Below are 72089 nucleotides of genomic sequence, written 5' to 3'. Positions count from 1 at the left end.
TACTCCCTTCTCATTAATGGTGAACCCACCAAGCTTATCCACCCTAGAAGAGGTCTAAGACAAGGGGACCCCCTCTCTCTTTTATTGTTCACTCTCTACATGGAGTATTATTCTAGAGCCATGATCACTGTGGGGGAGCATCCATCCTTTAAATTCCACTCTAGATGCAAAGGATTACAACTTAACCACCTGTGTTTTGCTGATGACTTATTGATGTTCTGTAAAGGTGACAAGTTGGCTGTTCAGATAATGCTGGAAGGGTTTAACATCTTCTCCACCACCACTGGTCTATCTGTTAACCCTTCTAAGTCTTTTGTTTATTGTTGTGGTATGAAGGAGGATTTGGTTAAGGAAATTTCCCAGATTTCAGGTTTTGGTGTAGGTGTTTTACCCTTCAAATACCTTGGGGTTCCTGTTAGCCCATGGAAGCTAAAAGCTAGTGACTGTGACATGGTGGTTGACAAAATGATAGCAAGAATCAAAGTGTGGAGTTCTAGACACTTGTCTTTTGCTGGCAGATCCCAACTGGTGAACTCAGTGCTTCTGAGCATTTGTGTTTATTGGGCTCAAATATTCATTTTTCCCAAATCAGTAATCAAGAAGATTAACTCCATCTGCATATCCTTTCTATGGCATGGCTCCTTTGATGATAGTAGACCAGGTGCCATTGCTTGGGATACTGTTTGTCAGCCAAAATCTCAAGGGGGGTTAGGTTTCAGGAATTTGCTTCTGTGGAATCAAGCTGCTGTGGGTAAACAAGCTTGGGCCATGGCTAACAAGCAAGATAACCTGTGGGTTAGATGGATCCACTCTGTCTATGTGAAAGAAAAGGCTTGGGACCAGTTCGTTGCTCCTGCTGCAGCCAGTTTGGTAGTGAAAGTTGTTTGTAAAGTCAAGAATTGCTGCTCTGCACACTTGCAATCTACTCGGTGGATGCATGCTCCCAAGTACTCCATTAAGGGAATGTATCAACTGCTTAGAACACAAGGAGAGACTGTCAATTGGAAACATTGGGTTTGGAATAGATTCTCTATTCCCAAACACATATTCATTCTTTGGATGGCAATGCAAGACAGGCTCAAAACTAAAGTCAGACTTCACAAACTTGGCATAGGCACCAATGATCTTTGTGCCATTTGTGGTACTTATACTGAAACCATGCAACACCTTTTGTTTGAATTCCATTTCAGTTCTGAATGCAGGAAACAATTCCTACAGTGGCTGGGTTTCCATTCTGGTAGAAGCACACTTCCTCTCCTGATGACTTGGGTGCAAAGATACTGCAAAACAAGGGCTAAGAAAGCAGTGACCCTTGCTGCTACTGCTAGCTTGGTCTATAATATTTGGAGAGCTAGGAATCAAGTTGTTTGGTTGGCCAAGGTGCCTGCTGTTAAGCACACTGTCTCTCAAATTCAGTTTGAGGTTAAACATAGAGTTCAATGTCTCTTAGGTAGCAAAGCTTGTTCTAGAGATAGAGATTGGGTTCACAGTTTGTGAATTCCTTTTCTGGTTTTTTGGCTAGTGCTCTAGCCTTCTAGTTGTTTGGCTTGGTTAGCTTTGGCTTTCCTCCCTTAGTTGTAAAACTGTTTATGTGAGCTATAAAATCTCTCTTACTTTCCAAAAAAAAAAGACCTTTTTTTTAATTATTATTATTTTTCGGTTTTTCTGATTTTTTGTTGCTATTTTTGATATTTTTTTTGCTATTTTTATATTTTTTTTGTTGATTTTTAAAAGAGGGGAAAAACAAAAGTTTAAATAAAGAAAAAGAATTAATAAAAATAATAATAATATTTTTTTTTTGTAATTTTAAATGTTTTGAAAAAGGAAAGGAGAAATGGAAGGGAAAAAAGAGTAAGAAAAATAAGAGTAAAAACTAAGAAAAGGAAACTAATGGTGAACTTTTTGTTTGTCAATTTGGATTTTGAGATTTGGGAGCGATCACCCACCAAGGGATATTTATCAAGCATATACCAACCATAACAAGCATGCACCCACCATAGTCACAACAAGCAAACAACAAGCGGAATCAACAAGCAACACCAACCATCATGGGAAACAAGGCACCAACAACAAGCAACACCAACAACCAACAATAGCTAGCCCTTCCAAACCCACCACATGCACCCCAAATCAACCTTCCCCCAAGCTAGTTAAAAGCTACCACCAAGCTAACCCTTTCCTCGTCCTCGAACAACATAATCTAATCAAGGCATAAATAAGGGGAAAGGCTCAAGCATCATCCATATTGTCCTCACCATCCGCCCATGAAGGAGGTTGGTAAGGATAATAAATGCCTGATGGATCTAAAGACCAGTATAAGCGGACGGGGTCGGATTGAAATTATATTGACCATCTACATTGGGCCAAGAGTCGGTGGTGTAGGGTGGCCAATTATATCTACGAGCGGTGGGACACACCGCCATTTAGGTTATTTGGTATTTCCCCCCACATCCCCGCCAGTTTTAGATCGAGGCGGGTAAACATCGGGACATGTCGGGTAATAAGCAAAGTCGGTACAACCCGTCCTAGTCCAATCATAGGGAGGGGGAGGAAAAAATCTCTCCAAGGGGGGATTTTCCACTATAATAGGAATATGAAAGTGGTGCCCCATCTCCCCTCCCTCCCCCCCCCCCCCCCCCCCCAACGAGGTATTGTCCCTTCTTTGGGCAGATGGTTTGGATGATTCAAGTTTGGCTCTATGAGGTTGCTTCTCACATTAACATCATAATTAGATCTTGCATAGTTCCCCCAGTTATCGTGCCCATGAAGGATATCACCAAGGGTTAGCTGGATTCCCTCAAAAGTAAATAGGGAAGGGGAAGAGGAAGAGGATCTACCATTCTCCACTTGGGGAGCTCATTGTCGTGCTACTCTAGGCCTTGGTGGTGGGGATTTATGTTAGGTTATGAACAATCTAATGTCATGCAGAAAAACCATAAATGCTAGAATCCAAATTCAATGCACATAATCATTTATCATAACTAAGTGAACACACTCCCTCCGACCACAAACCGAACAAGAACAAGTTAGAACGCCAAACGTTGTCCCTCCGTAGAAAGTCCACAGTACGTTCGGGTCCGCCTTAGATCGTACCAACTAGGATATAAAATAAGGTTTATGATTTTGAGATCTCACTTTTAGGTAATAGGCAAAGTTTATTGAATTGTTTTTCAATTGATCGGTTTATTCATGACCATAGGCCATGTATTTATAGGAAATAGAAAAAATCCTTGGAGCCAAAACCCTAGAACGTTTTAGGAATGCTTTAGGAATTTACCAAAACCCAAAACCCTAAAACACTAGGGTTGGACGGCTGCTTGCAAGGAAAGAAAATCGGTCAACCATTGCCTTGTGCGCACGGCCCAGCTGCTGGCCAAGCACAAGCAGCGCTGGCCCGCAAGCAAGGCGCAGCAATGCTGGCCCATGCGCGCTGGCCAGTAGCATTCGCCTTGTGGCTGGCGCGCTTTGCTTCGGCCCATGAGCGATGGGCCATTTGTTCGTGCAATGGTCTGTCGCTCGTCTCGTGATTCTAATTTGTTTTTCCGATCCCGAAATTTATTTCCGATTCAAACAATATTTACATTTCCGATAATATTTCCGATTCCGGCAATATTTTCGATTTTGACAATATTTTCGATTCCGGTAACATTTCCGGTTCCGGCAATATTTCCAATTCCGGTAATATTTCGATTCCCGATATATTTCCGATACGAACCATATTTCCATTTCCAACAATATCTTCGACTTCGATATTATTTATATTTCCGTTATGAACCATATTTCCGTTTCCGGTACTATCTTCCTTTTCGGCAAATATTCTTTCTTTGCCTTTTGATAGTTTGTTTAGCTCCCAATGAAACTATCATCTGTCATCTCCGAATATCCATAATTAGAGTATTTACTAAATGTAATATTCACCTAAATACATGATCCGTTCACGTAGTATTTGTGTGTCCCTACGGGTTCAGTCAAGAGTAAGTTGTGGCGTTAATAACATTAATTCCACTTGAACTGAAGCGGCCTCTAGCTAGGCATTCAGATCACTTGATCTCACTGAATAAATAACTTGCTTAATTAATACTGAACCACATTTATTAGACTTAACATTAAATGCATTAAATGCAAACTTGGACTAAGGGAAGTATTTCCTTCACTTTAATGATTGTGCTCAGACGGTTCGGGATATATTGCTTCTCAATGAACCATGGTCGGGGTTTGGAACTATCGATCTTTGTAAGGGTGCGGTTGGGGAGCACATACCACCTTTTCTCCTTGTATGCAACAACAATCCATTTCCCTGTGTGAGATGTAGTTGATGAACCGTTGGCTTCAAAGAGCAGAGGTGCTAAGGAACATGTTATCCTTTTTACCAAGGAAAGGGAGATCATCCAACTTCTCTGCTAAATCCCCAAGGAAAGGGAGATTATCTCCCCACTCAAGGTGTCATCTCTAGTGTCTATTCATCGTTGGAGGAACTACACAATCATAGCAAAATGATGGCCTTGGTTAATCGGTCAACCATAAGCAAGCAACCTCATCTTTTACCATGGCCCCTAGATTTGTCTTGAAAAGAATAGAATAGGCATGTATGCGGAAGAAGTATCGTAGGGCCAAGTGCATGATCTTTTAAGCCTTGGATTGGTTCGTTTCAAAATGAGCTTGCTCACTTAGTGAACTCCACCATTCATTTTCATTGTATGGGTACCCTTTGGCCACTAAGGCGGTGCCAATGTTGGTGTGAGATTCACCATCCCAGGGGAAACAAAAGAGCTCGCTCAACTCGGATGCACTCATATCATGAGACTCATTGAAGAGACAAAAGTGGAATTGTAACCCTTCCCCCAAAGAATTTGTCTCCAAATAGGAGAGAAACTCCAAAGTGAGATAGTTCTTAGTTGTTGAGTTTCGGGGATTCAAGGTTACAATTGGGTTGAATGAACTCCTTGAACCCAAAATTTTCAGCTAGGCTCAAAACCTCCTCCATAACCCCGAGCTTTTAAATGGTTGGCCCATGATAGAATCTAGTGGATCGTAGCTTGCGGGATGAAATCCTCTCAAAGATATTCCAATGGTTTTTGGACCATAAATTCTATCCCGCGTGTTTCTGTGGCTTTAGGTGGGTAATGGTGTTTGAGAAAGATCCTACATCCCCCGCCCCCCTTTCCTCTTTTTCTTACTCTTTGAAGGGATTTTTTTTTTGATGATTTGAAAAAAAGGGCTCAACAATCACTCTACAAGGATCCCAAGGATTCACCAACTAGACCAACAACAAATACCCAATGATAACAACAATTATCAACCTCCAACAACACACTCACAAAAACCCAGATCAACCTCCAAACAAAACAAACCACACCTGTAGAAACACAATTCATACAAAAATAAACCACCAATAGGATAAATAATCCATCAATAAAGAAAGTGAAAATAAAAAAAATTCAAACCCTAACACATGATAGATCGCAAAATTAGACTGCTCACAACAATTAAGAAGATGAATAGGAGAATAGCGCACCCTTACTTGCAAGCAATTTGAAGATTTGAACAAAATGATGATTTTCCCCCACTTAATATTTTGAAAAATCTGAAGTTTTATGGGAAAATTAGGTTTTTTTTTTTTAGTGAAGAATTTAGTTAAGGTGATGACTTGGAGGTGAAAGGAGAAGTGATTTGTAGTTGGAGAATAATGGATTTGGAGTTGTAATGGAGAAGAGAAGTGAAATCAAGTGAGAGAAGAGAGGAGAAAAGTGCTCGATAATTATGAGGAATGAAGTGAGATAAATCGGGTTATATGAAACTAAAGGGCCGAAAATCGCAATAATGTTCGGTCGAACCTTAAAAGGGTTCAGGCGAACTCCTTAAGGTTTAGTCGAACCATTGTTAGATTTCGGCCGAAAATAGAAGTTTGGTTAAATATTTGTGCGGTTCGACCAAACCCTTAGGAAGTTTGGTCGAACAAAGTAAATGTTCGGTCGAACCTCTCAATCACTAGTGGAAAAACCGTCATTGGTAAGACCCTATTTGTAACGGACAGTTTGGTCGCCAGATACGAAAACAAAATCGTATCAGGCAAAATAAATTGACCTTTAAAAATACTATGTGAAATACATGGTCGTTAATTTTTTGTGACGGGCATTATTTTTGTCCGTTACAATAAGTTCCTTTGTAACATAAATTGTTAATTTTCCGTTACAAATACTTGTCATTTCATAATTTATATTTTATATTTGTAACCGACATTTTATTTGGCCGTTACGAGTGGCCTCAAGAGTATACTCATCCAACTCTCACGCTCAAACTCTTGATTGCAACCAACCTAAGTGTCCCACCCTCTCCCTCCCTCCCTCCATTTATCTCTCCTCAATCTCTCATTCAAACCCTATATCTAATCGGATCCATCAATGATTCATTTCTTTCTCGATGCAATTAATTGTTCGGCTGAACTTCAAACTTCCAATAGTTCCTTATTCTTGATGGGTTCGGTCAAACAAGCCATAAGTTCTGCCAAACAAAGCGTGATTTTCGGTCGAACTCCTCCATAGTTCGGCCAAACTTCATATTTTCATTAGGTTTTGCCTCTCAGGTGGTTCGGTCAAACCTTGGAGTGGTTTGTCCGAACCTACCCTGTTTTTCAGTTGAACTCCTCCATAGTTCGGAAGAACTTCAGATTTTCAATAGTTCCCGCTTCTCAGGTAGTTCGGTCGAACCTTGGCGTAGTTCAGTCGAACATTTTGAGGGTTCGGTCAAACTCCTCCATGATTCGGCCTAACTTGAGGTGAAGTGGGAACTACCCCTATTCTTTTCACAATTCATGCCAATCACCATTTTCTCAAAATCAACGACCAAGACAAACGTAAACACCATATATTCAAAAAGAAAGGAAACGAAAGCTTAAAAGATAAAGGGTTAGAAATCACGGGTTGCCTCCCGGAAAGAGCTCTTTTAACGTTACTAGCTTGACGCATATTCGCAGAAAGAGATCATAGAAGAGCTTGGACATAGTTTGTACAAATCGTCCCAATATGGCCCCTTCAAAATATTTCTTCACCCTATGACCATTGACCTGAAAGAATTCACACTTGTCCTTGTTACATAGTTCCAACTAACCATATGGAAAAAACCTTCTTCACCTCAAACAGGCCACTCCACCGAGATATGATTTTCCCGGGGAAAAGCTTCAACTTCGAATTGAAGAATATGACCTTTTCACCTTCTTGAAAATCCTTCTTTGTGATCTTTTGGTCGTGGTACTCCTTAGACTTGGCCTTGTAGATGTTTGCTAAGTCATATGCTGTAACACCCTAACAATTTCTTACTATTATAAAACCGTATTCCAACATAAATAAAGGAATTACTAAAGTATTAGCGCCACCATGATAACGGTTATGGCTAGTACCAAAGTTACAAAGTGGAAATAACTAACTTTCAAAGTACCAATAAATAGTTAATGACCTCTACTACAAGTTTGAACCATTATAGGCCCAAAGAAAAATCCAACTTATAACAATCCATTAGCTGAAAACTACATAGTAATAGTAGTAGTCTTGGCTAATTAAAAATAGAGTTTAACGATGCAAGTAAAAATAAACTCTCTCATTCAATCCCATCTTGAAAGATTACTTGGCTTGCATGTCACCTCTAAAAATCATGTTTATTAAAGAGCTACACCCCAACAATGCACGTGCAAAATATGGATCATAATAGGGTCATTATGGAAAAGGACATGATAAAAAACACAAAGAACGTAATCAGCAAAAAGCTGAGTACTAAAACCTAAAATGATTCCTAAACTAACATGCTTCATTCCAAAACAATAATTGAAATCACATGCAAATTCCATATAATAAACATTTAATCATAAAGACAAGACACAACTAAAGACTAGACTTTTGACCTATATATTTATTAGAATAAGCAGCAAACGGGCCTAGAAAAGAAATTTCAATTGGACGGGTGTTGGGAGCCAACCAAACACCAAATGAAATAATAGTAACCCTCTTTCAACTTGATTATTTTTACACTTGAAGGAATTCCCTGCGTATAAAATAGTTAAACAACATCTTGTATCACCAAGTAGAAGTAACTGCCCTAAAGTCTTGTACAGTTGTACTTCAGCTATTGTTCATACTCAAGGTATATGCGTTCCAAGAGTTTTGAAGCTTATTCAGAATTCACTTTACGTTTATTAATATTTTATTACTTTTGGCTCAAGACTCAATCAATTAAAGCACTTAATAAACTAACATTCGAACACTACTTCTTTTAGAATCATTAGGACTTGTGATCAATACATTCATGACTCAAATGGAATTACTCATTTGTTCCTTCTCCACATAATGTTGAGTCCGCGACATGCCTGTTAACATGCGGGTTGTGAAATAGGCACGAATTATTCCTAATTCAATTCACGTTGACTCCAAAAGTATACCCTACATATGTGGTTTACGAAAGAATTTGTATACCCTACATATGTGGTTTACGAAAGAATGTGTATACCCTACATATGTGGTTTACGAAAGAATGTGTATACCCTACATATGTGGTTGCTAAATAGTGCAACATGGCATAGATGACTTGGCTCATAAAATTCTAGACCTTACGTACAATAACATAAATAACTCCCTTGCATGCGAATAAACCTTACATTCATAAAAACATACTTGGACAACATGTTGGCTATTTAATTAATCAAACATAACCAATAATAACATTCTTGCTCACATACTCAACCATTAATCCATAATCCAAGTAAACATAAATCCCAACAATATATACATAACATGTACTCACATGATTAAATTGGGTCGCCCTAGAATTGTATGTGGCATGAATATCTAAGTACAGGGCCACTTTGTGATTAACTGTCAAGTAGACTAGAAGTCGCCTCCTATATAAAATAATTGAAACTTAATTATTCTTCATGTTTATTAAATTTTCAGCAACTTTTTTGAATCTTAAATCGTTTGAATTAATTTGAAATTAGTCGTTGTTAATAAAAAAATTAATAATTCTAATTAATCGTTTTAAACCCTAGCATGAAATCTAATTAATTTCATGCATTTAACCACTAAAAATCGACGCTTTAATGATTAAAACGAATCTGGAAATTTCTATTGATTATCATAATTAAAATTGACATCAAATTATGCTAATCCATTCGTCATATGAGTTTAATTAAAACCCTAACCCTAATTCATCATTAAACAAATTGAACTCATAAAAATTGAAGCTTTAATATATAATTTAAATCTGAAAATTATGACTAATATAATTAAATTCATTCTCAATATTTTAACGTTAAATCCTCAACTTTAGTGTTCATAACCAATCCCAAAAATAATTTAAATCATTAATCAAAAAAAACAATCATAATTTGAAAACATAATTTAAATAAAGATAGATTAGGAAGAAGAGAATTCATACCGCCCTGCCAAAATAGCACGGCAACGATGGAGTGTTGGTCGGTTGACCGTGAACGAGAAAAGGAGGAGAGGTGGACTTACAGCAAGACGCGTATGGGTGCTATCGTGTGCGGTGTTGTGCGCGGTCTGCTGTGCGCGCTAAGCCGAGGCCGGGGCAGCAACGATGACACGAGGGCTGGGGCAACATCAAGGCACCAGGGCGAGGGCTGCTCGTCGGGTGAGGCACGAAGGAGGAGAGAAAGAGTGTCGTGTGAGGGAGAGAAAAAAGTGACGGAGAGTTTGTGAGCGTTTGTTAAAATAATAAATGTTGGGGATTATTGAAACATAATAGGGGTATTTATAGGTTTCGTTTCCTAGTTGGGCTAGGACTAGGAAATGTTAAGGATGAGCTTAATTAAAAGGATTGGGCTTGCTTTGTTTGATTGGGCTCATAATAGAAATTGGATTGGGCTAGAATAATTTAAATCGTTTTTTTTTCAAAACACAACTAAATCCGCTAAATAAAATAAAATCATTTTATTTTTAATTAAAAATAATTAATATTTTTAATTAATGAAATACATTTAAATAAAATTTAAATTCGAATTTAATTTAATTTATAAAAATAATACAATGCTTTATAATATAATTAAATATATTTATAATTAATTAAAAATACGGGGTAATACAGTCTACCCTCCTTAAAAATACTGAAACTTTTGCTTAAACAACTTGAAAATTTTATGTTGATGTACTCTTTAAATTATTAAACATGCTAAGCTTTACGCATCGAAGTGCAAAATCAATAAAAAGCACTAAATTAAACATAAAATTAGGGAAAATAAGGTTAAAAGCGTAAAATTCTACGCACTCTAGCCCCCAAAAAAGACACGGGTTACGACCCCATAACTCAACTAACCTCGGGAAATAGCTCGTGATACTTCTTTCTCATATTGTGCTCAGCTTACGATGTTGCTTCTTCTGGTTCTTGGTTAGACCATAAAACTTTGACAATTTTAACATCCTTGGTTTGTGTACTACGCACCTTACTATATAGGATCTTAACTGCTCTTTCCTCAAAAGATAAACTTTGGTCCAACTCTATGGTCTCCGGTTGTAACACATGCCACTTATCCAGAACATACTTCCTAAATTGGGGAATGTGAAACACATTATGCACTCTATTCAAATCCATTGGTAAGGCTAGTCTATAACCTACCTTTCCTATCCTTTCTAAGATCTCATAAGGACCTATGTACTTTATTTGGGCTTAGCTTCCCTTTCTTTCCAAACCTCAACACACCCTTCATTGGTGAGACATTGAGTAACACTTTGTCACCCACTCGGAATTCTTCGTCCCTACGTTTCAAGTCCGCATAACACTATTGGCGATCCATGCGCTGCTTAAATCTTTGATTGGATAGTTCTAATTTGGCCATGGTGTCATTTGAGGTCCTAACACCACTGTCTCACTAATGTCATTCCAACATAGTGGACTACTACATTTTCGTCCATACAAGGCCATGGTGACATTCCTATACTGGCATGATAGCTATTATTATATGAACTCGATCAAATCTAGTTATCTTCCCAACCTCCTCGGAAATCAATGACACATGCACAAAGCATATCCTCAAGCGTCTGAAATGTTCTCTCAGTTTGTCCATCTTTGGATGGATGGAATGATGTACTCATTTTCAATGTCATACCAAATTTCTTCTTTATACTCTTCCAAATGTTTGAAAGAAAACATTAATCCCTATCTGACATGATATCCTTAGGAACTCCATGTAGTCTCACAACAACCCAAATGGTATAAACACTGCTGACTTGGTCAATATATATACCACAACCCAAATGGAATCATTTCCAACCTTTGATTTAGGTAAACAAGTGACAAAGTCCATTGAAATACAATCCCATTTCCAAGTCGTTATTTCTAATGGTTGAACCTTTCTTTGAAGTCTCATATGCTCTATTTTAACCTTCTGACAAATCAAAAATCTACCTACACACTCGGCTACTTCATTCTTCATTCTTGGCCACCAATAGATCTTCTTCAGATCCTTATACAACTTGTCACCGCCTGGGTGCACAGAATATAATGTATTGTGACCTTCTCTCAAGAGCTTTTCCTTTAACTCTCCACTCTTTTAAGGCACACACCACCTTCCTTTGTACCTTAAGCTTCCATCATCGTGGATCTTAAAACCCGTCTCCCTTCTATGCGAAATCTTTTTCTTGATACTCCAACTTCACATCTCCAGCTTGATTATCCTTAACCTCATCAAACATTGTTGGTTGAATTGTCAACGCATTCATCATTCCCACTAGACATTCACCATTCATGGTCTCTAGATTTAGTCGTCGCATATCCTTGCACAACTCGTTAGCAACTACTAACACATTCACACTATGACTTGATTTCCAACTCAAGACATCTGCAACTACATTGGATTTCCCTTTGTGACATTGGATATCTAGATCATAGTCCTTGATCAACTCCAACCACCTTCGTTGACGCATATTCAAATCCTTTTGTGTGAAAATGTACTTCAAACTCTTATGATCCGTGAATATCTTACGTTTCACACCATACAAATAGTGTCTCCATATCTTTAATGCAAACACTATGGATTCCAACTCTAAGTCATGGGTATGGTAATTAGCTTCGTAAGGTTTCAATTGTCTTGATGCATATGCAATTACCTTTTATTTTGCATAAATACACAACCTAGACCATTCTTTGACGCATCACTATACACATCATCTGTATCACTTCCATATGGTAAGGTAAACACTGGTGCGGTTGTCAAATGCGTATTTAGAGCTTGGAATGCTTCCTCACACTGCTCATTCCACTCAAACCTAGCTTCCTTTTTCGTCAAGGTAGTCATTGGTTTGGCTATTCTATAGAAATCTTGCACAAAGCGTCTATAATATCCAGCTAAACCAAGAAAACTTCGAATATCAGTGAAACTCCTTGGCGTTGGCCATTCACTAACAACTTTAATCTTCGCAAGGTCCACTGCAACTCCAAAATGTTCCAAAAATGCAACCTTCTCCAACAAAAACTCACACTTCTAGAATATGGCGTACAACTGGTTGTCTCTAAGTGTATTCAACACAGACCTTAAGTATTCAGCATGGTCCTTTCCACTCTTCGAATACGCCAAGATATCATCTATGAAAACCACTACAAAACTTTCCAAAATGCATGGAATACACGATTCATCAAGTCCATGAATATTGAATGTGCATTAGTCAATCCAAAAGGCATAACTGTGAACTAGTAATGACCGTATCTTGTCCTAAATCCAGTCTTTGGTATATCGTTATCCGCGATTCTCAACTGATGATAACACGAAATCAAGTCAATCGTCGAGAAGATTCCTACTCCTTTTAACTGGTCAAGTAGGTCGTCTATCCTAGGAAAATGATACTTGTTCTTTATTTTGACTTTATTGAGCTTCATGTAGTCTTTACAGAGTCTCATCCACCTTTCCTTCTTCTTCACAAATAGAACTGGTGCTCCCCATGGTGATGCACTTAGTCTAATATAACTTTTTTCCAGCAAATCCTCTAATTGACCCTTCAACTCACTAATTTCTGCTGGAGCCATTCGATACATAGATTCCAAAAAAAGTGCGGTTCCAGGTACTAAGTCTATAGTAAAGTCAATAGGTCGATTGGGAGGCATTCATGAAATTTGTTCCTGAAATACATCCAAAAACTCATTTACAATGGTAATGTCCTCAGACTTATCCTTAACTTCACTATCAAGGTATCTCACATTTCACAAGAATGTTGGGTTCCCTATACTGAATACCTGCACGAGTTCCATTGTCGTGATGATTCCTACACTACTAGGTTTACCAAAACGACGATAGGATACCAGTTTACCTAAGCTAGATCTCAAATGAACATGGCCAACCAATCCATTCCTAAGATAAAATCCAATTCTCCCAACTCTAATTCAATTAGGTTAGATGGAAAAATAGTTTTGGCTATGGTCAAAGGCATATTCCTATAGATTTTGGTACATTTCATTATTTTACATGTTGGTACAACTATGGATACCTCAATTGTCTGAGGTTCACTGAAACCTAATTTTCCCAAAGTGTCTACCGAGATAAATGAATAAGTTTCACCATAATCAAACAGTACTTTAACTAAAGTGTAGTTAATAGACAAAGTACCGGCTATGACGTTAGAGGATGTTTCTGCTTCTTGCCTAGTGATCACATTCAGCTTTCCTTGGGCATTCCCTTTGTTCTAACCACCTCCATTGACATTATCATTATCGCTCCTATTACTACCATGTTGTTAGTTTCCTCCTAGTTTTCTATTACTCTAGTTATCGCCATTGTTACCTCCTTAGTAACCCCTCTAGTTTCCTCCATGACTTCCAGCATTCCCCCCATCCCTATTATGGTGATTGTTCTAGTTAGGCTTCCCGTGGTTTGAGTAATACTCATACTCCATATGGTCTAACTTGCCACAAAACCTACAAGTTACCAGATTTCCATCACAATCCTTTCCAAGGTGATTTCTTTGGCATAGCGTACATACATAGGCCCTTAAATAATTTCTCCCAGACTGATTCTCGTTTCCATTATTATTGTTATGGTTGTTGTTGCAGTTTCCACCATTATTTCCCTTTAACTAGAAATTGTTGTTCCCCTTATGCTTCTTAAATTTCCCTTTATTTTGTTGGTTACCTCCATGACCTTCATCCTCCTCAATGTGCATCTATATGAGCCATAAAACATTACTAACACTCGCAAACCAATACTCAAAATCAATGACATACCAGGAAGCTAACACACATTCCTAACCAAATCAACTAGCCAAGCACCAAGTCCACAAATATTTGGTCAGAGTTGACTTATGTTAGGGCACCAATATAGTCAAATATCAAATTATGGCCAACATATCAACATTGTTCGTCATCAAATACCAAGAATCAAAACAATTTTCAATCTAGGGGCTCAGGGAAGCATGATTTTTGTATTCATCGGAACGTACTTTTGTTCTTTTTTTTCCAAAGAAATAATTCTAGCCTATAAAGAAAATAAACACACCAAAGCAATAAATAGAGTATAGAAAGGAAGAAGAGAAATCATACCTAGTGTATACATAGAAATGAACACCCCCCAAACAAAATCAGACCATGTCCTCATTGGCTCAAAGGGGCATGGGAACCATCATCATCATCAGCTCATTACTGATGGTCTGCACCATCCTCATCCGTACCCTCTTCAGGCTGGCCACCATGACCGTTAGGACCCTCTACGTACCCCAGAAAACTAATGTGACCATAGTAGCTAGTGGACGTGAAGGTGCCCCTAGCTCTAGGAACTTCATATCCCTCTAGGGGATAACTAAACCATGAAGGGTGTGGGTGCTCCTGATGCACCACTCCTTGCCTAGAAAAGTGGTCATAAATGGGGAACATGGCCCTCTAATGATCACTGTCAAAGTGATCGAGTCTGATCTCTAGCTTCTCCATGCGCTCCTCCAAAGAGCGATGATACCCTGTGGAGATGGGTCAACTTGATGTCTAGCCTCTCTCTCTCGACGCCCTCCCCTGCGAAAAAAGGCGCGAGGCTCAGGCTCGGGATTTGGCTGCTTCTGAGGCTAGTATGGAGGGGGAATCTGTTCATCAGCATATAGGTAGTGGTCTTGGCCCCTCTCAAAACTGGCGCGACATGTAGTGTCGGGTAGGGTGAACAAGGCATTTCTCTGAAACATCCAAGAAATATGACCAGGACGAAGCATCTGATGCTCAGAGTGTAGCCAGTATATGCTCCCAAAATAAGCCAATTCTAGTAAATTACCCCCTAGAACCGCAGTATGGTCCCGCTCAACAAAATTAGCTACAACAATAGCAATGTGGGTTATCAACCCCCCATGAGTGATTCTTGTTTTATACCGGGAGGTTGCAGTAGCAAGGAGATGACCGGATAAATGATGAGCAAAATTCATTATATAACCATGATTTTCCTCCAACACATACCCTATGATTTCCAACTCCGTACTCCTCACATTTTGGTTTTCCTCTCTCCCAAAGATAGTAAATCCCATGAACCAAAAAAAATGATGGCAGAGGGTGTTGCACAGCAGAAGCATGCAAATATTTCATATTAGGAGGTGTAGAATCCCCTGTCAGCTTTCCCCACATTTCAGAATTTATGTGACTCTCACGGGGGAACCTACTATATTAAATAAAATTTGGTCTGAAATTACGGAATCGATATGGGGATGTACCAATATGTGTCTTGAAAGAAGTCTGGTATGCCCATAGAGTATCATCGAGCTTATCGCTCAAGTTTTCTTAGACTTTGCTACCACCTTCTCGAGAATAGATTTGATCTCCCAGTTAGAGACCTCAAATTTCCTACTAGTTTGAGGGTGGTAGGCTAGCCAAGTGCGGTGATAGACTTCGTATTTGCCCAGAAGCGCATCCAAATCTTGCTCATGAAAGTGTGAACCTCCATCACTGATCAACGCTCTAGGAACTCAAAATATAGGGAAGCTGATCTTCTTAATCATGGAGATGACTTTCTTAGCGTCGTTGGTAGGCGAGGCAACAACTTTCCCCACTTAGACACATAATCTACAGCAACAAGGATACATATTACCCTTAGACGATGGGAACAATCCCATGTAGTCAATCGCCCAGTCATAGAAGATCTCTACCACAAATATTACATTTTGTGGCATCTCATGCCTCCTTTAGATGGTGTCGGTCCTCTGACACACGTCACAAGCCATAATGAAAGCTTGTGCTTCCTGGAACATGGTAGGCCAGTAAAACCCACATTGTGACAATTTAGCATGAGTCTTGGAAGGTCCATGGCGGCCTCCATAAGGTGAAAAATGACACCTATTGATTATACCATGAACTTCCCATTCAGAAACACACCGCTTGTACAACCCTTCAGCAGTCTTACACAACAAATGCGGATTATCCCAAAAGTAGAAACGAACATCGTGCAAGAACTTCTTCTTTTATTGATATGTCAGATCGGTCGGAAGAGTACCCCCCCCCCCCCCACAACGTGGTTCGCATAGTCGGTTAACCATGGTGACTGACTGGTAACTACAAGTAAGTGATCATTGGGAAATGAATCACCGATCAGCGTAGCAGTCTTACCATCACCGTATCTCAATCTAGACATGTGGTCTGCAACCACATTCTCAGCCCCTTTCTTATCATGGATCACCATATCAAACTCCTGTAGCAGTAGTATCCAACGAATTAGCCTAGGATTTGCTTCCTTTTTAGAGAGCATGTACTTAAATAGCAACATGGTCAGTGTAGACTATCACCTTGGACCCAATCAGATAGGTACGGAACTTGCCCAAGGCATAGACTATGGCGAGAAGCTCTTTCTCAGTAATAGCATAGTTAACTTGAGCTTCATCCAAGGTCTTACTAGCATAGTATATAGCATGTAAGATCTTGTCCTTTCTATGACCCAAAAACACCCCAACTTCATAGTTACTTGCATCACACATAATCTCGAACGGGAGGTCCCACTCAAGAGAACGGATGATGGGAGCAGAGATCAATGCATGTCTAATCCTGTCAAAAGCCTTAAGCCAAGCATCAGTAAACACAAATGGGGCATCCTTGAGTAGGAGTTGGGTTAGTGGTTTAATAATTCTAGAAATTTCCGTGATAAAGCGGTGGTAAAACCCCACATGAGCAAGAAAACTTCTAACCCCTTTCACATTAACTGGAGGGGGAAATTGTTCAATCACATGGACCTTAGCTCGATCCACCTGAATTCCCTTATCAGATATCAAATTCCCGAAGACCACCCCTTTGTAGGGGTTTACAGTTAAATACATAACATGATAGTGGAATAACCCGAAAGCCAGGAGGCATGTATAAATTACAGATCAAGCATTACTTAGGTTTGTAGCGTGTTTTCCTTAGTTCAACGAATCATGAACACGAACAAGAACTCCAAATGTTGTTCCTCTACTTGGTTCACCGACACGTTCAAATCCGTCTTCAAATTGATAGCTTAGACCTCACTCAAGATTGTTTTCTTTTGGGATGAACACTTCTAACGGAGGCACGGAGAGAATTAGAGTTTCTCTTGCCCTAGAATAGAATATGATTAGGTTAGGTTGGAAAACAAATTATGTGTTAGGTTATTATAATAACCTATTAAGCATGTGTGCCAATCGACCAAGCACAAGGCCTAGCCGGCCAGCACACACATACACACACACACACGCATGGGCCTGCACGGTAGTGGGCCTTAGGTCGCGCCCTTGCCTGCTACGTGAAGCGCTTGTGATTCTGTGCTTATTCAACGCGCATACACGTAGTCGCGTGGCCATGGGCCAACGCTGCTGTGTTGTTGTTGCTGCGCACTTGAGCCCATGGGCCTCGAGTGCTTCGTGCACTCGCCTCGTGGGCTCCACTCCGTCTTGCGTTTAAATTATCTTCCGAAAATTTATTTATCGTATCGTACAATACAATCCAATGTCGTATGATACGATTATTCGTTTCGCCTAGCTTACGAATATACACAATACGACATACGATTCCGATCCAACGTCATATCGTATAATTATGTTTTCTGAACTATTTTTCTTGAAAAGCTATTAAATGAATTTTTGATTCATTTAATCTGATGATCTATTACATGCCAATGGTGTGACCTTATAGGTTCAGTCAAGAGTAGGTTGTGACCCTAATTAGGATTAGAACTCACTGATCGGAAGCATTGCTCCAGCCAGCTGTTCCGATCACTTGATCTCACTGAATTAATTGTTCGTAATTGATCTGAACCTTTCGTATTAGACTAATGCACATTGGGCGAAGGACATATTTCCTTCAGTCTCCCACTTGTCATTCAGACAAGTGTGCATTCACATTCCTTTGTCGCTTAGTGTTACTTGCTGAACATAAGGTAAGATCCAAGCCATCCTTATTAGGTCCAGGATTGTTTCTCGGATTACTGAGTTCAACTATTAAACTTTTAAAGAAGCTTAAGCCTTAACCATTCTGAGAACGGCCATGCATTTTCACAGTATCTAACTCTCCGAGAGGCCTTGTTACACAACAACACCATATCCTATCAAAGATAGGAGGACAATCCAGTCTTGCAATCTATGAATACTCACTTTGATTCATAGTACGCCCAATAACTGCTTTTATAGTCTCCTTTTATAGTGCGACGTTTAGCGAGCATCAAAGCAAACTAATATTAAAATGAGCAATCATAATTACTCATGTTTTCAGGAATGGTTCTAATCACCATTAATGAGAACTACTTATGACATGACTTTAATCTCTTAAAGTGTTGTCATGGTCAATCCGATACAAGATCCAAGAGTATCTATGCAAAAGATAATTGACATAACATGTCCATCTAGTTCAAGAAACTGAACTAAAAATCTAATTGAAATCTAATCTTCATTAGTCATTGGTCGGCCAACCTTTTAATGGCCTGGATTAGGGATCCTTTGTGACTTCAACATTCAAGTTCACTTATGGGTGTTTCTTTGTCAAAAAATCCATCTTGACATCCCATTTGAATGTTTTGAATCACTTAGACTTTCTCATTTAATACTAAACCATAATTAAATGAATATGAAATGGTTAAACCAATTGTTTTAAGCGAAGATCCAACAGATGTTCTAAAACAAAACTTAGAAAATCAAAGCCATTCTCCAATATGCTTGATTCCCATGTTTGCTACATGTGCGTTGTGCTTCACTTGTGGCAACGGTTTAGTCAATGGATCTGCGACGTTGTCATCAGTTCCAACCTTGCAAATCTCGATTTCTTTCCGTTCAACGATTTCTCGAAGTATGTGAAATCGCCGCAATACGTGCTTGGACTTCTGGCTGCTCCTCTGCCTGGGCAATGGCTCCACTATTGTCGCAATACAAAGCCATTGGTCCTTTTATGAAGGGGACAACCCCAAGTTCTTCAATGAACTTTCGAATCCAAACATCTTCCTTTGCTGCTTCTGAGGGAGCAATGTACTCGGCTTCATTTGTAGAATCCGCAATAGTGCTTTTCTTAACACTTTTCCAGCTTACTGCTCCGCCATTAGGGCAGAACGAAAAACCAGACTGTGATCTGAAATCATCTATGTCGGTTTGAAAGCTTGCGTCCGTATAGCTTTTAACAATCAACTCATTGTTACCACCATACACCAGAAATTGATCCTTTTTCCTTTTCAGGTACTTTAGGATATTCTTGGATAAAGTCCAATGCGCCTCACTTGGGTCTGGCTGGTACCTGCTCATTACACTGAATGCGAACGAAACATCCGGCCTTGTACAAATCATAACATACATGATAGATCCAATAGCTGAAGCATATGGAATTCCACTCATCTTCCTACGCTCATCAGATGTCTTGGGACACTGAGTCTTGCTTAGATATACTCCATGTGACATGGGTACATAGATGGCCTCTCTTGGCTTCCATCATACTTAACCTAGCTAGCACTTTGTTAATGTAAGTGCTTTGGCTTAGTCCAATCATCCTCTTAGATCTATCCCTATAGATCTTGATGCCCAATATGTAATTTGCCTCTCCTAAGTCTTTCATTGAGAAACACTTTCCAAGCCAAGTCTTTACAGACTCCAGCATAGGAATGTTGTTTCCAATAAGCAGTATGTCGTCTACATACAAGACTAGGAGTGAAATTTTACTCCCACTGACTTTCTTGTATACACAAGATTCATCCTAGTTCTTGATGAAGCCAAATTCATTGACTGTTTCATCAAATTGTATATTCCAACTCTTTGATGCTTACTTCAATCCATAAATGAAATTCTTAAGCTGGCATACCTTTCCTTGATTCTCTGGATCGACAAAACCCTTCGATTGTGTCATAAAAACAGTCTCTTCAAGAACACCATTCAAGAAGGAAGTTTTGACATCAATTTTCAATATTTCATAGTCATGAAACACGTCAATCGCAAGGAATATCCGAATAGACCAAGAAAGTCTTCGTGGAGGTTACTCTTGGTCAACACTTTCCCAAATACATTCAGTTTGTGAATGAGAGAGGTACATTAGTGGAGCAAAGTGTAGAATATGATTGGCTCCCCATTCTATGTACTTCTTGCAAGGGTATTGGTCATGCTAGCCATGCCTGTTCCAAAACCAACAAAACCCCTAAGGTTAGCAAACCTGTGAAGAAGGTTTGGCAACCTAAAGCTATTCAGAGAGCCAATCAGGGGGTTGGGCCCAGAGTAGATCATGCTACAGATCAGGTGGTTATTGATGCAGAAGGGTTTATGCATGATACTTCATTCAGTAGACAACACTGTTAGCAGCTGAAACCAGTTAACACAAGGAACAACTTTCAGGCACTGCTATACAATGGTGATGATGAGGATGACACTAAAACTGTGGTAAATGGAGATGGTCTGTTAGATCAGGGGTTGAATACCCCTGTATCTAATGGATAATATACTCTGTTGGAATGTGAGGGGATTGAATAGAAGGGCCAAGTAAAATGAGGTGGGGAGACTCATTCATACCCACATGGCTAAACTATTCTGTCTCCTTGAAACAAAGGTCAAGGCACCAAAATTGGGTGACTTGTACCTTAATATATGTCCTGGTTGGAATTTCACTACCAACTTGAGTTGTTCTTCTACGGGTAGAATAATCCTAGCTTGGGATCCTACTATCTTTGATGTGGACATAGTGTCTATGAGTTTCCAGCACATTCATTGCATTATTAAGCGAAGAAGCATTGGTGTTGGGTTTTAGAGCACATTCATCTATGGGATGAATGGAAAGAATGAAAGAGTTCCTTTATGGGATTCTCTAACTCACATAGCTGATCACTGCAGTCAATCTTGGGTCATAATGGGGGATTTCAATGCCCTTATGGAGATTGAGGATAAAATTGGAGGCCCTGTCAGACTGCGGGATATCCAAGCCATGAGGAATTGCATGTTCTACTGTGATCTCACCACTATTAAAACTGTAGGAAGACAGTATACATGGAACAATAAACAAGAGGGGGAGGCCAGAGTCTTCTCCAGAATTGATAGAGTTCTTTCCAATGCTAGTTGGACTGATCTTTTCCCTACAGTTCTTTTTTCTTTTGGGGTTTTTGATTAATGAGAAAACAAATAGAACAAACCAAAGAAAATCAGAAATTGATGACAATACAATGAAAGTAAGAGTTAAGAATTTTACAACGAAGATTCAAATCAAAGATTAGAAAGAATCCCAATCATAAATGAGCAATCAATGAAGTTCCTTACTTTTTCTCTCTAAAATAAATTCAAACTATTGTTGGTCAAAACTGGTAAACTAAAAATTCCCTAAAAAGATTTAAATTTCTCAGCAAAAAGAAGTCGGCGTTGATAGCAGGTTCGGCCGGACAATGAAGGAGTTCGGCCGAACAAAAGGGTAAGTTCGGGCGAACCAATGGAAGGTTTGGCCGAATACAGCAGGGATCAGGATCTCTTCGGGACTTCAGTTCGCCCAAACTTGAGGGTATGTTCTCCCAAACAACAGGGTAAGTTCGGCCGATCACATCAGGGATCAGAAACTCTTCAACACTTCAGTTCGCCCAAACTTGAGGGTATGTTGGCCCGAACAACAGGATAGGTTCGGTCGAACTTAATGGAGTTTGACCGAACCATCAGCTAAGATCAAGAAGTCCTCCAAAATTGAAGTTCGACCGGACTATAAGGTGGGTTCGGCCGAACATGATGGAGTTCTTTGTTTTATGACTTCTTTTTCGCTTCGACTTTTCCTTGGTATGATGTTGACTTCCGTTGACTTTCCCTTCCGCTTTACCTATTTTCCTACACATTAACAAACCCGTGAAAAACAAAAGCTTGCAAAAAATGAGGAAAAACAAGGAAAATGACGGTAAATGGGAGTAACTGAGTCAACCAAACAAGGAAAAACGAGGGAGGCTAAAACGAGCATAAAGGGTGAAAATCAAAACGAAAACATGAAGAAGAAAAGCAAAATACTAACCCTAGGAGTGACATAAATGTCACTCATCACCTATCCATCAAGAGCAGTAACAACTAGAAATGATCTCACAATTGCTAACTTAGCCACTGGAGCAAATGTTTCTCCATAGTCAATGCCATGTTGTTTGTTTCCCATGATCACCAATTTAGATTTATGCATGTCCAACTCACCATCTGCATAATACTTTGTATTGTATATCCATTTTGATCCAATGCATGACATTTGGCACTATTCATGATTAACACTACATTACTAGGTAACTTTTAGCGAAACACAACTTACAGGAAAATCTTGGTTGCTGATTCTTCTATTCAACTGCTGAACAAGGTCCATGCGTATATGCGTATTTCAGTAAATAAATAATATATACGAGAGCCTTTTTAGAAAGAAAAAAAATGAAATAAAACCAAAATAATCCTCTACCTCCTAATAATGGGAATGGGGAATATCTCAGAAAATTATACAAGTACATGTAGTATAATGGTGTATAGAAAAACTGTGCAGCATCAACAACACAGCTGCAAATCTGCACCTTGACCAATCTAATGAAATCTAATTACGAAAAAGCAAGCTCCTTAACTAGAGCAGCAACCACCTTTCTTCACGGCAGACACTTCTTTACCAATATCTATCTTTTCTCCTGCAGGGACAGTTGAACCATTTGCATCCTCACCGGCATCCATAGCCTTCTTGCTCACAATTCTGTATATCTGAGTAAGAACTTCTGTAAAGGCATTCTCTACATTTGTTGCTTCCAATGCAGAAGTCTCCATGAAATACAGGGACTCGTTTTCAGCAAATGTTTTCCCATCCTCCGTTTGAACTGCAACAAGGTGGCGAAGGTCTGCTTTGTTTCCAATAAGCATCACTACAATGTTGGGATCTGTGTGATCCCTCAACTCTTTTAACCACCTCTCCACGCTCTCGAATGTGGCATGCCTAGTGACATCATACACAAGAAGTGCACCAACAGCCCCTCGATAGTAAGCACTGGTAATGGCCCGATACCTAGAAATTAAGAATGCTGTCAAACTATCTCGTTATACAAAATGCAACCTGGTACACCAGTAAATACTTATTCGTGACTAGTGCGAAATTAATAGAACTACCGGTAATGAGAAGGTAAAGGCAGCAAAACAATGCCAAACTGAAGAAAGAAAGCTGTTATAAACTACTTTGCCCTGATGAAACAAATAGTCTCCTTGTCTCATCTTCTCACAGCAAAGGATATGTTATGATTTCAATAATACTTCTTATAACCTTTATCATACTATGTATCAACCCATATGCTCTCCGTAGATTTAATTGTAGGTATCTGCCTCCAATAATAGAAAAGCTCATGCACAAGCGACTCCCACCCAACCCCAACCCCAACCCCACCACAAAAAAGTGCAAAAGTTAACATAAAACTAGTAATCATCTTTCTTTGCATCCTGGGAAATAATAGCTCTGGCAGGTATAAAAAAAAAATTCTTTGAAGATCCATGTGCCTGGCCATCCTTTACCGACTGGGCGACTTCGCCATCCTTGAACATAGAAGAATTACAGAATTTTGAGGAATGAAGATTGTTGTGCTAAAGCAGTCTACCATGCATCCTTTTGTTTTTTTCTAAGGTGTTTAAATATAATAAAACTCAAGTAAGGTGTTAAATTACAAAAACTGATTTTTTTAAGATCTTAAATGACAAAATTTCCTTGTTTTTACTATGGATATTTTTACTTCCCTCCTTAATCTCAACTGTTCCACTGTTGTTGTAGATATCAGAATTAAAAACGAAGACACTCAGAATAAATCCTTAGGGGTGTCAATGACTTTCATAAAAATATCACAAATAAGATGATTACCAAACAAGAGTTCTAAGGTCACATTAAATAGCCTCATATTTTAGGTAAATATTATATTTTATTTGAAGTAATTACTCATTTATGACCCTCTTCCCGTGTTGTAAATCCGTCACACCCCATATTTTAACAGAATTTAGCCAGACAGAAGAAACTTGAAAGCTAAAGTTAATAATGCTCTGCCTCTTCCGGTAAAAGAATTCAACCCGTTATCCCCCATAGGACCCATTGTTGCTGCTTTGGCACTTCAGATGACATTTATCATTAACCTCTCCGTTTTTAAGTGTTACATTACACATAGTTTTAGGAAGTTTGCATTGAATTTCTTAAAATATTATGCAAGTGGGGCTAAGTAGTTAATTCTTTACTGTAAGAAATTGATAGTATGAAAATATTTATTGTAAGAAAATCTGATGTGAGTATGTGTGAAGACCATGGGAGAGACAGAAAGATTAATATAATGGGAGTGTGGACCATGAGAGAAGATAGGTATAATAACATAGTGTAGTAAGTTTCCAAATATGGGAGTGTAACACTAACACTTAAATAAAAAGGGCCTATTTAGGCAAGTGTACGTACTACTTAAAAAATAACAGGAGTGTTATTTACTAACCATCATAGACATCATCTACACTTTCAGTCACTTTCTGAGCTAACCCAAAGTGCAATCTTATGACCTTATTACCAAAGTAAAGGATATGAGCTGTATAACAGGACAAAGCATCTATGATGGTGAGGGAAAATTACCTACTTCACTTGAATTCTGCAATTGTTTGTCATGTCCTTGGGCCTTCCCCTCCTTATAAACTTATGTGTGGTATCTTAAAAGAATTTGGGAAAGTGGGGATTTCAAAGATTGCTATAGTCTCTACAGGAATTATGCTTGTTAGATTTGAATCAGTGGCTAATAGAGGCCTTGCTTTAGCTAGTCGACCTCAGATGTTATAGCTTATAACCCTGTCAGCATGAAGACTTGGTCTCCGACTGTGACCCTTCAGAGGAGGTGGTGTGGTGCTGGTAGGGAAAAATTGCCTATGCTTCATATCAAACTATGGGGAAGTAGGGCGTTAACGAGAATCATGAGTCTGGTTGGGAAGTTCATAAAACTGACACTGCTACTGCTACTAGGAATTGATTTCAATTTGCCAGTCTTAGTGGATGGCGATTTCTGAAGTCAATTGAAATCCTTGGTATAAATGGTGACACCACTACTCAAACTAGAATATGAATGGAAACCTACGTTTTCCAATACATGTCAGAAGTTTGGTCGTGTTACTGACTATACTGAGAGCTGCAGAGTTTGGCATAAACCTAAAAGATGATGGGTCCCTAGGATAAGACAAACTGGTAATGAGGTAATTGAGCTTGCTAGGAACAGCAATAGACCTCCAGTTACTACTTTTATTGAGCAAATTAGTGATAATGCTGCTAGGGGGTTGACACCCACAGGGCAGAAATAGGTGGCTTCATGAAATATGTCAGGGTACGTAATGGCCTATCTACTCAGGGTTAAGTGAGAAAATTAATTTCTCATAATAATATAGGGCATTAGATCTTCTGGAGACAAAGGTCAGGACAATCAATTTTCTAAAGGTATTCATAATACATGTCCTGACTAGGGTGGGACTACTAATCTGCAAATGTGTGAGAAAGCTAGAATCATAATTACACGGAATCCTAATTCTTTCAATGGAGAGATTTTCTTTGTTTCCGAGCAATTTATTCATTTTAAGGCTAGGGTTCATGGTATGTGTTTTGTTTCTTTCGTTTATGCCTCAAATTCTGCAACTAATAGATTGAAGCTTTTCAATTAGCTGATTGCTATTGGTAAAAAGGCTAATCTCCCTTGGGTTGTTTGTGGGGATTTTAACAATCCTTTAAAAGTTTAAATCCTGACTTCCTGAGTATAGGTTAGGTGGCTAGTCATCCTGTTTCTTTAGCTGCAAACATTAACTTTAAGTAGTGTTTGCTTCAATGTAGCTTGGCTGTTGTTTCTACACTTAGACAAATACACAATCTGGCAATACGAAAGTAGTTTGTAAGCTTGATCGCATGGTTTGTAATGATGTTATTTGCCCCTGAGGGTTTGTTAGACAATTCCCCGGATATTTATCTCTTTCTCCTAATGCTAATATAGTAATATTGGTAAAGCGCTTTTTAGATACTAATATGTGGAATGCTGAGGAACTTTTGAGAAGATCAAGTGTTGCTTCTGTTAAAGGGTACTCCTAGAATCCTAGTTATACACAAGTAAGCAAGTTGAAGAGTGTAAAGATATGTTTGTTAAACAAAGATGGCTTTTCTGATATAAAAAAATCTGAACCTAAACCTTCAATTTGCTCAGGGGATGTGAAAAATCTTCATAATAACCCTAATAATCTGGATTGTTGCTAATGATTATGCAAAAGCTCGTAAGCTTATCTATCATATCTTCATAAAGAAAAACAAGGCTCCCTGGTTAAAGGATTTTTTGTCATTTAACACCTTAAAAAAATTAGTTTTTGTAATTAAACACCTTACTTATTTTTTATTATATTTAAACACCTTAAAAATCTAAAAATTTATAAATCACACCGCTTAACGATTTCCATAAGAAAAAAACGTTGATTTTTAATCATGCTATAACTTCCAAAGCATAATTTGATGGTAGAAGGAGTTGTTTACCACCATATCATGCCTTGGGAACTTTAGCATAGTTAAAAACTAATGTTTTTTCTAACAAAAATTGTCAAGTGGTGTTGATTTCTAAATGTTTTTGTTTTTTAAGGTGTTTAAAAACAATAAAAAATAAGTAAGGTGTTAAATTACAAAAACTAGTTTTTTTAAGGTGTTAAATGACAAAAAATCCCTGGTTAAATGCAGGAGATGAGAATACTGCTTTTTTTCCATAGTAGTTTTAGGATGAGTAGTAGAAATAATGTGGTGTTAGAGAATTTCCATCCATTAGGATCTTTCTCTCTTTCTACTCACTTTCTTCCTCCTCTACATCACCTTTCCTCAGACAGTTTTCCCCCGAAAAAATCTATCCCACTCATAAGGAAACAAAACGTTCCCCATCATTCTCTCATCCACTTTATACACTGTTTCATCAAGTAAATTGTATTACATTAAAAAGGGTAAAATTTAAACGTGTTCAAAATATAGCAAAATGGATGTCTTTTATCGAGAATTAAAAAATATGGCCAATGATAGTTACTTTTGTTTTATTTTATTTTAAAAATTGTATTTTGCGAAAAATAAGCATCATCAATTATGCAAGAAACTATTTGCGAGGCACGGTTGCACATGGTTATACATGTACTTTCGCACCAAATGAGGAGAATTCAGTTTGCTCACTTGGTGAAGAGAATTGTGCATTGGACTATATGCCAGTGAACCCCAAAATAGCCTTTTACATTATTCATTGTTCATTTTTCACAAAATATAATTTTTAATTCTCTATCTATGATATCCATTTTGCTATATTTCCAACACATTTAAATTTTACAATTTTTAAAATTTTGCTTAATGAAAGAATGCATGGTAGTCTAATCTCAATTTATCATATTTGGAAGGAAAGAAAACCAGAGGAGATTTCAATTTTGAAAGGGTAAAATTCCGCATCATTCCCCCACCCCCTTTCCCCTCTATTTCATCAAGTAAATACTAGTTTCAGTGCACAAGATGTGTGAGTGATATTTCATATGGATATTGTAACTTTATAAAACAAATGTCGTACGACGTATGTACTTTGTTGCTTAGAGGAATTGAATTATTCTATATTATTAGTTTGAAATAATATTTTATAAATAGATGATTTTTTTACTTAAACAAATTCAACACATTAGTAAGAGCACAGTAGGTGTTTCATAGAGGGGACACCAAAAAGTCAACAACCCTAGGAGTTCCCATAAAGAACAAAAGTAAACAGGAGTGACCCCACAATTATTATAATGTCTCACTCTCCCCCACTAAAAAAACAAAAAATCGTCCCCACACCCTCTCATTCAATTAAAAAACAATACCCTCACTAACTTGTACTCCCTCCGTTCCATAGTATTTCTCAATTTTCCATTATATGGGGTCTCCAATGCATGACTTTGACCACTAATAGTTTTAATTTCGCATTAATAAATTACAAAATTATGATATTTAGAAAATTTACATTTAAAGAATCCAATGATATCCCACAAGTTAATATTTTTTCTACTATTTATACTATTAATTACGGTTAAAGTTTTTAACTTTGACCATATGAATAGTAAACATGAATTATGGAACGGAGGAAGTATCATATTTATTTTTCCAATAAAATAGCAATTGATAACCAAACAAACACTTATCACTTTAAACTTTGTGCAAAGGTGAGTGTAACCAATATTGTGGGATGGAGGGAGTAGCAAAATGGATGTCGTTTATTGAGAATTAGAAAATATAGGGAATAATAGTTGCTTTATATATTTTATAAACTATATTTTTGTGAAAAACAATTAATAAGCAACATGTTTCAATGCATGAACTTCCGCACCAAATGAGATGAACTCATTTCGGTTACTTGGTGAAGAGAATTGTGGATTGGAGTATTGGACAATGTGCCAATGAACCTCACGGCCTCACCAACTGCATTTTACATTTTCTATTTTTATTTTTTTCACAAAACGTAACTTTTTAAAATGTATTTTTTTTACCATTGGCTACATTTTTTAATTCTCTACGTGACAACCATTTTGTTATATTTCGAACACATAAATTTTACAGTATTTCAATATTTTACTTAACGAAAGAGTGGATGGTCATTCTAATCTCAATTTATCATCTTCGGAAGGAAAGAAAACCGAAAGATTTCAATTTAGAAGGGTAAAATTCTTCATCATTCTCTCATCCACTTTCCACTACTTTTCATCAAGTAAATATTAAAAACACTAAAATTCAAATGTGTTTAAATATAGCAAAATGAATGTTTTTTATCGAGAATAAAACAATATAGCCATTGATAGTTACTTTTTATACTTTTTAAAATTATATTTTGTGAAAAATAAACATCATAAATTACGCAAGAAATTGTTTGCAAGGCATAGTTGCACACGGCTCAATGCATGAACTTCTGCACCAAATAAGAAGAATCCATTTTGCCCAACTTGGTGAAGAGAATTGTGCATTGTACCAATGAACCCTACAAATAGCCTTCTACATTATTTATTTTTCATTTTTTCACAAAATATAATATTATTTTTTTTATCATTGGCTGTATTTTTTTAATTTTTAATTTTCTATATGAGATCCAATTTGCCATATTTCAAACACATTTAAATTTCACGTTTTTTTCAAAATTTTACTAAATCAAATAGTGGATGGCCATTTCAATCTCAATTTATCATCTTCGTGAGGAAAGAAAACCAGAGAAGATTTAAAAGTAGCAGGCAGAATGCTGATAGTCTTATTAAAGCTCATTGTTATGGGTTGTAGATTACTGTAGAATGTAACGGATGTTATGGTCTTGTCATAGTTCTTTTCCTTTCCCTGGTTTTGTATTGCTGATTTCAGCTTTGAAGTCAAGTTTGGTTAACAAACAAACAGATAGAGTTAAGTGGCGAGGGGGTGATGAGGAAACCATTTGTTTCCTTTCGAATGGGAATACTCATGAGGAAAAAAGATGTAGAGGAGAATGTGGTTAGTCACCGTTAGAGAGAGAAAACTTCCCCTCATGGATGGAAATGCTCAATGATGAGGTTGGGGTGGTTCAAACTTCAAAGTAATCCCAACGATGTTGTGACTGCTTTCTCAGTTATTATCAGAACATTTTAGGGAACGGCGTAGCACCTAATCGCTAACTGTTGTACCCGGGTACAGCCAGCTCTGGCTGTACCCCCCAAAAACAATGCGCTCATATTGTTTGTTCATTCTTGTCAACTGTTTGTTCTTTTTTATTGTACTGTTTGTTCTTTTTTATTGTACTATTTGTTCATTCTTATTGTACTGTTTGTTCTTTCTTGTTGTACTGTTTGTTCTTTCATGTTGTTTTTTAAATTCTTCATCAAATTTTCATAATTGTTGTATTTTTTGTTATTTCTTCTGGAATTTTATGTTCTTTTTTATATTGTTTGTTCTTTCTTGTTTATTTGTTTGTTTATAATAATCATATGGTTAATGTTCATAATTAAATTCTTCATTAATCTTTTATTCTTTCTTTTTGTATTGTTTGTTCTTTCTTGTTGTACTGTTTGTTCTTTCTTGTTGTTTTTTAAATTCATTCATCAAACTTATTGTTGTATTGTTTGTTCTTTCATGCTGGCTTTAAAATTCATCATAAAATTGTTCATAATTGTTGTATTGTTTGTTCTTTTTTCTGGAATTTTATGTTCTTTTTTATATTGTTTGTTCTTTTTTGTTGAATTATTTGTTATTTTTTGTTTATTTGTTTGTTCATAATAATTATTTGCTTTATTGTTTGTTCTTTCTTGTTGTATTGTTTGTTCTTTCATGTTGGCTTTAAAATTCATCATAAAATTGTTCATAATTGTTGTATTGTTTGTTCTTTTTTCTGAAATTTTATGTTCTTTTTTATATTGTTTGTTCTTTTTTGTTGAATTATTTGTTTGTTCACAATAAATATATGGTTAATGTTCATAATGAAATTGTTCACTTCATTGGTCTTTTATGTTTTTACAAGCGCCTATATTGTTTATTTCCAAATAAATAAATAAATGTTCATTTCCAAAATAGTAAATGTTCATTCTAAATAAATAAATAAATGTTCTTTTCCGAAATAGTAAATGTTCATTTCCGAAATAGTAAATGTTCATTTTTGTAGTGTATTTCCAAATAAATAAATAAATGTTCATTTCCAAAATAGTAAATGTTCATTCCAAATAAATAAATAAACGTTCATTTTCGAAATAGTAAATGTTCATTTTTGTACCAGTATTTGTTCTTTCTTGTTTTATTGTTTGTTCTTTCATGTTGGCTTTAAAATTCATCATAAAATTGTTCATAATTGTTGTTTTGGTTGTTCTTTTTTCTGGAATCTTATGTTCTTTTTTATATTGTTTGTTCTTTTTTGTTGAATTATTTGTTCTTTCTTGTTTATTTGTTTGTTCACAATAAATATATGGTTAATGTTCATAATGAAATTGTTCACTTCATTGGTCTTTTATGTTTTTACAAGCGCCTATATTGTTTATTTCCAAATAAATAAATAAATGTTCATTTCCAAAATAGTAAATGTTCATTCTAAATAAATAAATAAATGTTCTTTTCCGAAATAGTAAATGTTCATTTCCGAAATAGTAAATGTTCATTTTTGTAGTGTATTTCCAAATAAATAAATAAATGTTCATTTCCAAAATAGTAAATGTTCATTCCAAATAAATAAATAAACGTTCATTTTCGAAATAGTAAATGTTCATTTTTGTACCAGTATTTGTTCTTTCTTGTTTTATTGTTTGTTCTTTCATGTTGGCTTTAAAATTCATCATAAAATTGTTCATAATTGTTGTTTTGGTTGTTCTTTTTTCTGGAATCTTATGTTCTTTTTTATATTGTTTGTTCTTTTTTGTTGAATTATTTGTTCTTTCTTGTTTATTTGTTTGTTCACAATAAATATATGGTTAATGTTCATAATGAAATTGTTCACTTCATTGGTCTTTTATGTTTTTACAAGCGCCTATATTGTTTATTTCCAAATAAATACATAAATGTTCATATCCAAAATAGTAAATGTTCATTCCAAATAAATAAATAAATGTTCATTTTTGTAGTTTATTTCCAAATAAATAAATAAATGTTCATTTCCAAAATAGTAAATGTTCATTCCAAATAAATAAATGTTCATTTTCGAAATAGTAAATGTTCATTTTTGTACCAGTATATTAATGTTCATTTTAAACAACACAAAACGACATCGTTTTGGATGGGGGTACAGCCAGCTTTGGCTGTACCCGGGTATAGCCAAAAATTTGCGGACTTATATGCCATCTTACTTAGGCCTTCTATCAAGCAAGCTTCTATTCATGGGAACAAGGCCCCTGGGCCAGATGCATTAACTAGTCAGATATGCTTGGGTGGTGGTTTACTTTTGTAAGGTGTCCAAACTGTTCCCCTTTCGGAACCACATTCAAGGGGGACACAGCTTTCCCTCCCCCCCCCCCTCCCCCTCTCTCTCTCTCTCTCTCTCTCTAGGATGAGGTTTTTGCCAGCTATAGCTAGACTCCGATTTCCCGTGTTTTATCTACCATAAATGCTTGCTTTTCTCGAAAAAAATTGCTACCCAGTTAAGCTTCTCAAAAAAAAATTGGGGGGAAAATTATGACCACTAAAAACTGATGCAAAAAAAATCACTCAAACATACGTTGCTGATTCAGCAAAGATTCTCAAGCAATTCAGAAAGTAACAGATAAGGACATCACACATATAATCCAATCATAAAATTCCGAAGTGAAATGAGACGAGAAACAAAAAAGAGGCGGACAAAAATAAACTAAGTGGAAATATGGTGTTTTTACAGGACCACGAAGCCAATATATCTACTATGTCAAAGCAGTTAACAAAAGTCATTGAATTAGGTTTTAACACAGGCACTTTTATAGTTCTATAATCTAAACATTGCAAGTAGTCAAGGGGTTGTTTATTCTCAATCCTACCAAAACAAGTCTCTCGTCACTTCATTTGACCCACATTTCTAGACTGCTGGAAAGAAATGGAAATAGTTTCTTACTTTACTCATGTTTGATTCTATTGTTTATTATATTTACCCCACCCTCTTGCCCCTTTTGACACAACTCGATTCCTCATATGAAGAATAATTCTTTCCGATCCTCCTCTTGGGGTTTCAGAGTTCCAAATGTTTAAAACTAATACTTCACCTATCACAATACAACATTAACATCACCCCAATGCTTCTAAAAAAAGGCTCCTTCTTAGGTTAGGCAATATGCCTTCCCAATTCCCTTCATAAAAATGCAACTCCTGTCTACTACTTCACAATAAAGAAGAAAGTCAATTATAGTAACAAAATACCTAGAAAATTCAATTATATTAGAATAGAATTCACAAAGACTCAAAAGAAATGGATCAAAATCATGTAAGAAGCAGAAAATGCATGCAAGACCTACAATAGCAAACAGATTAACAGCTTCAATAGCCATGCAAGGAGACTCTTTGAGTTTTAAAAACTGTTCAATGAAGCTCCAAATTAGTACTCAAGGGCCCACTACAGAGGCTATTAGTCAAGTGGGGGATTCCTGTGCAGGCTGCGCAGGACTTCTACACTTACACTGGAAACCTTGATGAAGGGGGGTCGCTATGCAGTGGTGGAGACCAAAATAAATAACAAGTAGCAAAGTAGAAACAAAAGAGTTAGCCATGGGCTAAAAGCCTAAAACCCTTTTATTGCGAGGTTAAGAAAGAATCTGAATCACAATACATGCCTGTCTTATTGCGAAGTTATAGGTATAAGCACCTTTAAAGCATAATCTTTCAGCTCTACCTTTAATCACTCCTTCACAGACAGAGCTGATTTGCAGTAAGACTTTATTTAGATTAAAATGAAGACTGGAAGAGCGTAGGGACTAACATAACCACTGGCCTCTTAATCCATCTGGAACGTTCAAAGCTCAGTCATGGACCAAAAATATTAAGAAGGAAAATATACTCCCTCCGTCTCTAAAAGATAGCCCCATTGCAATTTTTTGGATCAAACTTTGAAAATTTTGACCATTAATTCTCATTAGCCTATAAGAAATACAGTCATGTGGGGTCTTGTTAGATTCGTTTCAATATAATTTTTTTGGAATATCTAAATTTCATAACTTTTATGCGTGTAGAATTAGAGATATTTACGTTTTAAGCCGTGACTTGGAGACTGTAAAAAGTCAAATGGAGCAATCTTTTAGGGCGGGGGGGAATAGTAATCAATAGGCACACTTGATTACTAAGAAGATTCAAAGAAAGAGGGTAAAGTGCAACTATGCTAGGAAAGATGTTGATGTTCCTCTTGTGATCTTTCCAGCTTCAACCCTAATAATACTTCCTCCGTTCTTGTTTTGATGGGACACAATTTTTTAGGCCAATGCATGATTTCAAACATTAATTTCTTCAATTATGGATAAGAAAAAATTATAAAAAGCTGATATTTAAAAATATTCATTCATACGAATCTAATAAGACCCCACGTGACTATTTTTTTTTGTTAAATATAAATCACAAAAGGAAAGCAAAGGGGCTTATGTGAATAGCGTCAAAAATCACATTTTGTCATCTAATAAGAAATGGAGGAAGTATAACTTTTGACTGACATCCTACTTAAAAGATTCTCTCCATCCCTCAGATCTCCAACCTTCATGGATCTCAAATATACACCCTCCCTCCTCACCTTCAATCAATGCCAAGTTGCCAACTCCAATGTTGCATCAAACAGCAGCTATAACTATTACATCATGCATTGGTAATTATGGATTGTGATCCTTGTGCAAGTACACAAAGCCCCACAACTATGCATTTTTTTGTCGTGGAGAACACTTATGCAGTGACGGCCTGTATAATTCTCATTTCTTAATGGCCTGTTTGTGAATTTCTGAGCTATCCACTTTAATCGACTTTGTTACTGAATCCAGGCAAGTCTTCTGCACACAGTCAGAAAATTTTTACCTAGTCCATGCAGTCCCTAATCCACATAAGATTCAATATAACAAACCTGCCTCCCCTCTTCACTACATTTTCATTTGTGGACATGGTGCTTACAACTTGTTTATGAAATCTCAAAGATTTTCCACAGAATCCCCGGCAGGCAGCAGCTGTATTAGAATCAAGACGGACAGATAGCTTAAACCACTTTAAGGCAAGTTGAGGTTAGGGAGCTTCTTCACCGAGAAATAAGCCTAAATTTATTACATTACAAGGTGTGACGCAGGGTCTGAGGGGGTGCTGGTAGAGATGAAGATGCATGGTTTTCCAATCCCATGGATACCCAACCCACCTCCAGAAGTAGAAAAAGAAACTTGAGCAGGAGAAAAGATATACTAGTGTAAGTTGTGGTTCATACCATGGTTTTACGTTTCAAGGACTAACATGCAAACTAATCCCAGTTGCCCCTTGTAAAATTGATGTGCAAAGTCACAGATGCCATTTGCCTGCCCAGTGACCAAACTGAAATAATCTAGTCTTAAACCAATCCAAATCCCAACACAAAATCAGCAAATTACTTTTGCATGGGTCTACCACATTATTTCCTTTCTTTGCCAACTCACAACTCCTCTCCTCTATAGACGGGCAAGATATGCAAACCCCTCGCAGATTGGATCTCAGGCTGGGTGCAACTTGCTACTTTCTATTCCTTTTAAGTTTTAACAAAGAAAATCAACTACCATTACACTAAAGCAGCTATATGTAGGTGGTGGTGTTACTACCAACATATTCATAATTTATTTTGATCCAAAAACTAAATCAACCACCACTTTCATAAATCTGAAATTAGTACAATCCTATACTTCCAAAGTTCAAATACTAGTCACTCCATAATCAAAGAACAAGATATTCAAATCTTGCAAGAATCTCACTCTGCAGAATTCATAAAGTTTAAAGACCGTGACAGGAATCCTTAAAGCAGGTAGAAAAGACATGCTAAGTTGCTAACCAACAAATTAGAAACTCTTACGATCAGAAATGACTAATACTTAAGATGAAGGGAACAGCTTTGTCACTCCATTCATCAATTCATTTTACCCCAAGTGTAAATGGCGGACACTCCTCCCTCGCACATGAATACATGATCATAAACACTTGACACTTCATTTTAGACAAAAACATGCAATTCTTTTGCAAAGTGACCGAGTCTGACATAAACATATATTAATACCCAACACCAGTTGCCAAGTCTCAGAAACATAAAAGAATCAAGCTTTAGCCAGAACTTGTGTTAGTTTCTCGAACTTTGGTCGACACAATTAAATAATTTTTACAAAATTCAGGTTATAAAGCCAGAATATAGCGTTCGTTTCTACTAATTCACAATTAAAACTACTACCTAAATATAGATCTCACCCCAACTGAGCTACCTAGATCCAAAATCCTCGAAACAAACAACAAAGTTACAATTGCGCAGTTCAAAATAACTAAAAGATGAAATCATATGCAGTATTCTGAAGTTCTAAAACATACTCCGTATCAAAATGTTAACATAATTCCATCTCAAGAACTCAGATCTCTGAATCAAACTCAAATTCTTAACTACAATCTACCATATCTCAAATCAAACTAGATCTAGCAATTCTGTATGGAGTAATAAACCCTTAACACAAAACCCATATAACCATTAGCAACAATACACATACAGAAATTATTCCAAAATTTACCAAATAAACTACATTCAAAATCATAAATCCTAAATACAACTTCAGAAACAAACAAAATCAATAATAAGATCATCAAATTGAAGCAAAAGCCAGAAAAATTGACATGATGACAAAAACAAATTACCCAAAATATAGAAGAAATGTCACCTTTCTTGTCCAGCAGTATCCCAAATCTGAGCTTTAATAACTTTTTCATCAACATTCAAGCTCCGAGTTGCGAACTCAACACCAATGGTGGATTTAGACTCGAGGCTGAACTCATTCCTAGTGAATCTCGAAAGCAAATTCGACTTCCCAACACCAGAATCTCCAATCAAAACTACTTTGAAGAGGTAATCATAGTCATCTTCTGCTCTATAACCCGCCATTTCTACAAATACCCACTTCGATTTCTTCCCTTTTTTGTGCTTTTTCCGATTGATCAATGTGAAAGAAGTTGGGAACTTTTGAAATTTGAAATTAAAAATTGAAATCTGCCCTTTTCCTTTTGAACCCCCAATTGAAAAAGGAAAGCAGAAAAGTGGGGTTTTTGAAAATTGTAAAGATTTTAGGGGGAAGGAAAAAAGTATGTGAGCGTATAACCCGCGTTACTTTTATTACGCTCAAATATCTTCCTAATAATTCGCCGCTTCTTTTATGTTTGCTGATGTGGAAATGGATGACACTCTTGGGATCAACTTCAACTTCAACTTCAACTTCAACTTCAACTTCAACTTCAATTTCAACTTGGACCTCATCAGTTTGCGTAAACAATGTGAGAATGTTTGTCAATAAAACTTCAGTATAAAATGTGAGGGACATTGATAGAGCTGAGGTGGAAAATCCATGTGGTGACATAGAGGAGAAAAGGAAATTTGTGTGCCTCCGATCTACGGTATTTTACAGTATATTCAACTTAGCGCGTAAAAAGTGAAAAATAAAATTCACTCGAGGTAAAAAGTAACCAGACCAAAGATAAAAGTGAAACTGACCAAAGATATAAGAGCATCTACATTCATGGGAAATCACCCTTCCCATTTGAGCAAAAATGGAAAAGGGATGGTTCCCATGAATGTTCAATGTGTCTCATAATTAGAAAATAAAAGGGGAGGTAAATAATATAGGATGCTTCCAATATGGTAGTGGTCCCCAAGCTTGACCAAGTGGGTTTCCCACTCCCTTCAATCAGCCCACGCGTGTAATTATTTAAAAGAAAAAAAAAACCAAAAAAACCCAAATGTCCGTCGGAATGCAGCAGCAACAACACCATTTCTAACGGTAATACAATGTATTAAAAAAAATACACCAACAATCATACTCCCTCCGTCCCGAAATACACGCACCGGTTTGACTTTTTACACTATTCACATAATTCACTTTGACCCTATTTTATTTGTAGTATATGAAAACAAAAGTTAGCATATAATATATTGTTGGCTTCATCTTAACATATATTTTCAAAATATTAATATTTCATAAGTTTTTATAATATGTAGTTAAATATATTGGTGGTCAAAGTTGTGCATTGGCAATCGTGTCGACTCGAACCGGTGCGAGTATTCTGGGACAGAGGGAGTATTTTTTTATCCTCTATAAATAGAGACCAATATTGATATATTTTCAACACATCAAAAAATCCATAATTTTTCATCATCCTTAAAATTTTCCATCTTTATAGTTATGGATCCAAATCATCCTAACTATGAAAATAGATATCAAAGAAACTCAAATTACCAAGAAAATCCAAACCAACCAAATCCAAATTACCAACCAAATTCAAATATTAATTTTGATCCAAACATGCTAAACAATCCTCAATTCATTGCTATGTACCAAGCATTTTTACACCAGAATACTTCACAACATTCCTCACCCGGCACACTGCGTCCAACATCTCCACAAGTAGATCCATATCCCACAACTCCCGGAGGTGACAGGAGTAGCACCAGAATGCCGTTTGAGAACCAATATCCAGTCAACTGCAAGAGAAAGTCTTGTTCACTTCGTTAAAGGGGTTCGACAAGCGTTCATAGAAGAGTACTTGAGGAGGCTTACTGTTACAGATTTGCAGCGCCTCCTACATGATGGGGAAAGACGGGGCTTCCCAGGCATGATGGGCAGTATAGATTGCATGCATTGGCAATGGAAAAACTGCCCGCGTGCTTGGAAAGGATTATCCCAAGGAAGGAGAAAATCTGCAACGGTTGTCTTAGAAGCAGTTGCCTCTCGTGACTTGTGGATATGGCACGCATTTTTTGGAACACCTGTAACTTGTAATGACATCAACGTGTTGCAACGATCTCCGGTGTTTGATGATATATATCAAGGTAAAGCTCCTGAAGTGAACTTTACAGTCAATGGGAATACATATACCAAAGGGTACTATCTAACTGATGGGATATAAACTAAGTGGCCAGTGTTCATCCCAGCTATTCGACTGCCAATGAATCCCGTGGTTGAGTTATTCACCCAGCGCCAATAATCGGTCCGAAAAGATGTGGAGCGTGCCTTTGGCGTTCTTCAATCACGTTTCGCAATGATACAAAGACCAGCTCTTGTATGGGATGAACACTTGTTGTGGGAGATTATGTTGGCTTGTATAATTCTTCATAATATGATTGTTGAGGATGAGCGAGATACATACCATAATTATCATGACATGTCGAAATTTGAGCAAGAAAACAGGACAGCGATTTTCGGATCAACTCGTACAAATTATTCTGTGCAACCTGGTCGATTTAATGGTGTTGGACTGGACCAATATATGGAAAGGAGAGCTGACACATGGGATAGAAATGTTCACAATGCCTTACAAAGAGACATGGCTCAACATATTTGGCAAAATTGTGGCTCGTCTACCGATGACGACTGATTATCTAAACTATTGCAATCTTTTTAAAAAATATAAATTGTATGGTTTCATGTCTAATTCATCTATGTTTCTTTAATGAATTTATGTTGTTTTATTTCTAAACCAAATTACAAATCTTATTTATTAAGTATTTATTTGTTCCAATGATAAAAATTATCATCAACATCAGCGCGATTAATAACATCGAGTAAATTAGTGTAAATAGAAATTAACGATTAAATTAGTGTAATTAAAAATTACGCTTTTTAACATACTACAATTAATTATTTAATCCGATTAATTAAATGGTAATTATTTAATTATAATTACCAAATTTTGATTTAATTAATATTCTAAACCAAATTACAAATCTTATTTATTAGAAAAGGTAGTGGGGTATGGAAAAGTAGGAGAGAGAAGGTAAATGGGGAGGTTAATGAATGTAGGTATGAAATTGTGAAATGGGAAGGTTATGTGATAAAGTTAGTGGAAAGTGATGTGGACCAATGAGATGAGGGAAGAGAAATTAATGGGTTCCCCATGAATGTGGATGCTCTAAGTGATCTTATTTGAGGACTAAAGTTAGCTTACTCAATGAAAAATGTGACCCTGGTAAATGAAAAATGTGACCCAAGCAATAAACAATAAAGAATGAAGTTAATTTTATCAAGAGTGATATGATTGTTACAAGTTATAATTATGACCAATACAACACCAACAATGAGAATACACCAATACACAAGTGTAATATAGGTAGTAGGCTATGCGGAACTTGAACACACACCATTTACAATATTATACATTGCGCTACCATTTGAGCTAATAGCCTTGAAAATAAGGTAATTTATAACTGCAATAAAGAAAACTAAGAACATCAACAAGGGTAACTAAAAGAACAGAACAGGTGCAGATAACCTTCCTTTTTTAGGCTGCCTCAAAATATTTTATCGTAGATCGGCATTTCTGAAAAGTTTGTGATGAGGTGGATATTTTATTAGACTATGGATATGAAAGTATTTATGGAGTATTAATTTTGTCATTAATACAAAACCAGAAAAGATATATACAAACAAAAAAAATTAATTTGTTGTGTATCGAGATATATAACGGTTGAGTCTCCTTTCTACATAATTTTCATTGAATTGATTACATTTATTTTGTGCAAAGACTCTTTGGCTAGGTTAGAGAAAAATATTTTCTTCTTTGATAGACTAAGATCAGCGAAACTCCGCCAATGGTTGAGATGTTCGGGTGACTCCGTTATGCAAATTTCGTGTTGTAGTCACAAATAAGTTATGTATCCAAACACTGTTCTCATATATTTTTCGTTTGCAACTGCTTCATTTTGACGATTGCATTCTTGTATAATGATAATGTAAGCTCCCCTCTCTTTGAATATTAAAAATCGAAATACGAATGGATCTTCCTTCTTTTTACATTATGTCACTGTCTTACTCTAGTCCTTCTTATCTTCTCTTCCCTCTTTAGTTTCAATGCTCAAAAGCAGTTATCTTCTTTTCCCTCTCTTAAAAACCTCTGCTTGAAACATGCCCTTACCCGGGTCACCCGATTATGTTGATTATTTGGTTTTAATATGATCATATGTTTTCATGGATTGTACCGTACCGTGTAATTCTCCCAACGAACTTACTCGCCTGTGTATAAGAACGGGTAATGTTGTATTTTATTCGCTAAGATCGAAGATATATATAATTTACATAGGAATCTATGGCCCTGTTTGGTAACTAGCGGTTAACTGTTACCGGTAGCGGATTGTATAAGCAGTTTTGACTAGCTGTTGGTATTAGCTTGTTTCACTAGCTGATCGTATTAGTTGGTTGTGTAAAAGTGTTTGGTAAATAACTGATATATAATAGTTGTTTGATTGTGTAAAATTACCAATAAGCACATTGACTTATTTAATTATAGAGAATTAGTAATTGCTAAATATATGAATATGTATGGTTAGAATTTTTTGGAATTAAATGTACTAACATGAAAGATAATTAAACAACATTCCTATAAAATTGAAAATGTAATTGTGGAGACCTATGGGAAGCAAAAGTGGTTGAAACAAAGGTCGTGTTCTTGGGGCTACAGTTGGGGACGGAGCATGGCTATGACAATGCAGTTGTGGAGAATGATTGTGTGAATGAGATTAATGCAATTCACGAGCACGAGGAAGGGCGGAGACATTTCCACCTTGTTTTAGATGCCTAAACTAGTGTGTGGCCGGGCGATTCTCCGGTTTTTACTTAGAATAATTAAAGTTCGAGATTTTTATTCAGCTCAATATTTGACCAAAATACATGTGGTCCATAAAAGTGAAAAGATTCATTAAGTTCATCACCTACACATATACACTACGTCATTTCTCATGCCAAATAATTTTTTAATTAGATCATCTTACAATTCATTTAATTTATTTTCTAATGGAACTACGTGCTTCAAATTAATAAACACCAAATTAAATTATGCAGGGCATTTCTATAGTTGATGTTTATGAGATTTATGATATCATGTTTAATTCATGGTTCCCTAATGCTTTAATTGTTATATTTATTCCAATATGGTCCATAAAAAATAAAAGGAAACATAAAGATTTAGTTGTTTTAGACTTCGTGTTAACATATATTTATAAATTAATGTGTATGGATAACAATAATTAGTCGTTGGTTAAGATGGTAATGAGAGTTATTCACCGAATTTGAGGTCTTGGGTTAGAACCTTATTGTATTGAATTTTGGTTGTCAATAACATCACATAAACTTGGTGAGTGGATGACGTGACATAACATGAGAGTTCTACGTGGTATATCAACTTTCTCTGCAACGCCTTTTAATATATTAGTATAAATATCATATTTTCATTTCTTTTTCTAATATTTCTTGGTCTTTTGTTCGTAGAAGTAGTAATAATGTTGCCCACGAGCTCGCTCATTGCTTACCGTGGGTCAATGGTTGACGTTTGTTGGGTAGTAATCTCCCGCCAAATGTTCTTTTGTGTTTAAGTGGTAATGTTTTTTAAGTAATGAAAATTAAGTGTCTTTTAGGCTTCCTTAAAAAAAAAAAATTGTTAATCCCATTAACAACGTTTACGAAAATAAATGATTAAATGTCTAATTTGCAAATAGGATTGACTAAGAAATATTTTTTTACACATATTCATATTGTATAAGAAACTCAATTTTATTTTTAATTATATTTTACATCATCTATTTAAGAAAAAATATCTAGTTAAATAAAATTTAAAATAAAAAGCTAAGCAAAGTAGTAAAGTTAAGTACTAAACTGAATAAAGAAAAGAAAAAAGTATATCAACCATATTTCACCTTGAGGACTAAATCATCTTTTCAACTTACCCAAAACAATCCTCTAATTAAAAAAGCTACGTGAAGCAACTTTTTGGAATTAGAGGATTCATCCCAATCTTCTATTTCAATCCTCTAACTTCCAAACACCTAGATTAGAGGATTGAATTGGTCAAATCCTCTAAATTTTTGTAAATCCTCTAACAACCAATGAGTAATGTACAAGATCAAATCATAAAGGAATAAAAGATAATATCCTAACCATTGATATCATGTAAATAGGAATCTGTTTAGGTTCTGTATTATACTTCATCTGTTTCTTATTAGTTGACACAATTTGACTTTGACACTACACAAGCTCCTTTGACTTTCGATTTTTGATTTATACTTTAGAAAAAACATAGTCATGTGAGATCTTATTAGATTCGTCTCAATGAATATTTTGTCGGCATCAACTTTTTTTTTATTTTTTTTTATTCATGATTGAAGATATTAATGTTTGAAATCATGCGTTAGCAAATGTACCTAAAGAATTGTGTCATCTAAAAGAGAAGAGATGAAGTATTTGTTAGGAATGTAATATTTAGAGTATTTGATACTAAGGTAGTTCCTAATACTATTTTTTTACATTGTTCCTAATACTAGTTGATTTCAAAGTCTAGCGGTAGTGTTGTGGGAGTTTTACCGGGACTTGATGACGAGGAGGTATTCGGTTCCACGTAGAGTTTTGCACAACGAGTCGCCAGTCACGTCACATGCAAAACAAGAATATTTCTTTTGGTATATTGCCTCTGATGCTTAAGTAAGATTAAAGTTTTATAGAGAGAGAAAGTAGTATAAAGTTTAGAGAGAAGGGAGAGAAATCAATGTCATGAATAGTGATGCATTTAATGTATCAAAAATTCAACCCCTTTTCCTTGAAAAGAGGGGTATTTATATTATTCTCACTTTAGGGGAAACCTTAAAAAGGAAAGAATATGATTGGTTAGCCTGAGTCAGGCTTCGGGACACGTGGCGTGTGTCCATTGGGCCATGTTGGCCTGGTAATTTTACCCAGTCATTTTCCCCTCAAGGAGGGTAGTAGTGTAAAAGTCACTTTACTAGTATCTTCCTTGACTGTTCATTTTCTAAACGCCATAGATGAGGTGCCACGTGGCAGACCATTCCTCTTCCGCCCCTATATATATTAGTGTTATATGCACGCTATGTGTGCGAAATTATTAAGAAACTTATAATTGTGTTGTTACAACTAATATATAACAACAAATAATAAGCACTTAAATAGCATTCGCAAATTTCATATAACTAAACAATGAGGTAAGAAAGTTTTGATTGGTTTTCACCCGTGTAATTGATTCTTCTTTTCGAAATTTGATTATCATTTTGTACGTACTGCGGTGAGTGATTGTTTTTGTCGTCTTTTCTTATCCCTCCATTTTGGCCTTCGATCTTGTATACCATGATCTTCGTGTTCGTCCACTATAAATCTCTACAACTACACATATCAATCTATTAACGTTATTAAAACTTGTTTATATTAAATATTGTTATTGTTATAATATAGTAATGCTCACGTTTAATTTATTAACATTAATGCTTCTAATCACCATTATAAATTTTTCCCTTTTTCATTTTTTTTTCTAAAGAAGTAAAGAACTCATAAACTGCAAAAAAAATGATGAATATAAGAGAGTGGAGAATAAAAGATATTCAGTAATTAACTTTTCAAAAATAATATGTTAAGGTTTTATTTAGGTAGGAATTCCCTTACTTCTTTGTGGCTAAGGTAACAGCTACTCGAAAACTTTTTGTTTTGTGGCTAAGTTGGAGTAAGATTTTTTTTTTCCGGTGGCATCTAGAAAACTCGAAAACTCACTCCGACGGAAAATCCGAGGAACCATTCCTCTTTCTCTAACCTATTTGTTTCTCTCTCCTCAAATCTGAGAAAAAATGACGATTAATATAATTTCCTCCTCTTTCACACCTCTTTTGCTAACAACAACAACAATACTACCGACCCTTCCCCCAACCACTCAGATGAAATGGAATTAGGTTCACCACTACATCGTTTTTAAGATTGATGAGATGTCCGACGGATTCACTGTCGATAAGGTCGGCGCCTCCGGTGAGGGTAAAGAAAATCTCACCGCCTCGCTTCCCGATTACCAAAACCAAACTACGCAATCTTTGATTTTGAGTTGTCACCCTAGATAACCGTAGCAAGAGAAAGATATTCTTCATTGTTATTGACGCCTTTATCTTTTTTTTAATCCTTTATTTCTTTCTTTCTTTATCTTTCTTTTATTTAGTACTCCATCACTTGGATGATTTAGTTTTGACCTTAATTTTATGATCTTAATTTTAAACTTAGGTTCAAAACAACAACTATTTTTAGTTTTTTCTTATTTTGGGGGAAATGATTGGGTTTTTTTTATTGAAAATCACATGATTTTGAGTTCGATGATTTATGGGATTTTTCGGGGTTTGTTCAAATAATGTTTCTGGGTTTTTACCATTCATTACTTCATGCAAAATCTTGATTTATGGAAATTGTTGGATATTTAGGGGTTGAATTAGGTGTTGTGAATTGTATTTAGATTGTTGATTGTCGTTGTTAGTATTTTTGCAAGTTGGTGATTTTTGGGTTTACTAATTGTTTTCACTTGCTAAATTAGACTGATTTGTTTAGCTTTAGATTTAATTTTTCATTGTACTAATTCAATTTATTTATTTATTTTTGTACTAATATGAAATTAGATTTGATTGTTTTTGTTATTTTTGTGGGATTGTTCACTTGTTAATTTGGCTGATTTGTTTAGCTTTAGATTTGTTAATTTGTTTAGTTCTATTGAGTTTGTGTAAAGACCATGACTTATAGGGTTTTATTCTTAAAATTATATGTCCTTCTATAATATGTCTTTCATATACTTCTTTTGTCTTTCTTATTTATTTTCATGCTTAATTTAACATTGTGTAATAATGAAGTGGGGGCTATAGTGAATTTGAGAACAAATAGTTTATCTAGATCAACATTGCATAGTTAAATTCATTTTGGATCTGAAGTGTTGGATTTTACTTTTGTTTCAAATTATGTGAAGGTGGGGAATTGCTTGATCAAATTTTGTCCATATAACATTTACTTTAATCAATCTTCGATTCTTTGTCGTTGTGATTCTAAGATTGCTTGGTAGTAAGGGGATTTTTTTTTGCAGAGATGGAAGGTACCTTGAAAAAGACGCAAAGATCATTATCAAATAGATTCTGAACTTCGTATCATTCTGTCATCTCCAGGGTGTTGTTCACCGTGATCTGAAACTCGAGGTTACTATTCTGAACTATCCTAGTTGTTGATGCTGGTTCGCTATTTGACCAACACTATTCAAATGACCAATTTACTTTCTACTCAAAAACTTTTTTATTTACATCTAGAAGTGAAGATACAGACATGAAACTAATTGATTTTGGCCTCTTAGACTTTATTAGGCCAAGTAACTATCATGAAGTTCACGTTGCATATAACTGGCATTTAATGAGTTTGTTTTAGGACTTTATTAGGCCAGGTAACTATCATGAAGTTCACGTCGCATATAACTGGCATTTAGTGAGTTTGTTTTACGAACATTGAGATCATGCTTAGAAACTAGGATGCATAACTTGTAGTGGTTTAAATCAGTGGACATACTTAAGGAATTAATTGGTCCTTACTCCACATGTTCTTCTGTTTACTTAGTCATGGGATCATGCCTACTTTGTAGGAAACATGGCTAAGTAAGTGAAAGTTTACTTGGGGAAGAGGATAATTGTTGCGTATAAAAAGAGAACATTTTTACCTTTGCAAAGTTTCCGACTTGTGTCATTCCATAAGGTATGGCTTAAGGAATAGCGTTACAAAAGAATTATATTTTTCTATTCCTCGTTTTGAGCCAGTTCCCACGAGTTCCAAGTTCCTACAAGTTCCAATTCCTTTTACAATTCTTCTACGTTCCATATATTGTAACAAGTATTGGTTCAGGAACTTGAGTGAGTTCTTATTGTATTAGGGTTGCTGATCTCCATGTTTCTCTTGTGATCTGTTAAAAAAACAATTCCTGTTGTAGGTATATGTTTGTTGGTTTTTTAGTCCAATTATAGTTAATGCTTGATATGTACAATTTAGTGATACTTGGTTAATTGATATTCTCTCCTTGGTTCTGTGGACTACAATCCAGCCCTTTTTCTCATATCTGAATTTATTATACTCGATTAGTCCATTTGTTACTACCAGTCACCTAATTGCTTGTTTTCTACTTATTTCTCACTTTAAGGACCAATGCAGCTTGTTTCTAGTTGCTCTCTAGGGAGCTATAATTGATTGACCTAATTCCAATATATTGTTTAAAAGATTTCAACCTCTAATGTTCTTAGTTTTTGTTTTTGTTATTGGATGTGATTTAGTTTTGGCATGCCTTCCCCGATTTACACCCAAAAAGAAAATATTACTTTGTGTGTCTGCATACTTTATTTGTTGTGATTGAAATTATAATGTTATGTTATTTTTAGTGCATTTAAATCTTTTTGAAACTGCTAAATAACATATAAGAAACTAACATATAACCAAGAATTATTGCGAATAAAAACATGTGTATTACGATTTAATTATTTTTAAGAGGTTGATGGAAACATACATTAAGTCGGTGGATGGTGGTTATCGTATGCGGTGATGAAATTATAATTGAAATCAAATCCTATATAAAACCATTTGTTATAAGTTTAAATATGAAAATAAACATCTCATAATAAAAATTCACGAATAGTTAATTTCAGTAAGTTTTTTTTGTTTAAGAGGTTGATGGAAACATACCTTACGCCGGTGGTTATTGTATGTAATAACGAACTTATAATTGAAATAAAAGCCTGCATAAAACCATTTTCTATAAGTGTAAATATGAAAAGGGACATCTCATAATAAAAATTCACGAATAGTCGATTTCAAATATCAATGCAATTGTTTTAGTATGACATATTCATATTCTACCTATTATTCTAGAAACAATATTATTTTCATAGGATAATATATATAATCATGAATTGTTCAATTTATAATCTCAATAACATAATTTTTATATGTTTTTGTGCATGAATTTAAGAGAATAACATACTTCCATGTACCTGAGCTACGTGAAGAGAAACAACATTGGAACTTTTGTGATGAACTTTGTGTATGAGATGATTTTTTTTTCTTATAATTCCCGTAATAATTTTTAATATTAGGTTTACAGTAGAATAATTTAGGCAATTGTAATAAATTAGTATATGATTTTTTTAATATATATTTTGACTGTCAGTAACCTAAGATTATAGGTGACTTTCATCCTGAATATTGACTCCAACCCTTAGCCTAAGTCTCACGCTGCGAAATTGTTCACGCGTTCTGTCGCAATCGATCCATAAATCGAACAGAACGTATCCTGTCCCATAATTGAGATTCGTTAAATAAAAAGGAGAAATAGCAAATTCAAAGTGGTTAGTTTTCTGAGAACCGTGACGCACCTCTCAAGGGTGCGTCGTAATGTTTCCCTTTTCGATGATTGAACTGCTTTCCTCGCCCTTTTTATGAACTGTTAAACTAACTAAATCCGATTGTTCTATCACGCCTAACAAATATAATACTTTCGAAAAATTGGATTATCATGCTAGGTCCCTTAATACTATTTAAATCAGATAATCACGATCGATCTAGTATTATATGTTGCATATTGCTAAAATCAACTCAGATTAGTTTAATAGTTAACGCATGTCCCTTCAATTATTTATGCTGAGCTAGTAAGGATATCCTGCCTCTGGAGTTATCGACGAGCGAAGTACTCCTCTCGGTAGTTACAGTCCCCCGAACCCTCAATCTCTACCTTGCGGGTGTATGTTGAGAGATCCCCACACCAGGGATCACAAGGGAACCTACGGCCGTCGTGGTCAAACATAATTGCACTCCCTATATGTCACGATAACCGGGTTTTGTCAGTTTTTCTCATTGTCGTTAAAAACTGAATGGCGACTCCTATATTACTAGTCAATTGGGTGTAAACTCACAGGAAATCCAATTACACTTGATTGAATAAAAAAGAAGCGTCACACCCACGAGGGACGAGGTCACGCATTAGCCTCGTGCTTTTTCAACCCCCTCACAGCGGTTCGCAATGGGCAGACATTAACAGCCGAACCATTATCTAAGAGCGCTAGGGGGATGTTTTGTCCTTTGCATCCAACTACTAGATAGAGGGCTTTATTGTGAGCACCCCCCTCTTTGGGCAAGTCTTTGTCAGTGAAAACTATGGCCTTTTCTCCGGCATCTCTCGTGACGTGGTTAACCAATGAGTCAGGTGTGATATCCGTAGGTACTGAGATGAGGTCGAGTGAGCGAATAATCTTTTCGCGATGTTCCTTTGAAGTACACATGAGATCCTAGATGGTAATTTCGGCTTTGGTTCTTTTTAGTTGTTTCAAGAGAGGATTTTCAATGACTTCTGCGACGGTGGCGTGCCGTCCATTCTCAGGAGTTTGCCTAACTGGGATATCGTCCATAGGAGGTGGGCGAATATCCGGTTGGTATATCCTTCCGGATCGGGTGAGGTTGTCGACCTCGGGCTCCTGAGGGGTGGTGTAGATGTGAGCATACCCGGGCCAAGTTTTAGTAAAGAGGTCCTGGCCCGACACTTGAGATAGGTAAATATCTTCAGCATCATCATCCCACACACCGCACACTTCTCTCTCGATTCGATCCATAGGGACCACAGCGAGTGGTGCACCTTGAGGCGTAATGTACACCGTAGGGTCGAAGTTCTCATTTTCTGGTTGGTCGAGAGAGATGTGACAAGAGCCGAGTGGGCTCTTGTTGTTGTTGGGTTCGCCAACGTTAGGGAGAGGTATTACTTCATCCTCTATCATGTCCTGGATTGTATTTTTTAGGTTCTAGCAGTTTTCGGTGTTATGCCCATTTCCTTGATGGAACTTGCAATAAGTACCTTCGACCAGTATTTGCTCTTGACAGGAGGGTCACGGGTGGGCCTATAGGTCTCAACTTTCCTTGATTGGTTAGTCTTTCGAAGGCTTGTACCAAAGTCGACCCGAGTGGGGCAAACTTTAGGTCTCGGACCCATCTTCCAGGGCTTCTTCGGGCGGGAGTCTCCTCTACGGCATTGACTTCTTGGGCTTGGGATGTGTTGCCCCTATTGTAGGTGTTGCTTTTGTATGCGGGTTTACTTTGTATTGTTTTTGCGAGATCATCCTCGATCTTTATTCCCACATCATAAACTCTTTTGAAAGTGTCAAGTCCCAGGTACCTAAGGTGTTGTCTGTAGGCCGGGTCTAGGTTGTCAGTGAATTTTTGGACCAATTCTATTTCGGGAGGCCTATTGATTAGTTGGGCCGCCTGATACCTCCATCTAGCAAAGTAGGTTGTGAAACCCTCATTTTTCTTTTGGAAGAGAACTTCCAGCTCGCGCATGGTGACTTGAAAATCCATGTTCGACGAGTATTGCTTGATGAAGACATTGACAAAGTCTTCCCAAGTAGGGAAGAGCTTAGGGTCCTGGTGATAATACCATTTGAGCGGCACAGGTTCCAAGGACAAAGGAAAGACAGGTAAATACATGGATTTGTCCACGCCTTTCAAGTTCATGGCATTCACAAAGCTCAATAGATGATCACGGGGATTGTCCGTGGCTTTAAACTTTGGTAAGTCAGATCAACTAAACTTTTCTGGTAGTTTGCCAGGAAAAGGTTCAGGATCGAGGGAGAAGCACTTGCTCCCCATGGTTTGCTGTAGGACCATTTTTTCAATCCTCTTCTTGTTATCGAGGTCATTTTTGGCTTGTGCAGCCGCTAAGGCTTCGTTTTCCATTTTCAGTTGGCCCATGAGTTGGGTCATTTGAGCCATCTTGTCTCGCAATTCTTCGATGGACATGTTTGAGGGTGCGAATCGAGGTTGGGGAAGCGGAGATCCTTGAAATGAGGGATGACGGACGGAGCTTGGAGTCACTAAACCTGGTGTTGGCGATGTATCTTCGAGACGTACTAACCTTTGATTTCCCGATCGGCACCAAGTGGCAGGACCAGTCCTATGCATAAGATAAGCTAAAGTTTAGGCCCCCAAAGTTTCAAGTATTACTTAGTCTAGACTTTGACTCTCTCTATTGGTTTTTCGCTCTTTCTTTTGTTGGTACACTTTTAGTTCTTTCTTTTGGTCATTCTTTGGATTTTCGAAACACTTGCCCGTGTGACATTCATAGTTATTAGCATGTTCGGTTTTGGTGCCGAGCATTATCGTCGTAGGAGGCCTAACAACGACACAAAGAGTTATTTCTTTTTTATGAGTCGCTTTTAGAATCGAGTGCTTTTCTTACGCCCTCGTAGCAATTTTTTTACGAACGGTTTTTTGTGCTACGTATTTTTCCTTTTGCGCAGGTACCGAGGCTGCTGCACCTGACCAGAAGGCCAAGCAGCAACTTCAGCGCCCAGCGTAAGGCGTGAGAAATTCTGGCGCCCAGCCCGGGGCGTTGAAAATGCGTCCCTAGCTGGTTCTCGTTTTCTGTTTGCGTCTACTTTTGTTTATGCGACTTCGATTTTGCGTGCTTGCCTAATAACGTCCTTTACGCGTCGTGCAGCGTTTGTGGGATTCGTTACAGGCCGTCCCGAGCGTCGCTTACTTTTGTGGCGATCGTTCGGGTTTGCGGAACACGCATTTCGGTATAACTCTTTGGCAAATTGGTTTATGAATGTTTGGGCAATTTTTTTTAGGTCGTTGGTTTGCTAACTTTGTTTGTCACACAATCACATATTTCGCTACACATTACTAACATCACATCATGAAGCAATAATAATATGTCACGTAGTTTATGACAGGCTTCTATGGGTAGTTATTTGCGCCTGGCTTGGTACCGCTTCTATCGCAGATCCACCACATGCCTCGGTCGGGGTAGTGCTTTCAACAGACGAATTTCGCACCAGAAGGCCAACCCGCAAGTGCAAGCCAAGGGGACATGCAGGCGAGAGGGACCTAGTGGGCGAGCGATTGGGTTTGGGACGGGTGTACTACTAGCGAAAGTGCGGAGTGGACAACATTCGAAGCGTATGCACCTTCCGGTTGGCGATGGGTATCCTTAGTCCCAACTCCCGAGATGAAACACCAAGGGAGCCAAGATTCGTTATGCGGTTCTGTCCGTTCACATTAATATGCTGATTTTCAGGTCGTCCCAACTTGATGGTGAAATAAACGCGGGGTAGGATCGTTTCACCCTTCGGCTATTTTGATTACCTACAAGCACGAGTATTTCCTTCACTATCCCCAGTGGAGTCGCCACCGTGAGGGGGGTCGAAAAAGCACGAGGCTAATGCGTGACCTCGTCCCTCGTGGGTGTGACGCTTCTTTTTGTCAAATCAAGTGTAATTGGATTTCCTGTGAGTTTACACCCAATTGACTAGTAATATAGGAGTCGCCATTCAGTTTTTAACGACAATGAGAAAAACTGACAAAACCCGGTTATCGTGACATAAAGGGAGTGCAATTATGTTTGACCACGACGGCCGTAGGTTCCCTTGTGATCCCTGGTGGTGGGGATCGCTCAACGTACACCCGCAGGGTAGAGATTGAGGGTTCGGGGGACTATAACTACCGAAAGGAGTACTCGCTCTTCGATAACTCCAGAGGCAGGATATCCTTACTAGCTCAGCATAAATAATTGAAGGGACATGCGTTAACTATTAAACTAATCTGAGTCGATTTTAACAATATGCAACATATAATACTAGATCGAGCGCGATTATCTGATTTAGATTGTATTAAGCGGTGATACATGGCGTAAGGCCTTAGTAGTGTGAGAAAGATAGACTACTGAGAAACTGAGAGTGAATGGGTTTAATAGAAAGAGAGGCAATGAATAAAAAATAGTAGTTGGATATATTTTGGTGGCATCATTAGTGGAATGAGGTAATATGATGAGATCCGAAATAGGAAGTGCCCAATTATCGTAGAAGGTTGGTCTTTATATAGGACTTTGGTGCGGCATTTGTTGAGGGAGTTGTGCTAGTAGTGCTCCTTGAATTGCTCAACTGATTCCTTGATCTCCTCCAACCGTTTGCTTGATCTTTGCTAACCTCTTTGACCTTGCCCAACAAGTCTTCCATGACTCAGCCATAACCGCTCCTCAAACATAGGAACAGACCGCGACATGTACGGTACGAAATGATCCATAACAATAGCCCCCATTTTCCTAACTGTAGCGAGCCGGAAGTTAGGAAAATAATCTTCAAAGTCTGTCACCACGTTCATTTGCTGTCGATGCTAATCTGTCACTATCTTTGACTTGTCTGTCGTCTTCCGTACTTAACCTTGATCAATGACGTCGCCACTTGGTGTTACCCATGATTTCTGACAACAATTGACGTCGTCATGCGTATATCGGTGTCTTCAGCTTAATTAGATGTCAACCTGACATCTTGTGAAAGAATCGTTTATCTTAATGAGCGTAAGACAATAGAATATAGTTCTTAGAAACCTGTGCGAAAACATGGTGAGACATAACGTTAGTTAGGTATCTAGCGTCATGGCCAACTTTTGTATCTTCGTCTGTTGTTTGATATTTGCGGGCGTCACGGCCAACCGTTGTACCTTAGTCCGTCGTCTGACGTTTACAGGCGTCATGGCCAACTGTTGTATCTTAGTCTGTCGTCTGATGTTTACAGGCGTCATGGCCAACTGCTGTATCTTAGTCTGTCGTTTGATGTTTACGGGCGTCATGGCCAACTGTTGTATCTTAGTCAGTCGTCTGATATTCGTCTGATGTGTACAGGCGTCACGGCCAACTGTTGTATCTTAGCCGGTCGTCTGATGTTTACAGGCGTGCCTCTATTGTATGACATCTATCGTATGCAGGCGATATAAGCCTCTTCGTTTGTTCGTAGTCATGCGAAGAACTTTATAGAAGGAATTCGTGTCGAGCGGGCACAAGGTCAAATTATTTTAGTCAGATGTAATGTGGTGTGAGGGTAGGTAGTAGGCGACTAAGTTGAAGTTACAGGTGAATGAAGTGGGTGGTTCGAAGTAACCTTATGACGAATGTCAAGAAGATTCGAAGGTATATGAGGTTTCCTATAACATGAGGACAAGGGGTAAGATGTTTTGGACGGCGCAGTCTATGGCAGAAGAGTTTAGCCTATGGGATTTTCAGAAGAGTAGTTTAAGTAGGTTTCGAGCATTCTGGGTTGGCTTCGTTTGTCTTCAGTGTTGAGGAGGAAAGACATGTGTTTTTGCTATTTTATATTTGGCGATTGGTTAGGCGTTTGGACCAGTGTCGGGGGTGCATTCACATCGTTAGCTTAAAATGTTGTTTACGCTGTCTCTATTGTTCGCTGTGGAATAGATGTCACTTGTAAGGTACTCAAAGAACGAAGTTATGTGCGCATAAATAGTACCTGGGTCGTTTGTAGTAGTCGCGCTTAGAAGCGACATGTCATCGTTGGGATCCAGTTAGTTTAAGGATCGTGACCTTGGAGGCGTCGTCACTTGTATTTTATGGCGTCGTTCGTTGATGTCGTCTTCTGATGACGTCGTTCGCTGCTGTTGCCGTTGGTGATATATTTAAGAAGTGATCTGTAGAAAATACAAAAGGTAGAGGTGGACGTTTGCTTGATGCGATGTTAGTGTTGGTTTTCAAACAAATAAGATGTTCAAAGCGACAGATGAGAAAAATTAAAATTGAAATTGAACTTTAATCGCAATGTAGTGAAAAATGTAATTAACGCACGAAGTAAGTGTTAGATATTACTTAATATGGCCCCGTGTAATGAAATTATGTCGTGTTACTGAATGTCCTTTGATGACGACTCTTCAATCAACAACATTATCCTGGCGTCGTGACACCTCTCGTCGCCGATCTTGTTTTCTTTCCTGGGATCATTATTATCGCTTATACCGTTGCCGTCACATCTGGCGTTGTCCCGTCATGTTGAATGATATTGACACATCGCTGGTCTTGACATTGTCTAGTCCGACGTTGGTCGACTTATCGGTTGATCCTCACAATGTCGCACAAGAAAGAACATATGGTTAATGTGAATTCCTTATAATGTCTTAAGTGGACTTTTTCTTAACGCCTTTTGTAAAACCATTTGACAAACTTACATAACAATGTGTCGTAAGTTAAAATACATGTGAATTCTTTATAAATTACCTTTCTTGTTAATCGGTTGACGTCCAATCACTTGTCATCTTTAGGGAATCCAATGAATTTTCTTTATCCGCCTACTTTAACATGTGATAGTGGTTGAGCCTCCAATGTTTGTACATTTCTCTTAGCGTCGTACCTGCTACCAAAATCTCACGACAAGATCACCATGAAAATAAATTGTATCACATCGTTAGTTAAATTTCGAAGTTGTAACAAGTATATTAAACTGAACAGGAGTATGTACTATCTTGCCCCCCCGTGGCGGCTTTAGGAAGATATTATGACTAAAGTCGGCCGCAGATATGATGACGTTCGTTTATATTTGACGCCGTGCATGCGTGCCATCATGATGCAACCTCTAAACGTCATGTCAAGTCAAATTACCTCAAAACGATTAGATACAATGGTTTATTCATTAGAGAAATCGAGATATTCATGGTGTGATGAAATAGTTTATTAGTTAACTTGATGACCGTTGAATACGAGACATATTAATACAAGAGAACAACAATGAACGAATTGAAATGAGAAAGTGTGTGAAAAATAGGTTAGGAGTTACTCATGCGTCATCATGGTGATTGATGATGATTATTCGACATTCCGATTTCCTTATCTTTCTCGGTAGTCTGGTGGCGTCGTGTCATCGGTCATTGCCATCTCGTGGCGTCGGGGCATACCGTCATGATCAAGGTAATCTGTTGTCATTAATATACATACTAATGCGTATAGTCGAGGCATGTCGTTAGTGAATGAAAAATAGTTATCACGGATGATGCGAGAAAATTTCAATATGGTATGAGGTGTTAGTTTATACAATTTTGACGTCACTAATTAACATAAATGAATTGAGTCACTCATACCATTCGATTGTGTCGATGACCCTCATGATCTGCGACGTACATGGCAGCGACAATACGTATATATTATAAATAAAAGATAACTTACTTTGAAAGTTTGTTCGTACCTTTAGCCCCCATTGATATTCATGTATCGACGATCTGTTGGCGAATTTACGAAGAAATATATTGTTAAAACAAAGAGGTTCGATAATTAATTCTACGTACCATGTTTAACGCCAAGAAACTTCTTGTCGTCATGGGGGTAATCGGAATGGTCGGGTCCTGCTGTCGTGACTTGCTGTTGTGGCGTCATGTTGTGCCGTCGTGACCTCATGTCGTGTCGTGACCTCGTGTAACAGGCCTTCTAACGTTGGTCGCCTGCTTTACTCACGACCTTGCCAAGCGACACGTCAGTACCTTTAGACAAGACAATACCTTGTCACCTGCATTATAACGTCGGTCGCCTGATGTACTCATGACCTAGCCAAGCGACACGTCAATACCTATAGATAAGACAATACTTGGCAACACGACATGATCGAACGACAAGTGGTGATGACGTTAGTACAAAAAGTGAGATAACAACGTATAGCATATATTTCAAAGTGCTTTTGGAAATTAAAACAAGCAAAGTATAAAAAGCAAATCAAGTAAAGTATACTATATGAAAATTAAATGAGATAGAGTATACTATATGCTCCCCTGTGGCGACTTCAGGACAACTACAAGTTCTCCTATTTGATACTTGGACTGAAGTTAGGCACAAAATCTAGTATTGCCGACAATTTGTTGTTGAATCTCCATTTGTTTCCTTCGTTTGTGGAGACGTCGTCGACTGATATGGAGGTGACGTTGGACGAAACTATGTTGACGTCATGTCACTAGTGGATGACGTCACGTGTTCGCATCTGTTTTAGTGACAACAAGGACTAGAAACAATATTAGTTAAAATCATCGGGGTTGAGTTTTATACCATACTTTTCGCGACATCAAGTGATCAATCGTCTCGAGAGCTTGTCAAGGTAGGAGACAACTCATATTGTATCTTGTTTGTGGTGACATCTTCATGATGGCCCGTGACGTCTAGACCGAAACCTGTCATGTATTCGAAAACGAGGCCAAATGATTAGAATTGAATATTATGAATATTAGTACCTATTTTCGATGTCATCAAGCGTTGGTGTCGTTGTTGTCACGATATGCATCATCTAGGTTGAATTCGACCACTCAGACGCGTCACTTCTAGCGATGACACCTGCTGATGTCGACACCTGATCTGGCGACGACATGTGCCCTGACGTAGCTCCATCTCATGGTGGCGACAAAGTATGACAACAATCCATAGCCCGGCGACAACTTTATTGGTGAACCCAAGTGGGTCGGATATTGTGTTTGAGAGAATATTTGTGGATATGTGTTTGAAGATAAATCTAGCCATCTCCCCACAGACGGCGCCAAAATGTTTATGCCAAATTTCGTATGGACGACCTTTGGTTGGGACATAGACGACTAGATTAAATATAGCAAATAAATGACAGGAAATAAAGGGCAGAAAATAAAGAGAGACGAGACAAGAGATGGTGACGCGGAAAACCCGAAAGGGATAAAAACCGCGGGTGGCCATGAGTCCACCAATCTACTATGTTGCTGGCATAAAAAGCCCATTGAATATAAGTACAACGGATATCTGCATATATGTAAATGTGTATCTCGCAGTAATACATACGTATAATGTAATTAATATAGGAAATATGAGAAGAAGACCTAGATGGACTACGGATCATTAGGGATATCTAATATGTTCACGGCAGTAGGTTAGATCATCGGATAAGATGTATTTAGCAAAGATAAATAATAATGGATCATCGGAGTAGGTGATGCAATAGTGGTGATACATGGCGTAAGGCCTTAGTAGTGTGAGAAAGATAGACTACTGAGAAACTGAGAGTGAATGGGTTTAATAGAAAGAGAGGCAATGAATAAAAAATAGTAGTTGGATATATTTTGGTGGCATCATTAGTGGAATTAAGTAATATGATGAGATCCGAAATAGGAAGTGCCCAATTATCGTAGAAGGTTGGTCTTTATATAGGACTTTGGTGCGGCATTTGTTGAGGGAGTTGTGCTAGTAGTGCTCCTTGAATTGCTCAACTGATTCCTTGATCTCCTCCAACCGTTTGCTTGATCTTTGCTAACCTCTTTGACCTTGCCCAACAAGTCTTCCATGACTCAGCCATAACCGCTCCTCAAACATAGGAACAGACCGCGACATGTACGGTACGAAACGATCCATAACAATTATCTTCTTCCTAATCTATCCTATTTCAAATTATGTTTTTAAATTATGGAATTTTATCGTTAATATTGAATTATGATTAATAAATTGCTGGGATTGGTTATGAACACTAAATTTTGAGGATTTATGTGTTTAGATTATTAAAGGATATTTTGATTTGAAGAATTATAATTTTCATATTTGAAATATTAAATAAAGTGTTGATTTTTGAAGGTTTATATTGATTTTAATGGTGATTTAGGGTTAGGGTTTTAATATTAACCTAACGACTAATTGATTAGTAAAATTAAATGATGATTTTAATTATGATAATCAATTATATTTTTCAGATTATTATAAAAACCTAAAGTGCCAATTTTTAATGGTTTTTAGCAGGGAAATAAATTAATTTCATGCTAGGGTTTTAAGCGTTCAATTAGGACTATTATGTTATTAATAAACGATTGATTTCTAATTAATTCAAGTGTTTTAAAAGTTAATAAAGTTGCTGGAAATTTAATGAACATGAGTAATAATTAGATTTCATTATTTTAATGATAGGAGGAGATTTCTAATCTAGAGACTTGAATCACAACGTGGCCCTCGTACTTAGGTATTCAAGGTACGTACATGTCTAGGGTGACCACCGTTTCATGAAGATTCATGGTATATGTTATTATTGTGATTCATGTGAATTGAATGGTTATGGATTCATGTTTGATGTTGTGAACGAACATGTTGTATTATTATGGATTCATGTTTGATGTTGTGAACGAACATGTTTGGATTAATACGGAAATATGGTTTTTATTGAGCAAGCATGTTGTGATTATTTATGATCGTTGAAGTTAATGTCAAGCATGTTGTTCAAGTATTATATGCATGTATGGATTGTTTCACATGCAAGAGATTATTTTGATGCTATCGTACTTAATATCAGCATATTTTGAGCCAAGTATTCGTGCCTCGTTGCACTATTTATTCTACCCCGTTTGTAGGGTATGTTTGGGAAGTCTATGCGAATTGAATTAAGGATTATTTGTGCCTAGTTCACAACCCTCATGTTAATAGGCACATCGTGGAATCTCAATGGTATATTGAGAAAGGAACAATGTGAATAATATCACTTGAGTCTTGGATGTTTGATCACAAGTCCTAATGGATTAAAAAGGAGTGTTGTTTGGTTGTCTGTTTATTAAATGTCTCGTTGTGTGTCTTGAGTTCCACTTGTAAAAAAAATATTAATAAATGTAAAACCAGAACTAGCTTCAAAACTCTAGGAACGTATATACCTTGAGTATGAACAATGGGGGGAGTCTTGCCGGAAACTTGTACTCCTACTAATGATAAAAGATGTTGTTTCACTTTATTTCTTTGTTTTTATGCGCTGGAATTCCGTCGGTATGGTCCGACAAGTGGTTATTTATTTATTATTTATTTTGGTGTTTGGTGGGCTCCCAACACCCTTCCTGTAACGGACATTTTTCTTTTAGGCCCGTTCGAAGCTTATTCTTAACTAATCTATGAGTCAAGAGTCGAGTCTTGCCTACATGATTAATTGTTTACTAAATGGCTTTTGCATGTCGATTAATTGTTGTGAGTGAAGCATGTTAGTACTAGGATTTCATTCTAGCTTGTTCATACTCAGCATTCGCTGAATTTGTTCATGTCTTTTGGTGATGGCCTTCGCCTTAATGACCCTATGATGATCCACCATTGCATTTACGTTATTGGGAAGTAGATTTTCAATAAACAGATTTGTAGAGATAACTTGCGGGAGAAGTTATCTAGCATGGGGATGTGTTGAGCGTTGTTTTCTCCTGCATTCTAAACTCTATTATTTTCTGTTAGTCTAGACTATTAAAACATTTTTCCTAATGGATTCTTAATTGATTTGGTTTTGGGCCATTATGGTTCCAACTTGTATGGAGGCCATTAACTATTACTAAATGTTTTGAATGTTAGCTATAATTCCGCTGCGTAATTCTGGTACTAGCCTTAACCGTTATCACGCTGGCGGTAATACTTTAGTAATTCCTTGATTTTAAGTTGGAAAATGGTTTAATAAAGACAAGGAATTATTAAGGTGTTACACTTGGCGCTTGCCTCAAGCCCACACGCGCAGGCCTTGCTAGGCGATGGACCTTGTGCCTGGCGTTGGCCTATCGAGCCTTGCAGGAATGCTCGTTGAGCGATGGGCTGGCTCGCTTGCCGGCTTGTCTCTCGTCGTGCTTCCGATTCGTTTTCTGATTCCATAATTTATTTATGATTCGAACGATATTTACGTTTCCGATAACATTTCCGATTCCGACAATATTTTCCAATTTGGACAATATTTCCTATTTCGATAATATATCCGTTTCCGGCAATATTTCTGATTCCGACAATATTTCTACTTCACTTAATATTTTCCGAAACGAACCATATTTCCGTTTCTGGTAATATCTTCGACTTCGATAATATTTATATTTCCTTCATGAACCATATTTCTGTTTCTGGCAATATCTTCATTTCCGGCAAATATTCTTTCTTTGCCTTTTGATGATTTTAGCTCCCACTGAAACCAACATCCATCGATCATTTCTGAATGTCCATAATTAGAGTATTTACTGAATATTATATTCACCTAAGTACTTGATTCATTCATGTACTATTTGTGTGACCCTATGGGTTCAGTCAAGGGTAAGCTGTGTCATTAATATTATTAATTCCACTTGAACTGAAACAGCTTCTAGCTAGGCATTTTGATCACTTGATCTCACTGAATAATTAACTTGTTTAATAAATATTGAACCACATTTATTAGACTTTAACATAATGATGCCCTTAGTCCAAGTCTGCATTTAATGCTAAGTGCCTAAGTCTAATAAATGCGGTTAAATATGAATTAAGCAAGTTAATTATTCAGTGTGATCAAGTGATCTGAATGCCTAGCTAGAGGTCACTTCAGTTCAAGTGGAATTAATGTTATTACTGCCACAACATACTCTTGACTGAACCCGTAGGGTCACACAAATAGTACGCGAATGGATCAAGTATTTGGGTGAATATTATATTCAGTAAATACTCTAATTATGGATATTCGGAAATGACGGATGTTGGTTTCAGTGGGAGCTAAACAAACTGTCAAAAGGCAAAGAAAGAATATTTGCCAGAAATGAAGATATTACCGAAAACGGAAATATGGTTCGTATCGGAAATATTATCGGAAATAGAAATATTGTTAGAATCGGAAATGTTGCCGCAAAAGGAAATATTACCGGAATTGGAAATATTGTCGAAATCGGATTTATTGTCGGAATCGGAAATACTATCGGAAACGTAAATATTGTTCGAATTGATTTTTTTTTGAATCGGAAAACAAATCGGAAGCACGAATCGTGCGACGAGCTATCGTACGTACGATGGCCTATCACTCAATGGGTCGTGGCAGCAACGCCAAGCTGTTGGGCTAGCGCGCCAACAAGCAAGGGTCAGCGCTGCTGGCCAGCACGCATGGCAGCAACAAGCTGGGCTGCACTATTGTGCTGTTAGGCCGCTGCTTGTGCTAGCACGCATGGGCAACTTGCGTGCCAAGCTCCCTTTCTATGAAAGCAGCTTGTGCGCGTGCCAAGCTGTCGGTTGCCTTAAATGGTTTATTTGGGTTTTGGTATTTTTGTGAAAATTTCCTAAAACTTAAAATAAAGATTTTGTGCATGTTTCCTAAAAACTAATGTTTCCTAAACTTTAATATTAAGGTTATGAAAACTTAGGGTTTTCCTATTTCCTATATATACGTGGTCTATGATCATAATATACACATGAGTTTTAATAGTTTGCCTATCACATTAAAAGTGAGATCCCAAATTAATAATACCTTAGATTAAATCCTATTGATTGAACCTAAGGCGGATCCGAACGTGTTGTGGACTTTCTACGGAGGGACGACGTTTGGCGTTCTAACTTGTTCTTATTCGGTTCGGGAACACCTAGGGAAGGCACGCATCACAAATTGTGTTCACTAAATTATTCTAAATGATTATGTGCATTTGGCATTTATGGTTTATTCCGCATGACATTAGATTGTTCATAACCTAACACTTTATGATTTCCTTCCAAGTGGATTTTATACTTCTGAATCTTTGACCTGGCCAAATAGATTCAAACTTATATCACATTGAGTAAATAAACCAATATTCACTCAAATCCAGGTGAAATAATAAAGTCAAAAAATCTTACTTTAGCTTTGAACTCTATTGTGTAGGAGTTCTAACAATAGTTTATTTCTTTTGTTACTTTCAACAAGTAAGAGTAGCTTGTCTTGAATGATCTAGAAATCAATAAACTTTCAAAAATCCATCAAATTAGAGTTTTACAATGTTAACTTGTTGATATGGTCTAAATAACAATGCCAAAGATTAGTGTAACTCAAATCAAGAGATTGATTTGAACCTAGTAAAGTTTTTATTGTTAAAGAGTTGTTTGTTTTAATCAAGCATACACGAATAAACCTGTAAATGACCATTTCATACAAACAATCAAACAGTGTTTTTTTATACGTTGAATGTGAGTCTTTCTGTGTTTGGAACAGAAATTTAGGTATGTCGATTATGGAACAAAGTAGCCATTAAGTTCCATCCTTGAAGGGACTTAAAACAAACTAGATGACCCTACAACTAATGTAGCAATGCCATGCTTCATTTCCCACTTGTAGGTCATTAGTGTAGCCTAGCTTCCATCATTTGAGTTATTACCGAAGTAAGAACCTCAAGCGGTATACGATACCAAGGAAGTTTGATTGCTAGGTTACTTTTCTTTAAACATAAACTTATAGGTAGAAACAGAATTGTAAATTCCTTTCACTTGTTCCTTGTTTTCCTATTTCTTGTACCCTTTCTTATAGTATGAAGAATTGACTTCTTTAGTGTTGACTTTTATAATTTTTTAGACATGTCCAATGTCACTTCAACAAAGTTCTTACCATTTTATTTTTTTTGAATATTTTACTTCAGCTAGATGATCTCACAAGAATCTTCTAAATTTGTCTAAGCATCGATCTATTCGAATGTCTACGGGCTAGACTCATTCGAGAATTAAATGGACAAAGATATTAAGTTTTTAACCATTGCTAAAGTTGAGTGTTAAACTCAATGCTTTATGATCTCAAAACTACATTGTATTTTGAATCTACAAGCACCAATTGATTTGACATTCGACTTTGTTAGTCGAAAAAACACATAAAAGTCTCTATAAGAAACGTATATTTTAAATTACTCATTTTCTCTCATTTCCGTGAATCATTTTGGATTCACTACCAATCAAGGAAATTTGCTGTTACCTTTCTAAACGGATTTATTGCAGTGGAAGATATTTCATTATAAACAATAATTGAAGCATGCAAATTCTAAAAATTTATCATGAGTAATAACTTGAAAATTAAAGCAATTATGCAATTTAAACAAGTCATTAACATTTTATTCGAAATATTTAGTTCCGAAAGGTGTGAATAAAATGAATCCAAGATCCTCAAATCATTGAAAATTAATGTAACACCCTAATAATTCCTTGCTTTTTATAAAACATTTTCCAACTTGAAACACAGGAATTACCAAGATATTACCGCCACCGTGATAACAGCTAAGACTATTTACCAGAATTACGCAGCGGAATTAACTAACTTTCAAAACATATTAAATAAAGAGTTAATGGTTATTAAAACAAGTTGGAACCACTGAGGCTCAATCCAAATAAACCGTTTAAAAATCCATTAACTGAAAATAGTAGTCATGACTTTAAAATAAAATAAAGAGTTTATAAATTACGTAAGAATAGAACTCTCAACTCGAATCCCATGATAACTTCTCCCGCAAGTTATCTCTACAAACCTGCGTTATTGAAAATCTATTCCCTAACAACGCAAATGCAATTGATGGATCATCATAGGGTAATTAAGGCGAAGGCCATGACTAAAAGACATGAAGCACGAAGTCAGCGAAAGCTGAGTACGGACAAGCTAAAATAACATTCTATCCTAACATGCTTCACTCGGCAATATTAAATAATCAACATGCAAAAGCCATATAATAAACAATTAAACATGGAGACAAGACTCGACACATGACACGACTCTTGACTCACAGTTTAATAAAAAGTAGCTTCGAACGGGTAAATTAAAGTATCCTCAAAAGGAAAGAAAAGGGTGATGGGAGCCAGTGGCGGATTTAGAAAAAATATTTAGTGGGTGCAAAATAGAAATTACAAACTTTAGTGGGTTCAAATAATTAATTTTATAACAAATTTTGAAGAAAATCTTAAAAATATAAAGAAATTTTTTAAATTTTCACAATTCAAGTGGGGTCAATTGACCCCAATCTTTCTACATTGGCTCCGCCCCTGATGGGAGCCCACCATGCACCACATAATAATAAGTCGGACTCCTACCGACAGTCGGATCCTACCGACGGAATTCCAATGCACAAAGGCCTAAAAAGAAAGAATGAAACAACGTCTTGTATCATTCGAGGAGTACAAGTTTTCCGGCAAGTCTCCCCCCATTGTTCATACTCAAGGTATATACGTTCCAAGAGTTTTGAAGCTCCTTTGGGTTACACTTTACGTTAATTAATATGTTATGTTCAAGGCGACTCAAGACACAACATACAAACAATTAAACAATTAAACAATTCAAAAATGACTCTTCAATATTTTACTTCTTTAAGACTTGTGATCAAACATAGACTCAAGTGAAATTACTCCCATTGTTCCTTCTCAAAAACACTGTTTGAGATAACCCGACATTGCCTATTAACAAGCGGGGTGTGCCCTTAACACGAATTGTCCTTAATTCAATTCACATAGACTCTTCAACATATTCTACCCCTTGGTAGAATATATGTTGCTCACTGGCAACATTCGATTGGCTCAATAATTATGCTAGACATCCTGTATCATAGCATAATAATAATAATAACAACTTGCATGCGCACTAATCATACATGCAAACCAACTTGAACAACATGCTTGACATAATTCAACGATTATAAAAGTCCATAACATGATAGTTCAATAGAATCTATAAAGCATAATTCAATTCATAACATGCTCATTCACATAGATTCAACAATAATAACAACATGCTTGTTCTCAATCATTAAACCTGAATTCATAACAACATAATTATTCCCAATCATCAACATGAATTCATAACATCAAAAGTTTACATGATTCGCATTCAATACACTTCATAAAGTCCTCAAGGGATGGGTGGTCACCCTAGTCTTGTACGTACCTGGAATACCTAAGTACGGGGGCCACTGTGCGAATCACGACTCACTAGAAATCAACTCCTATAAAACAAAATATAAGAGAACTAAATTATTATCCATGTTTACTAAATTTCCAGCAACTATTTAAGAAACTAAAACCCTTAGTTTAATTAGAAATCATTCATTAATTGGTAATTTAATAGTCTCAAATAGTCAACTCAAGTCCTAACATAAAAACATTGACTTTTTAACTTTAAAACCCTTAAAAACTAACTTTTTAAAGCTTAAAAACATTCTGAAAATTTAAGTTGATTCCCATAATTTAAGTTGTCATTAAATTATGTGAATCAATCGCTCAATCAATTTGAAACCAAAACCCTAACAATGGTTTAATCCGAAAACATGTTTTGACTTCAAAAATCGACACCTTATAAACTTATTAAATCTGAAAATTATAAACTCAATCATCAAAACCAATTTCTTTAATTAAAACATACTACTAACCCAATACGGTGTTCATAACCGTTTTAATTAATCTAAACAACCCAATAATTAAACTTAATCACAATAATCAAATCAATTTAAAAACTGAAAATTAATATTTTTGAAAACATAATTTTATTAAACCATTGATCAACACACACACACACAACGATTAATTAATCGTGTGTGTGTGCCGACCAACACACACGACAACAACAAGCAACAAAAGTAGCGCAACGCACCGCAAGGGCGCGCGCGCGCGAAGGGGCAGACGAGCAAGGGGCACAGCAGGGGCACAACGCACACACGAGCACGAGGCTCAGCGCACGACGGGACACAGCGGGACTGCGGGGCTGCGAGAAGCGGGGCTCGGCACACGCGACACAGCAGCAGCAATGGTGCTGCACTGCAGGGTGAGGCACGAAGAGAGGGGCATCAAGCTTGGCACACGGGGTTGGGCACACACACGCACGGCACTTGTGCCTTGGGCTGCAAGAAAGTCGGGCAAAGAGAGAGAGGAGAGGGGCGTGTGGGTGTGCCGCAAGAGAGAGGGAGAGGGAGGGAGTGTGAAATTTATGAGGGTTTAATGAGAGGGTCTATTTATAGTTTTTCTATCCCATGTGGGCTAGGTTATGGTAGTTTGAGTTGGGCTTATTACCGGGCTCAATTCATTATATCCCTTGCAAGCTTTGTTGAGTTTAATTAAAACATAACGACCGGGCTTTAAGTTTATTAAATTCGTTTTCGAAATACGACCCAACAATTCCCGATTTAATAAATTCCTTGAATTTATTTAATAAAATCCGGTTTTCCAAATAATTAATATTTAAATTAATTAAAATAAAAGCGCATTTAATTCTCATTAAATGAAAATAATTAATAAAAATACACGAAATATTTTATAAATATAATAAAATATATTTATAATTATAGAAAAATACGAGGTATTACAGTCTAACCCTCCTTAAAAGAAGTTTCGTCCCGAAACTTGGGCACGGAAATCACAACTTTAAAACTAAACTTGAGACTATTTTGAGACTTTAGTGCGTTTTCTTTTCAAAAAGTTTTAGTTGTTGTACTCTTTAAGTAATTCAACATGACAATAAACAGTGAAACTTCACTGGAACAACGATTCAAGAATATTCTAAAGGATAAATTGGGTAAATAAGGTAAAAAGCGCGAAATTCTACCGCACTCTACCCCCCTTAAAGAAAACGAGTTACGGCCCCGTAACTCAACTAACCTCGGGAAAAAGCTCGGGATATTTCTTTCTCATTTCCTCCTCCGCTTCCCAGGTAGCTTCCTCAGACTCTTGGTTAGACCACAACACTTTTACGATCTTAACATCCTTAGTTCGAGTGCTACGCACTTTGCTATCAAGTATCTTGACAGGTCTTTCCTCAAAGGTCAAACTTTGGTCTAACTCTATGGTCTCCGGTTGTAGTACATGAGACTTATCCGGGATATACTTCCTCAACTGGGATATATGAAACACATTATGCACTCTATGCAAGTCCATGGGCAAGGCTAGTCTATACGCTACCTTCCCTATCCGTTCTAGGATCTCATATGGCCTATATACTTTGGGCTAAGCTTTCCTTTCTTCCCAAATCTCATCACACCTTTCATTGGTGAAATCTTTAGCAACACTTTGTCACCTACTTGGAACTCTTCATCCCTATGCTTTAAATCTGCGTAACTCTTTTAGAGATCTTGTGCGGCTTGGATTTTGGATTGAATAGTCCTAACCTGATTCATATTGTCCTCTATCAATTGGGGACCTAGTACAACGGTTTCACTAATGTCACTCCAACATAGTGGACTTCTGCATTTTCGTCCATACAGGGCTTCGAATGGTGCCATTCCAATACTAGCATGATAGCTATTATTGTATGAGAATTCAATTAGATCTAGGCTATCTTCCCATCCACCTTGGAAATCAATCACACAAGCTCTTAGCATATCCTCTAAGGTTTGAATAGTTCTTTCGGTTTGTCCATCTGTGGCTGGGTGGAACGCTGTACTCATTTTCAATGTTGTACCAAAGTTCTTCTGCACACTTTTCCAGAATTTCGAAAGGAACCTAGAATCTCTATCTGATACGATATCCTTAGGAACTCCATGTAATCTCACTACATGTTTGATGTAAGCTTTGGCAAGTTGTTTCATTTTCCAGGTTTCTTTCATTGGTATGAACACTGCCGACTTAGTCAACCTATCGACCACTACCCAAATGGTGTCATTTCCACTTTTCGACTTGGGTAAACAAGTGACAAAGTCCATTGAGATACAATCCCACTTCCAACTCGGAATCTGTAAAGGTTGGACCTTTCCTGAGGTCTCCTATGCTCAATCTTAACCTTCTGACAAGTCAAACACCTTGCCACGAATTCACCCACTTCATTTTTCATCCTTGGCCACCAATAGACCTTCTTCAGATCCTTATACAGCTTATCACCTCCCGAGTGAACAAAATATGGTGTATTGTGACCTTCTCTCATCAACTTTTCCTTTAGTTCACTACACTTTTGAGGTACGCACCATCGTCCTTTATATCTCAAACTTCCATCCCCGTGGATCTTAAAATCAATCTCCTTTCCTTGCGAAATATTTTCCTTGATCCGCTCTAACTTAACATCACCAGCCTGATTCTCCCTAATTTCATCAGATACTGACGACTGGATGGTTAAGGCACTCATCATACTCTCAAGGCATTCTCCACTCACTATTTCCAGATTCAATCGTTGCATGTCCTTACACAGCTCGTTAGCAACTACTAACGCATTCACACCATGACTTGATTTCCTGCTCAAGGATCTGCGACTACCTTGGCGTTTCCTTCATGGTATTGAATATCTAGATCATAGTCCTTGATTAACTCCAACCACCTTCGTTGGCGCATATTTAGGTCCTTCTGTGTGAAAATGTACTTCAAACTCTTATGATCCGTAAATATCCTACATTTCACACCATACAGATAGTGTCTCCATATCTTCAATGCAAACACTATGGCGGCTAACTCTAAATTATGGGTAGGGTAATTGGATTCATCTGGCTTCAACTGCCTTGATGCATACGCAATCACTTTCCCGTTCTGCATCAACACACACCCTAAACCATTCTTAGAGGCATCACTATATACATCATAAGTACCGCTCTCATCTGGCAAAGTTAACACTGGCGCGGTTGTCAATCGCGTCTTTAAGGCTTGGAACGCTTCCTCACACTGGTCATGCCACTCAAACTTCGCTTCTTTCTTCATCAAGGTTGTCATTGGTTTGGCGATTCTAGAAAAGTCTTGCACAAAGCGTCTATAATAACCCGCTAAACCAAGAAATCTTCGAATATCGGTGAAACTCTTAGGTGTAGGCCACTCACTAACAACTTTTATCTTTGCAGGATCTACTGCAACTCCTTCCTTAGATACAAAATATCCTAAGAACGCAACTCTTTCCAGCCAGAATTCACACTTCGAGAATTTGGCATACAACTGATTGTCTCTTAGGGTACTCAACACTAACCTTAAGTGTTCCGCATGATCCTCCTCATTCTTAGAGTATACCAGAATATCATCTATGAAAACCACTACAAACCTGTCCAAGAATGCATGGAATACTCGGTTCATTAAGTCCATAAAGATTGCAGGTGCATTGGTTAACCCAAATGGCATAACTGTGAACTCATAATGACCGTATCTAGTCCTAAATGCAGTCTTTGGTATATCGTGCTCTGCGATTCTCAACTGATGATAACCTGACCTCAAGTCAATCTTTGACAACATTCCCGCTCCTTTCAACTGGTCAAATAGATCATCTATCCTAGGCAAATGATACTTATTCTTGATTGTGACCTTATTGAGCTCCCTGTAGTCTATACAGAGTCTCATACTACCGTCCTCTTCTTCACAAACAAGACTGGCGCTCCCCAAGGCGATGCACTTGGTTTAATATAACCTTTCTCTAGCAATTCCTCAAGTTGACCTTTTAACTCACTCATTTCTACTGGAGCCATTCGGTATGGGGCTTTGGAGATAGGTGCAGTTCTGGGTGCTAAATCTATGGTAAAATCGATTGGTCGATTGGGCGGCATTCCCGGGATCTCTTCCGGAAACACTTCCAGGAATTCACTCACCACTGCAATATCCCATGGTTTCTCTTTCGTTACATGGTCTAGGTCTCTTACATTGCATAAGAAAACAGGGTTCCCTTTGTGTATTAACTTCACGAGTTCCATTGCCGTGATGATTCCTACACTCCTAGGCTTCCCAAAATGGGGATACGATACAACCTTTCCTAGACTAGAATTCAAGTGAATCTTCTGCTTCTCACAGTCAATCTTAGCTTTGAACATGGCCAACCAGTCCATTCCCAAAATCACATCTAAATCCCCTAAATCAAACTCAATTAAGCTAGACAAAAATATGGTCTTGGCTATGGTTAAAGGTACATTCTTATGGATCTTGGTGCATTTCATGATCTCACCGGTTGGTATCACTATTGGTACTTCTATCTCTTCAGGTTCTTTCAATCCTAACTTCTCTAAGATACCCTTTGATATAAATGAATAAGTCGCACCAGAATCAAATAGTACTTTAACTAAAACGGAGTTAATAGAAAAAGTACCAGCTATGACGTTAGACGAGTTTTCGGCTTCCTGCCTAGTGATCACATTCAGCTTTCCTTGGGCAACTCCCTTGTTATAGCCACCTCCATTGGCATATCCATTGGCATTTCGGTTCCCATTCTGCTGATAGTTCCCTCCGGGCTTTCCATTACCCTGGCCATTATTGCCATTATTTCCACTCTGGTTACCTCTTTGGTTTCCACCATTGTTCCCTCCATTCCGGTTTTGGTTATTCCGGTTGTTGTTCTGGCGGTTGTCTTGGTTGCCTTGGTTGGGTTTCCCATTCTTGGCCCAACACTCAAATTTTCTATGGCCTAGCTTCTCACAAAACCTACAGACAACTTGGTTTCCATTACAGTCTCGACCTGGGTGATTAGTATGGCAACGTCTACACTCATAGACTCTCGTTCCATTCCCTGCAGACTGATTTCTATCTCCATTGTTATTGTGGAAGTTGTTCCTGTTTCCTCCCTGGTTTCCCCTGAACCGGAAATGATTGTTTCCTTTGTTTTTCTTAAAGTTCCCTTGATTCTGCTGGCCACCACCTTGGTTATGGTTACCAACATCCTTCCTCTTTTCACCAATTCCATTTTTCCTTTGCTGCAGACCATACAAATGGGCATCTTTTCCATATAGGGTGTCAAGAGATGTAAAGGTCTCTCCAGCAAGAATTAGTTGCAAGTCCATAGTCAATCCACTCTCAAATCTCTTGGCTCTAAGCTCCTCCGTTGCCACCACTTCTGGTGCAAACCTAGACAACTCTATGAACTTCGAATAGTACTCTGTCACAGACATACCATCCATTTTCAATTCGATGAACTCTTGGGCTTTCTGCTTCTTCAGGTATGGTGGGTAAAACTTGTTCCTTAAGGCTGCTTTGAATGATTCCCATCCAAATCCAGGTGTAGCTCTCAAAACATTCTCACGTCTTTGCCACCATAAATCGACTTCTCCCCTAAGGTAATAAACAACACTATTGACCCTAAGGTTCTCTGGGCAATTTACAGCTACCATAAGCTTATCGAACTCCTGTAGACACCTAATTTGTGTCTCCGCTTTGGGATGATGACGATACCATTATCCTTGTTAGGTGATTGGAGTAACTCCAGGCGGAAATCCCAATTTCTAAGAACATTTCCAAATTCAAGATCCAAAATCCAACCCCCGAGACCGTTCCCCTTTCGGTTCTCGGTACAAAATACAATTTTCCAAAATCAATTTCAAAATCCAAGTACAATTTTATCTAGTAGACCATCCCATTGGTTTTACTAGGCATTTTCCACTCAAAATCATATACGGCAAGTCAAATTCGGGCGCCGACCCACAAAACCGAGCATGCCGGGCCCCATCCCGTAAAACGGGAATTCAAAAACCCGAGAAAGGCTTGTTTTTAGAAGCTAAATGATGCTTTAACCTCCAAGCAAATACAAAACGCCAAACCTAGTACTATTCGTACAACAGGTACAACACTACAAGACGAAACAAGGTCGATTCCCGTCCTTGCTTTGGCGGCATTCAAGCCACGTCACCAGCGCCCAGCGCTGGTCCAGCGCCCTGCGCTGACGTGTGCTGGTGCCTTGCACCAATTCCTTCTATAAAACCCCTCATTTCCAGCATAATGAGGAGGAGAACTGTTAGGTTATGATACATATGATATTACATAAATCATGCGGAAACAACCATTAACCCAGGATTACATATTATTTACACATAATCATA

General features: G+C 37.2%; 2 protein-coding genes and 1 long non-coding RNA gene across 5 annotated transcripts; 2 read left to right on the top strand and 1 right to left on the bottom strand.

The window, feature by feature from the left end:
* Positions 1-22676: 22676 nt before the first annotated feature.
* Positions 22677-37281, bottom strand: LOC110789378 (ras-related protein RABA1d). Its single transcript, XM_021994036.2, has 2 exons — positions 36714-37281; positions 22677-23406 (listed from the first exon to the last, which is right to left on the bottom strand). Exons 1-2 carry the CDS (start codon positions 36932-36934, stop codon positions 22974-22976), a joined length of 654 nt encoding a protein of 217 aa, XP_021849728.1. The 5' UTR covers positions 36935-37281; the 3' UTR covers positions 22677-22973.
* A 1800-nt stretch (positions 37282-39081) lies between these two features.
* LOC110789373 (uncharacterized) lies at positions 39082-39417 on the top strand. Its single transcript, XM_021994033.1, has one exon. It carries the CDS (start codon positions 39082-39084, stop codon positions 39415-39417), a length of 336 nt encoding a protein of 111 aa, XP_021849725.1.
* A 5081-nt stretch (positions 39418-44498) lies between these two features.
* LOC110789377 (uncharacterized) lies at positions 44499-65393 on the top strand. Of its 3 annotated transcripts, XR_008922183.1 has the most exons (3): positions 44499-46027; positions 58582-58642; positions 59762-65393. It is a non-coding gene; the product is annotated as an uncharacterized lncRNA (long non-coding RNA). The 3 variants fall into 3 exon arrangements; XR_008922182.1 differs by lacking the exon at positions 59762-65393 and having other exon boundaries at positions 58582-58819; XR_008922181.1 differs by lacking the exons at positions 58582-58642; positions 59762-65393 and adding an exon at positions 47833-48063.
* The last annotated feature ends 6696 nt before the right edge of the window (positions 65394-72089 follow it).

This window comes from Spinacia oleracea, chromosome 5, assembly GCF_020520425.1.
Source record: "Spinacia oleracea cultivar Varoflay chromosome 5, BTI_SOV_V1, whole genome shotgun sequence".
Taxonomy (NCBI): Eukaryota; Viridiplantae; Streptophyta; class Magnoliopsida; order Caryophyllales; family Amaranthaceae; genus Spinacia; species Spinacia oleracea.
This window is presented reverse-complemented; position numbering and strand designations above follow the sequence as displayed.

Excerpts from the sequence above, each read along its gene's own strand:
- LOC110789373 (XM_021994033.1), top strand. The coding sequence starts at position 39,082 with ATGATACAAAGACCAGCTCTTGTATGGGATGAACACTTGTTGTGGGAG.
- LOC110789378 (XM_021994036.2), bottom strand. The coding sequence starts at position 36,934 with ATGGCGGGTTATAGAGCAGAAGATGACTATGATTACCTCTTCAAAGTA. Across the intron at positions 23,407-36,713 it reads GATACTGCTGGACAAGAAAG|GTATCGGGCCATTACCAGTG; the intron begins GTGACATTTCTT and ends CTTAATTTCTAG.